This window comes from Pistacia vera, unplaced genomic scaffold, assembly GCF_008641045.1.
Source record: "Pistacia vera cultivar Batoury unplaced genomic scaffold, PisVer_v2 Contig174, whole genome shotgun sequence".
NCBI lineage: Eukaryota > Viridiplantae > Streptophyta > Magnoliopsida > Sapindales > Anacardiaceae > Pistacia > Pistacia vera.
The window spans coordinates 778,097-839,560 of NW_022195833.1; the positions used below are offsets into that span (position 1 = coordinate 778,097).

General features: G+C 33.4%; 5 protein-coding genes and 2 pseudogenes across 11 annotated transcripts in view; 5 read left to right on the forward strand and 2 right to left on the reverse strand.

The window, feature by feature from the left end:
• LOC116125963 (TMV resistance protein N-like) overlaps positions 1-1,312 on the forward strand; it is a 3,070-nt gene extending 1,758 nt beyond the window's left edge. The window contains exons 2-5 of one of the 2 annotated variants that reach the window (XM_031411677.1): positions 1-457; positions 780-911; positions 1,067-1,073; positions 1,171-1,213. The exon at positions 1-457 is cut by the window's left edge and continues 615 nt beyond it. In XM_031411677.1, the coding sequence (XP_031267537.1) occupies positions 1-457; positions 780-911; positions 1,067-1,073; positions 1,171-1,178 (604 nt within the window). In that variant the 3' untranslated portion in view covers positions 1,179-1,213. Of the gene's footprint in view, positions 458-779; positions 1,074-1,170 lie in introns of both variants that reach the window. The other variant, XM_031411676.1, reaches the window with a different exon arrangement.
• Positions 1,240-4,191, forward strand: LOC116126008 (disease resistance protein RPP2B-like; the record flags this gene model as incomplete). Its single annotated transcript, XM_031411705.1, has 5 exons — positions 1,240-1,717; positions 1,817-2,391; positions 2,515-3,191; positions 3,399-3,505; positions 3,830-4,191. Coding segments are annotated over 4 exons (1,806 nt in total), but the record flags the coding sequence as incomplete, so codon positions are not given.
• Positions 4,192-33,611: 29,420 nt separating this feature from the next.
• On the forward strand, positions 33,612-41,481 carry LOC116125961 (disease resistance-like protein DSC1). 4 transcript variants are annotated; one of them, XR_004127424.1, is made up of 8 exons: positions 33,612-34,195; positions 35,916-36,993; positions 37,314-37,607; positions 37,705-38,925; positions 39,055-39,833; positions 40,041-40,143; positions 40,525-40,657; positions 40,819-41,481. XR_004127424.1 is itself a non-coding variant. In XM_031411675.1 (8 exons), exons 1-8 carry the CDS (start codon positions 33,699-33,701, stop codon positions 40,591-40,593), a joined length of 3,960 nt encoding a protein of 1,319 aa, XP_031267535.1. In that variant the 5' UTR covers positions 33,612-33,698; the 3' UTR covers positions 40,594-40,808. The 4 variants fall into 4 exon arrangements, 2 of the variants coding, with proteins under 2 accessions (XP_031267535.1, XP_031267534.1); XR_004127423.1 differs by having other exon boundaries at positions 40,867-41,481; XM_031411675.1 differs by lacking the exon at positions 40,819-41,481 and having other exon boundaries at positions 35,916-36,286; positions 36,368-36,993; positions 40,525-40,808.
• A 512-nt stretch (positions 41,482-41,993) lies between these two features.
• LOC116125966 lies at positions 41,994-46,478 on the reverse strand (annotated as a pseudogene).
• A 12-nt stretch (positions 46,479-46,490) lies between these two features.
• LOC116126009 (disease resistance-like protein DSC1) lies at positions 46,491-53,382 on the forward strand. The gene is given in 4 exon segments (XM_031411707.1): positions 46,491-46,498; positions 50,565-51,654; positions 51,995-52,288; positions 52,390-53,382. Coding segments are annotated over 4 exon segments (2,385 nt in total).
• LOC116125967 (disease resistance-like protein CSA1) lies at positions 53,048-55,415 on the forward strand. Of its 3 annotated transcripts, none has more exons than XR_004127426.1 (4): positions 53,048-53,625; positions 53,761-54,419; positions 54,595-54,849; positions 55,047-55,415. XR_004127426.1 is itself a non-coding variant. In XM_031411682.1 (4 exons), the coding sequence occupies exons 1-3, from the start codon at positions 53,512-53,514 to the stop codon at positions 54,665-54,667; spliced, it is 846 nt and encodes a 281-aa protein (XP_031267542.1). In that variant the 5' UTR covers positions 53,048-53,511; the 3' UTR covers positions 54,668-54,702; positions 55,047-55,415. The 3 variants fall into 3 exon arrangements, 2 of the variants coding, with proteins under 2 accessions (XP_031267542.1, XP_031267541.1); XM_031411682.1 differs by having other exon boundaries at positions 54,595-54,702; XM_031411681.1 differs by having other exon boundaries at positions 54,595-55,415.
• A 488-nt stretch (positions 55,416-55,903) lies between these two features.
• On the reverse strand, positions 55,904-60,530 carry LOC116125965 (annotated as a pseudogene).
• Between the last annotated feature and the right edge of the window lie 934 nt (positions 60,531-61,464).

Sequence of the window (61,464 nt, forward strand, 5' to 3'; positions counted from 1 at the left end):
ATCATCAAGGGTAGTGGCATATGCTGCAGGTGTTCCTCTTGCTCTTAAAGTTTTGGGTTACTCTCTATTTGGAAGGACAAAAAAAGATTGGGAAAGTAATCTAGAAAATTTGAAAAGATCTCCTCATATGGATATCCATGAAGTATTAAAAGTAAGTTATGATGGGCTAAACTATGAACAACGGCAAGTATTTTTGGATATTGCATGTTTCTTTAAAGGGTGTGAAAGAGCTCTTATAGAAGAAGTCTTGGATGCCAATGGCTTTGCCTCACATTATTGTATAAATGTTCTCATTGAAAGGTCTCTCATAACTACATCTTTCAACACCATCACAATGCATGCTTTGCTTCAAGAAATGGGTAGAGAAATTGTTCGGCAAGAATCAAGTAATAATCCTGCCAAACGTAGTCGGTTGTGGGATCATAATGATATCTTTTCAGTATTGACCACAAATAAGGTGAGAGCCAAACACACTAATTTTTTATTTTTACTTTATATATGAGGTATAATAAAATATTAGAATGCAGAATATTCCTTCAATTATCCTTGGGAATTAGCTTAACTGGTAAAGTGATTGGGTGGGAATCTGAGATGTCTTATATTTACATATTTTGAAAAGAAAGTTGAAAATAAATGTTTTATATGAGAATTAATTACTTGATAGTTATTATTATTATTATTATTTTTAATTGAAACTCTAGATAAAGGAATTACTTAACAGATTATGTAATTAAGAAATTTCAAACTAATTTATCGTCTATCTACTCTTGATTGTATAGGGGAAAGGAACTATTCGTAGCATAAGCTTGGATATGTCTAAAGCAAAAGAGATACATTTACAACCTAAAGCTTTCAACAAGATGCATAACCTAAGGTTCTTGGAAGCCTACGGCTTCACATGTGGTAACAAGGTATATGGTTTTGAACACCTTGTATTTGATTTCTCTGAGCTAAGGTATCTTAGTTGGTTTAATTATTCTGCTGAATCATTGCCACAATATTTTGATCCTGAGAACCTTGTTGCACTCTACATGACTGATGGCAAACTTAAACGACTTTGGACTAGTGTCAAGGTATTTGTTAATTTTTATATTACCGTTTTATGCTTTAAATTGTAAATATTTGAATGTTATTTCTAAGTTTTCTTTTTAATTTGTTCTTTTGTTACAGAATCTTAATAATTTGAAACATATTGACCTCAGTCACTCCAAGCATCTACTCGAAATGCCAAATCTCTAATTATGTCCAAATCTTAAGAGCTTGATTCTACAAGGTTGTAAAAATTTGCAAGAGGATTTCTCATCTATCCGTTATCTCAATAAGCTTGTCCTCTTGAATCTAAAAGAATGTAAAAGCTTTGAAAGTCTTCCAATCAACCCTGGTTGGAAATATCTTCAAAGACTTATTCTCTCCAAGTGTTCAAATCTCAAAACAGTTCCAAATATCCCCAATACGGTAGAAGAGTTATATTTAGATGGAACTGGAATAAAAGACTTGACGTCAATAAAGCATCTTTCAAACATAGAAATATTGAATCTTGAAAATTGTTCAGAGCTAGAGAGTCTCCCACAGAGCATTGGTGAGTCAGAAAATCTTCGAATAGTTATTCTCTCCAATTGTTCAAAGATCAAAACAGTTCCATCCATCCCTAGAAGTGTAGAAGAATTATATTTAGATGGAACTGCAATTGAAGAATTGCCACCATTAGAGCATCTGTGTAAGCTAGTAATATTGAGTCTTCAAAATTGTTTAAGACTAGAGAGTCTCACAGAGAGCATTTGTGAGGTTAAAACTCTTCAATGTCTTTATCTTTCAGGTTCTTCAAAACTTGACAGATTGCCTAACGGCCTGAAAAATTTAGAAGCACTGGAGGTACTTGAAGTGGAGGGAGTTGGTATAACAGATATATCGTCATTGACTTTAACATGTTTGAACAACCTTAAGAAATTATCTCTCATGAGATGTGGGCTTCAGAAGCCACCAGTAAATCTGGCCTGCAACAAACTGGAGCAGCTAAATCTGGAAAACTGTTGTATCGAATTGTTACCCAAAAATCTTGGCGAATTACACTCACTGACATTTCTACATCTTGGCGGAAACAATTTTGATAGTCTGCCAGACAGTATCAAAGACCTCTCTATGTTGTATGAGCTTGATTTAAGCAATTGCCAAAGGCTGAAATCCATACCGCAACTTCCAGATAACTCACTACGTATACAAGCAAAGGGTTGCACATCACTGGAAGCGGTATCAGGTTTACCAACTCAATGCCTAAGTATGGGGACTGACAACGAGGAAATTAGCTTCATCAATTGTTGCAATCTGAAACTTGATTTAACAGATACTCTGCTGAATATTGAGAGAAATGCAGATCTATGGTTTAGCTCTGAAGTAAGTCTATCTCTCTCTTTTTTTCATACTATATAATATAAAAATTTATTTACTTTTATAAATAAAATGTTATAGAATATTTAAAATTAAGAAGGTTAGAAGTTGATAATTTTCTTGGCACAGGAAAATACAACATCGCTGTCAAGGGTTAACCTGCCAAAGGCTTATAGCCGGCCAAAGGCATATAGCCTACCAAAGGCTTCTTTATGTTACCCTGGAAGCGACATTCCAGATTGGTTTAACTTTAAAAGTCAGAATGGTTATATAGAGCTTCCATCAGATTGGCTCAATGATGACTTAATTGGTTTCGCTTTGTGCGCTGTTGCATCGTTTCTAGACCATGAAGAGGCTGAACCTTTGCAAGTTCGTTGTTTTCTGGTTGTTAACGAGCAGATCGTTTCCTCTGGCTGTTTGTTTAATGATTATGGACATGAGGTTATTGAATCAGATCATGTATTCTTAGGATATGATTATGATATCATGGCCTTGGAATTGCTTACTCTCAGCTCGAATAGCAAGGGCTACATGGAGTTCTTTGTTGAGCCTGGAAGTAATAATTTCAGAAGAAAAACCAAGTTGAAAAATTGTGGAGTCAGATTGTTGTACGCCAAAGATAATTATACGAGAACAGATGGAAGGGTGGAAAGAGACCAGAGATTTCCATATATAAATGGCTGCTTGAGGTGCCATCTCTATTGCTGCGTGGAACATGATGAAATGGACGAAAAAAAACCATATGAAATTTTAGATGGCTGGTCCCCATATTCAGAAATATACAAGCCACCAATACGAAGGGATTAGTAAGTTGGATTAAATCACGAAATTATACGGTTTGGTTTCTAATAATTGATTTCTAGGTGAAGCATAACTAATCTTTTTATTTCCAAAAAAAAAAAAAACAAAGGAGGGTTATACAATGATCTTGCATTATTTATTCACATGTAGAAATAACATACGGCTATGTTATAATTTTTTTTATTGATGTAAATATTCACTGTATTTTACAGTTCAAATTATATTGGGTGCAAAGTGGTTCCACACTATCTGCATCGGAAGCGCATGGACTGGGCTAGATCTGTGTGAAACTTGGAGGTTGAATCTTCTTAAGGAAAAGGTGATCTAACTCCAAACAGATGAGCTTATTATATAAGGTTATTGGAACAATTTGAATGATTCTCTTTTACTTCCCCATGTCCCTCCGGCGGTAAAATGATGGCTGATGCTTGTTCAAGTTCAGCACAGCAGGTTTCTTCTTGCTTTGGTAGGAAACCCTCCACAGGAAAATCAAGGATTTTTACTCCATTTCTGGGCATAAACGGAGTGAATTTTTATTTTAAAACATATATTCATGCCCTATGCTCTGCCGTTCTCCATTCTATTCAAGAATTGTGAAGTTATATATATGCTTTTTTTCTTATGTTATTCATTGTCTTTTCAGACTGGCTTGATCTCGTTTGCACATGCTAATGATTTAGCTGGCAACTTGGTGCATGAACATCTCAATGTTTTCTGGATTTTCTTCCCTGGAATCCAATTATGTTAGCGGACTACTGTGAGTGGACACATGCTGTTTTGATGTTTCTGGTGTTTGGTTTTCTGAACTGTGAAATGATGCTGATTACACTTTAATTATGTTGTAAGCCGACATTATGTGAATGTTCTGTTTTGTTTGAAACACTAGTTTATTGTGAACTTAAAATTTTCCTGATGTTCCTGCCTTCTGAGGCTGCTTTCGTCTTTTACTTTGCATTATCAGATTTGTTTCCAGACAGTTGTTCTTATCAAAATTGGCATTCAATATTATCACAAATATTTTCTGAATGATATTTGATCGATGGTTTTGGTTTTCTGGCAGTGAAATGATGTTGATTACTCTTTTATAATTTTTATAATTTAGCAGTTTGTAAACTACTATCACTGGTTTATTCTGGTTTTCTTCTGATGTTGTGTTTTGTTAATTGGTTTGTTTCTTTTGTATGGCTTTGGGACCAGAACTTATGAACTGCTAAACGAACACATTTCTATCTCTATTAAAACTCAAATAGTCAGGACTTTCAATCAAGATTGCATTCAAGATCATCACAATCATTCTCTGAAAGATGTATATAGATAAGACTGCAGTTTCAGCATTGACAGGTGTCTTCTCCTACGGTCCTACCCGTCGGTTAATAATTCTACCTTCATTATTAGGCCTCTCCCTCTCACATCTCCAATGACTGAAACAACATTTTATCAATGTGAGAACTGTTGGAATTGGGAGCAAATCAAAACACTCTACTGAAGAATATGAACCCGTATATTTTATTCATCAAGTTTATCACTTTTTATACTAGAAAATCACTCCTAATCAAATACGGAAGGAAAAACTAAATTTAGTTGTCTAATTATACTCAACTAAATCTCTAACTGAATAAGAGTTATTCTAAAATAAGAATACTTAAAAACAAGAAAATTAATAAATCTGGAAATCTGCGATCCAGGATGCTCGTTGCAGCTATCGCTCTTTTTCCACATTCAGCAATGCTTCTCAACGCTCACTGTAGCGACCATTTTTGTTGCTATGGCGATCATCATTGTTGCGGCGATGCTTTTTATCGCTGTAGCGACCGGGCGACTTGTCTACTTCAATATTTCGCTACAACTTCCCTCTTCTGCCATAGATAAGTTCGAGCTCTCCAGAATGGGTTTACACTTTAACAAGACAATTGCATAATAAAAATTGCCATTCTGAAGAAGCTTTGCAATTAAAAAACAAGAGGATTGAGGGTGTTCGGAAGAATTAAAATTTATTTATCATCATTATCATTTATTGTTTTCTATAAGTCATATAGGAAAATTAGGGGTGAGCATGGATAACGATTCTACTCGGAACCAGAATCAAAACCTACCCAGAACTGGCCTTCACACGGTAGGTTCTAGTTCCAATTTTTTGAATCGTCACTATGCGGGTCCAGTTCTGGTTCCTTCTAGGAACTAGAATCAGACCTGAAATCTGGAATGGGAACCGAGGTTGGGTACTCGGTATGGAACCTATCTTGGAATTGGGATTGAAAAGGAGTATCTGTAAAGAATGGGGGGTCATTGTAATTTTACATGTAAAAAAAAATAAAATGGGATGAAAATACATGTAGGTGACCTGTGTGGACTGTGGAGGCCACCGATTGGTTGGTGTAGATTATATTAAGAGTAACATTATACTCACAAACACTTCTCATTAACTTTCTCTCACAAACGCTACGTGTCAACTCACAATTCATCAGTTCATATGGATCCCACCTGACCAAGCCAATCACAAACTGTTACATGGGGTTAGTGAGAGGGGTTTGTTAGGTTAGTATTATTGTTATATTGAATAATAAATATTATATATATTAATTATATTTTAAAAGTATATATTATAATATTAAAGTTTTGATTAATTATTTGCTCAATTAAGTGTATAATTGGAATGAGGATCAAATTAGAAATGTTTTAATGTTATTAAAAGAATTATTTTTGATAAAATAAAATATTTGATTGAATAATATTTAGTTATTTACTTCAATTATCAAGTTCTAAGTATATCTATAGTAAATTAGTAATTAATTAATTGTATATGATAAATTGATGAACATTAGTACATTATTTAATTAAATGATTAGATATTTAATTAATTATAACATTATAGTATGGCAACTTATGGTATATTAAGAAAGCTAAGTGATTTGTAATCAAACTTAAATTAATGACATAAAACAAACTTAGAGTCATATTAATTATTTAAATGAAAGATTCATAAATCATATTAATATTATTATTTGATTTGATTTTTTTGTCACAACTAATGTTAATTTAATTTATGGATAAATTCAAAAACTTCATTTTCACTCTAGTAATTATAATAATATATAAATTATTTTAATCTATTCATAAGTATGATTGTGTGAATCGAAGTTCAATGAGTATTAAAGATAAATGATTAGTCGTTAATTTATTAAAATACAAAAATTAGAACTACCTACTAATTGTGTATGAAACTTTTTCCTTTATTTCTCTGTTAAAAAAAAAAAAAAAAAGAAGATATTATAATGTTAAAGTTTTTAGAGCATATGATTAAGAATTAAGAGAATCAAAATAGATCAAATTCATTAATTATTTGACTAATTAAGTGTATAATTGGAATTACGGTCCAACTAAAAATGTTTTAATGTTGTCACAAGAATTATTTTTGAATACAATAGTATTTGTGATTGAATAATATTTACTTCAATTACCAAGTTCTAAACATATCTATAGTAAATTAGTAATTATATATGATAAATTGATGAACATTAGATTAGTACATTACTTAATGAAATGATTAAATATTTAATTAAGTTATGGGCAAATTCAAGAACTTCATTTTCACTCTAGTAATTATAATATTATATAATATTTTTATTTTTGGATAATAAAGTTCACTAAAATTTAATTCCCAAAATTAATTCTACAACTATACTTTGATGTAAAATTTAATAATTTATATACAAAAATATGTCTCAAAGGATCTGTGACCGTGTTTAGACACAAATGAATGAGTAATGAAAAGTGAAAACTACTAAATGCTTGTTTTCTTAAATTTTTAAGGATGTATTTGCAAAATTTTGCAAAATTTCAAGGTTTATTTGTCATTTTTTAAATTAATAGAACATAATTAAAATTTTACAGGTACCCAAGTAAGGAACCAAAACCTACACCGAAACCTACATTTCAGGTTTTAGTTCCAGGAATTGAGTCTTTATAAGAATCGAAACTGAACAGTTTTAGTTCCAAACTTCAGAACAGATCGATTCTGGTTCTGGTTTCTCAAAAAATTGTAGGGTACTCGGAACCACTTACCCTTATAGGAAATCATGTCAATAAAATCATGCGATATGCCAATACAATTGCCCTTCTCTCTATCATCTCCAAATGCCATTATAAGCAGCACAATTTATTTGCTCCTCCAACCTGTCTTCACAACTAGCTCAACTCATTTAATTGCCCCACCAAGAGCGGTTTAGAAGCATGTGCGGACATGAAAGCCCTAAAATGATTGTATTGGATTGAATATACTGTATATATTGTTGATGTATGCACTTTGCTTGATTAAACACAATGTGTTCGTTTTATTGTTTGCACATCGTATTGAACAAAAATGTGGGCACATTTCTTCTTATGTATAAACATTTATCATTCGTTTTTCACCGTACATGTGTCTCAATCTTGTTATATTTGAATTCTTTTCTTCATGAAACTTGCGTGATAAGTTTACGTTACAGGTGTCATTCTTTCCAAGAGTGGTCCAATAAAGGTCGTTAAAAAGTGTATGAGATGTGTACAGTTGAGATTTGTTTGAGCAGGATATATATTGTCATCTTCTTCTTCCTTGCTCTTTAACCTGGATTTGCATATTCTTTGAGCTTTGAAATCTTGCAGAGCATATTCTACAAGTTCATTTTGATGCTGAGTTCATTGATGATCATCTTTGTTATCATTGAGGATTGTGGAACGTGGTTCCTTTTGTTGAAGCTTGAAGGAAGTTCAAGCTTTAGAGCTGAAAGGTGTCTTTCAGCTATCCAAAGTTCAAAGGTGGCTTGAGCTGTCCAAGTGTTTGCTTGGACTTAATCAAATCGTAGCTGGGCATTTGTGCAAATCAAGTGTGGAGTTAAAGTCTTGTAGACAATAAGTGTTCACGTTGATGTATTTAATTTCAGCTTTGTATTGACATTTGGCTTGTTGCTATAGTGGATTTGATTAAGCTGGACTCGGTCCCCTGGCTAAAATGGTTTTTAGCTGAACCATGTAAAAATCCTTGGTGTGCTTCACATTCTGCTTTGTATGTCTAATTATGGTTAATGTTGCTTGATCGTCTTGGCTCAGCTTTAACCAACACAATCAAACCCATTTTGTTGAGAGTCTACAGAACCCATAAACTCTTTCAATATATATAGATTGGATACTATATTATGTTTTGGACAATCCTGGATTGAACAAAATAATTCTATTCAAATTTCATTATAATATAATAATTAATTGAAATAAAATTTAAAATATTTGTTTGGGTAGGTGCCTTAGAGCCAATAAAATTGTAGCATTTGATTACTTGTAAAAGCATGTTGATATTAATAAAAGGCAATTTAAACTATATTATATAAATCGTATTTTGGATATGTTATAATATATGTCCTTAGAATAATAGAATCGTGACAAGGTTATCAAGTGTTTTAAATCTTGATTGTAAAATCCCTATGATCACATTAGATGACCATTCTAAAAATCGTCTATAGCCCTAAGATTATATAAAGTAAGGGCACAGATAATATGACAAGACTATCATAGCATTAAACGACCCTATTGAAAGATAGTAATAGATCTTGCATGTTAAAGTTGTTTGGTGACAACTTGGTGCGATACATGTGTGCTTGCAATTGGCAAGTTTATTGGACATGACCAACCAGAGGATTCCATATTAAATGGTAACCCAATGTCTATAGAATACATCCTCTAACGGATGGTGGTGTATGTAATCCTTAGACTTGAGATCACTAGAGCGTTGTGTGTGAATATCAGTGTAGTTTGACACTAGCCTAACATAGTCCTGTTAAGAGTTATCAGTACAGAAGTGATTGGCTATATTGAGAAGTACACTATGGCTATGGTGGATTGACACATGATTCATCACTCTTGATTACAAGAGAATTATTTGGCTGAGTAATTCGGTAAATGACAACGACCGCAAAACTGTGGCCATAGTACAATTGAGTTGGTGCTCAAGTTCGATTAAGTCGTTAGTTTGAATTACTGAATACGAATATATCAAGGTAGCATATTTGAAGTTTGACATTATTTTTGTATTTCAAACCTTGATAAGATAATGGATTATGAAAGGATTTAATTACATAGTAACCATATTATTGACAGATAGCTGATATGCTAAATCTGAATCTATCAAGTGGCCTTGATGCTTGGTTAGAGGCTAATCTGGGTCCGTGTGTAATGAGACAATTGATTGAGTGTCAATTATAATATTACTCATTGTCGGTACGATAAGGAGCCTATAGGTCATACTTAAAAGACAAATCAAAGAAGATTTGTAGTAAGGGGCAGTTTCGTCATTATAGGGCGAAGGGTATTTGGTAATTCTTACAGTACAATTAAATTTGCTGAAGGTTGTCGCCTGATAGGTTGTTGCCTATGTTCGATTTTAATATTGGATTTTAATTTGTAAGATTACTTATTTATTCAAATATATATATTGATGTATATATATATTAAAAGAATAAATAATCATTATTTAAGTAATATATTGGTGTATATACATTTTAAATAATGAATCATTATTGTATGAATAATGATATAATAATAAAATACCAAAAACGACCTTGTATTTTATTTATAAATAATAGATATTAGTAGAAATAAAAGGGAATATTCTTTGGCATATGCCAAGGGAATAACTTCCCTATGAAAAGGGACCTTAACCTAATTTCCTTCATTAGATCATTCTTGCCACCCAAGATAAAAGTTGTAGAGAGAATTTTCTACCCTTCTTCTTCTTTGATCCCTTACACTCAAACTAGTAAATTGATTGTGGGTCTTATTGTCTTTGTGTGGACTTTCGTGTGTTCACTTCTCCTTTGAAGCGGGAGCATTTTTCCTTTTAATCAAAGTGGTGGAGCCTCCAATTGAAGGTTTGATTATATCAAAACTTTAATATTTTATGTATATTTGTTTAAATGGGTTATTAAGATCAATCTCTAATCCGGGTTAATATAGGTTTCGAATGAGATAAAAAATTTGTTGTTATTTCGCTATTTATTCGATTAAATCCCTATAGTGGTATCAGAGTCCTGGATTAGATGTTAATAATCTTTAAAAACATATATATGTGTTTCCTTCGATTTTGATTGAAGAAATGCATGTTTCGATTTGTTGATTGGAAATGGCATGTTTTGGGCTTTTGTTGAAATCCTTTGATTTTCATGAAATTGATTAATTTTTTGTTGAAATTTATTAATATATATATATGTTGAGGAATTGATTGGTTGATTAGGGTTTGAAAACCCCTAAAAATTTGTGGCTTATTTTGTGAGGCTGTGCATTGTCGCGCACAACCACTGTCCTATGTTGTGCACCACCGCACACAGCCACTGTCCTGGGACTATGCGCTGCCATGCACAGCCTCCTGTCCTACTAGGGTTGTGCATTTGCGTGCACAACCCACTATCCCAGGCTGCATGTGATTGTGCTCAACCAATGGTTGCAAAGGTAGGGACTAGGTGTGCACAAGTGTGAACTACCCTATCCTTGATGTCGCGCGTAAATGCATGTGATTGTCTGAACGTCACGCACGTTTGTGCTACTTCCCCTAGTGTCGCATGCAAGTGCGCGCAACATTGTCCGTGCCCTTTGGCATAGCCTGCACGCTACCTTGTCTTGGCCTACTTTAGGCAATGTGCCCTAGCGCATGGCCTACCCGTGGTGGACCAAGGCCGCTCAGGATATCATGGCTGCACGTGTAGAGGGAGAAGCCTGTTTTCGAGCTGTTGGGGAGTTGTCAATTGTTGCAGGCAACAACCCGTTCGTTTGGTTGTTTCTTGCGAGTTTTTGTGTGGAGTTTTCAGCAGCTGGGGGGGGGGGGGGGGTTGTTAACCGTGTAAGAAAATTGGGGTTTATGCAGTAAAATAAAATTAAAAAATTTCCCCAATATTTCTCAAAACCCTAAGATCAAGGGTGTTTGATTATACATATTTAAATAACAAATAAATCCACATCCAAGGATTTAGAAAAGCTTACTCCCGTAGGCGGCTCCTTCAATTGATTGGGATTTGCTTTCACTCCAAGGTAGGAATGCACGATCGATATCCACACAAAGTAAGGACGTAATCATTGATTGCTTTATTGTGCTAGTTAAATCAATCAACTTTAAGAATAAAAAGATGTAGAACTATAGATTTAGATTTAGCAAAACCGCTACCTATCAATGATATGGTTACCATGCAATCAAATCCCTTCATCATCTATTATCTCATCAAGGTTGAGGTATAGAAATAGTGTCAACCTCAGGGGATATCCTTGATTTATTTTGTATTCGATTTCTGGACTAACGACTAGAATGAATTAGATTGAGCAACAACTCAATTCCACTGTGGCCATAGCTTTAGTATCGTTGTCCTTCACCAAATTGTCCAGTGAGATAATTTCTTCCATACCTGGGAGTGATCAATCTTCTGTCGGTCCATCATAGTCTCGATACACTTTTCAATGTAGCAAACCATTACCGTTCTGATAGACCTAAATAAGACTACATTAAGCTAGTGTCAAACTACACCAATCGGTGCACAAGACGCTTCGGTGATCTCAAGTTTAAGGATCACATGCACCACCATTCGTTAGAGGACTTGTTCCACAGACACTAGGGTTACCATCTATGTGGATCCTCCAGTGGATCTGTCCAGTGAATTTGCCTACAGCAAGCACCCATGTGTTGTATTGGCTCATCACCAAACAACCTTGACAAGTGAAATCTGTCATTGTCATTTGACATGGTCGTTCAACACTATGATACCCTTACTATATTATTAATGCCCTTGGTCAGGATAATACTGGGGCTATGGACATTTCTAGAATGGCCACCATATGTGCTCAAAAGGTTCTCATTATCGAGATTTGAAACACTCGATACCCTTGTTATGGTTCTACCATCCTAATGTAATATATCATTTTCTTATACGAACATAATCAGATGCTATGATATAGAAAAATGCCTTTATTTGATATTATGAAGAGTCAAATATGATTGGCTCTTGGACACCTACTCTAATAAATGGGACATCCCCGTTGTTGTGGGAGAAGAGCATTTTGGGGATTGTAGAGTGGGCAGTTAGCCAAGCCATCAAATGAGAATAGGTTGTGCTCTTTTGGACTGTTCAGTTTTGTTGAATTGGGCAAAGGCTAAATTGCGTAGTTTGCAAGTTTAGGGCCCAATTTAAGATTTCAACATTATTCAAGGGGTACACTGTAATTTACCAAATTCCAATCAAATATCATTATTTTATTTTTGATTAATAATATGCAAATGCCATGATGGTTGAGATTGCATGGTGTCAATACATGAGCCTAAGACTTATGTGATTATTTTAATTTTGTGAATGAATGGTTGTAAAGTTTTATTTTATTAAATAGGACCTGTGCATCCTGCCTTCTTCTGTAAATCTCTTTGTAATTTCTTTTCTCATCTAATTCCCTCGAATGTAAATCGACGTTTCTATCTTTTGTAATTGTATTAATGAAGTAAAGAAAATGGAGAAGAAGAAGTGAAGTCATGCTCAAAGATTTGTATTAAACAGGATCTTTGGGTTAGCCAAACGATTCCCTTTGGCTTAGGTTGATTAGTTTTAGATGAGCCATGTACTGGCATGTATTTATTTTTGTAAAGTGCATGCTTGGATATATATATATATATATATATATATATATATATATAACAATCAGGAAAAGCATGTCAAAACAACAATGTATGATGAGATGTAATAATAAAACCCTCGTAAATAATATTAAGTCAAATAAAGAAACCTAAACGCCTTCCATCATCATGAGTTTAGCCAAACCACTATTAGTCGTAACCTTGTTTGCCACAACGAAGGGTAAACTTCTACCAATGAGAGGTTAAATGGTCATTGGAGTTTTTCCTTAATGGTGATGGGTTTGAATTAACAAGAGTGTTTTGCCATAGTGAAGGTTGATAAGTACACTAGAGGCACAATAGAGGTGTATACTTACCACATTATATGTGGTGACATGTAGTGTCCACTCTATTGATTCAAGAATTACACTTGAGAATGATGATTGGTGTCATTGAACTGTGTAATCGGCTTGTTGGCTTAATTTGTATTTGAGGATTAATGGTTGGTGCCATTAGCTAGTATAAGATTGAGTTTCCTGGCCTCCTAATTAACCCATTCTAGCTTGTTTGCTATAGCAAAGATTTGGAATGGGATTAATGGGATCTCGGCCCACTAGGAAGTCCAGCGGGACTTCTCGAGTTTGATAGTGAAGGCTATCAAGACTTGAGTAAAATAGTGAGAGTAATTATTTATAAAGACCTTAATAAATAATTTAATTAACATGTTTATTTAGCACTTGTAGATTCTAAAAATGAACATGTCATCACTGCGATCAATCATCAAATTAGGAAACAAGTTTGATGGTGAGCATTGTTTTAAAACCTGGTCTGGCCCAACCAGTTGAATCGGTTTAACCGAGACCCGAAAGCTTCAACGAGTCGGGTTTATACTTTTCCTATTCACCCAAAACCCTAGGATTTGGGAAGACGATTGGTGAACAAATGACTGCTAGAACCTTGGGGCTTTTGAAGATAAAGCGCCAATAAATGTAATGGTGGTGATATCGTTGATTTCCGGTGAGTAAATCGACCGGAAATCGAACAAATCTGGCAGCAGAAAAAATGGGATTTTGCTGACGATTGGGGAGACTAACGGGGGTGGGGTGAGGTGGGTTTTGGTCGGGAGGAGGAGGGGAGTGATTCCTAGGTGATGGGGAGGGTTGTCGACGCTGGTGTGGATGAGATCTGGCCTAGAATGCCCACGTCGATGTCGGTGAGATCTGGCTGAAATCGAACCTATTTCGGCCAGATCTTGGGTAGATTTTAATGGAAATGGGCTCAAGGGACGATTGGGTTATATCTGAGGTGTCGTCCCCGCCAATCAGTCATCGGTCAATTTGCATTTGAGGTGTGTTTGATAAAGTTCAAACATATATGGACTTATATGTAATTTTTAGGGGTGTATTTGCTAAATTTTAAAATTTTTTGTGGGTAAACCGGTCAACTCGGGACCCAAAAACTTTGTCAGGTTTCACCCCGGGTTGGGTTTTAAAACATTGATGGTGAGAATTTTGCTAATTGGTATAGAAGTGTGAACAATATACTTAAGTCAAACGACAAATTATACACCATCGAGCAGGCTTTGTCACTAGAGTCTGTTAATAGTGAAAGATTAGATGCTTATTAGGGGTAATATGGTGGAAAAAATGGTGTAACATGAATTAAGGTTCATATGGCCTGTATTTCGACCAAATTTGGGTGGATTTGTTACATTTTAAAGCTTTGCAACACTTGAAGCTTTGATTGGAGATGAAAGACCTTCAAAAACTATGAAAAATCCTTAAAGTGTGTCTACCCCAAGAAGAAGAAGAGAGAGCCAACCTTGAGAGCCTGGATGAGAATTTTTCAATCAAATGAAATTAGGTTAAATTTTGGGATAAATCACTTATTTATGTACAAGAACCCTTTTGCAATAATTTGAAATTGTTCTTAAGCCCTTGAATTAATATGAATCCTATATTAACCCTTAATACAAATTCAATGATACTTTCAAGCCCTTGAATCAATTTCAGATTAAATATTTAAATATTAACACCTTAATATTAAATCATTATTGTTCTATGTCCTTGAAGTAATTTTAATTTAATATTAACTCCTTGATTTAAACAAATTTATAATCAAGTTATATATTATCCCATTTAATATATTCAACCCATTATTGAATCTGATCCAATAATGACCAAATTATGTTATTACACTTGGCAAGTGCTAGTTTTCCATGAGTAATAATTTCTCACCAATACATAAATTTGAATGCTCTCATTTACATCCAAACATCATTATTAACGATGTGTATTACTCTCTCTTCTCATACTTAGTTTTTAGGTGTGACCACTTAGGTTCACTATAACCTAGCTGTGGGCCCAATACGCATTCCAATATGTTTCGTCATAACTCTTTATTATTGAACTCCCCCTGATCATGGTAGGCATCCAGCAATGCTCCATAACCCTTGAGCCACAATGAAGTTAAACTCCGATGAACCTTTTTCCCGATCGTACGTTTTGCGTAGTAAAATACCTCCATCGACTAATCCTGATTAACTATAGGTTTAAGGTATGTCAAAACCCTTAATCTTTATTTGAATTGTCAATCAATACAATAGAATGTTTCATCATGAAACTCCTTTTCATATGACTATTTTGTGTTTTGGCTAGAGATTTTCTTTTTCTAATGTTTATTGATATTCATCTAAGAACTTGGGACCAAACTATTTCGACGCAACAGTCCGATCTTGACCATCTATTAAACTCATGAAAATGACTCTATTTTGATAATAAAAATACCCTTTGTGTAATTAAATTGAAGTTATATTGAGACAATTAAAGAATTTATGAATTTATTCATGAAAAATCGCATCATAATGTTTTCTTATGAATTTAACATGTTTGGAATGATTTTGGAAATAGTATGAGTTGATATTAGGTTGTGGTTTATGGATTAGGCATGATTTTGTCTCATTTATGTTGTTTAGGGGGTAAACTGTCATATTTTTAGGGGGTTGATTTTGTCACTTTTCAATCAAGCGGGGACGAAATGGAAAATTTCCACTTTTTGTATAAAAAGGAAGTGAAGGGTCGCATTCCAGTAGCGTCGCTCACCCCAAACCATAGTTCCACCACCGACGACCTTTCCCCTTCCATTTTCGGCGACTCCACAGCTCTCCCTTGCACCGATCTCCACCATCCATCACCCCCCCACTGCCGCGCAATGCTTCACCTACCTTCACCAACGACATTTCAGCTTTCGGTGGCTTTTGTCCTATTTTCTAGCGGCCTCTCACTTCCCTGGTGGCTGATTTACCTTTCTCATATCCATCTTCCTCCAAGTTCCATTACCGCCATCTTGCCAAATCACTACCATGACCATTCAATTTCCTCGTCGTTTTTTGTGCATTTTTCGGGGACCTCACACCTTCCAACTAGAAGACCTATCATCTCCATCACCCGATCTATCTTCCCATGCCTTTAGTTCTCCTTTTCACCAATCACCGTCGTGAGCCACCGCCGGATTCTGGCGAGTTGCATCTATTCATCTTCCAGGAGTTTCGTTGGTCTTTTTCACCTTTTCATCGCATCTTCCAATAGCCAGTCACTTTCTCTTCGCCATGACTACCTTTTTTTTCCACTGCTCCAGCCTCCGTCGACACCATCATGAGTAGCTGAGCTTCCAGTTGTCTGTTACGGTGTAAGTGAGATCGAGATCGACACCTATGATTCACCTCAATAGCTCTCGACTAGTTGGATGAGCCCAATCGTTGGACATTCAGTAGTATTGTATATCAAACTATATTTGTTTTCGTTTCATGATTGATTATGATACTTTAATGTAGTTTGATGTATGATTTGTGATTATTGATGTTGTCTATTGAGATTAGTTGTTGATATAAAACCTATTGCATGATAAATGTTGGTTTGAGATAATTAAATGTTGAGTATTGCTCTAAATTACTTCACATCGATTATAATCAAGTTATAGTTGCATTTAATGCCCTTTCTACTTATGTTACATTGATTGTGTAGTTGGCTGATTGGATGATACGTGTTGATGGATTGTATTTGTTAATGACATACCAACTAGTGGTGTTGACCTGTATAGTTTTTTGGTAGTCAAAGATAGTCTTTAACCAATCAAACTTGAGCAATTGGGTGAGACAAGATAGACTATACCTAGAATGTCGAAAAGCGATTTTATTGATTTATCTTGCCTTTTAGGTTTAGGGGATTGTAGAGTGTAGAAGAGAATTGTGTGAGTTGGTCTCGTGTCGAACCAAAATTGGAGCGACAACATTTTTATTATACAGTCTTCATTAGTTTTAATTTCAAGCTTTTATTATTTGCATTTAGTTTGTTAGGTTTAAGTAATCAATTTGCCAATTTCATTTTCGCTACTCAAATTTACATTAGGTTGTCAGTCTTCACTCCCTGTGGAGTCGACCTTGCTTACCGCTAACTATGGTATTTAAGATTAACTTTGTGACCAGTTCGACACCATCACTTGTCCTCGTTTATGAATAACATATGATCAAATCAGCTTCTTACACAAGACATGACTAGTCTCGTGTTTATACTTAGTAAGTGATCAGATTCGCACAGCAGAAAAAACATAATATTAAAATGAAAAAGATCACTTACACGAACCAAGATCCAAGTACAGATTGTAATGTTTTCATGCCTAAACTAAAACGTAAAATAAAATATGTGTAAAACAAATCCATACAAGGATTTAGTTCATACCCACGTTTGGAGGCTACTCTGAATATCTCTGACTTCGCTCACAAACACTAATCACAGTACTGTTCATTAAGTACTGTTTATCAACACTGTTCACCAGCTACTATTCATAGACACTATTCACCAGATACTGTTCGCCGTATTTCTTTGCTAATCGATCCAATGTAGGATCGCACTCACGAAAATCCACACGAAGATAATCTAAAGAACTGAAAATTGTTTTACTAGTACAATTGTCAGCTTAAAGAATCAAAAGACAATAAAAAAAGAAGAAAATTTTCTTTTGCACTCAAAGAGTGAAAACGTGAGAGAGTTTTGTGCTCTTGGTGGCTAGGGTTTTATTTTATCAAAGCTCTTCTTATGTTTTAATTAATTAAGTTGCACTTATATAGTGCAATTAATTAAAACCCTATTCCAATAAGGAATACCCATGGGTGCCAACCCAAGCTTACCCTTGCAACCAAATACCTTTTATGGCATTTTAAATTAATTAATTGTTATTATAATTAAAATCAATTAATATATTATACTATATTAACATTTAATTAATAATAACAATTCATTTAAATATATGCATACATATATTTAAATATAATCTCACCTATTTAATTTTAATATCAAATTAAATACAGGCAACAACCTCAGCAAATTTAGTTGCACTGCGAGATTACCAAAATACCCTTTCATCCTGAAAGACAAAAATACCATTCTCACAAATTGATTCTTAAATTATCTTTTAGGTGTGCGACTCGTAGCCTCTAAATCATATCGACAGTGTATAATATTGTGATTAACACCAATTAATCGTCTCACTACACACAGACCAAAATTGATCCCTAGCAAGGCATCATGACCACCCGATAGATTCGAATTTAGCAAAACCGCAGCTTGTCAACAGTATGGCTACCGTGCAATCAAATCCTTTCATCATTTGTTATCTCATTGAGACTGAGGTACAGAAATAGTGTCAACCTTAGTTATCCTCTATATCTATGTGTTCAGTTATTGGACCAATGACATGACTATTAAATTGGATTGAGCAACAACTTAATCCCAATGTGGCCATAGCTTTAGTGTCATTGTCATTCACTGAATTGCGCCATGAGATAATTTCTCTCGTACTTAGGAGTGATGAATCCTTTGTCGATCCACCATAGTCTCGATACACTTCTCAATGTAGTCAATCACTACTGTATTGATAACTCTGAATAGAACTATGTTAGGCTAGTGTCAAACTACACCAATTGATGCACAAGGCGCTCTGATGATCTCAAGTCTAAAGATCACATGCATCATCATCCATTAGAGGATTTATTCCATAGACAGTAGGGTTACACAGCAAGCACCCATGTGTCGTACCAAATTGTCGGCATACAACCTTGACAAGTAAGATCAGTCACTGCCTTTCAACAGGGTTGTTCAATACTATGATAGCCTTACCGTATTATCTGTGTCCCTGATCAGAATAATACTAGGGCTACAGACATTTCTAGAATGGCCACCATATGTAATCATAGGGTTCTCACTATCAAGATTTGAAACACTTGATATTCTTGTCATGGTTCTACCATCCTAAGGACATATATCAATACATATAATATGATTTACATGATATAGTGGATAATGCCTTTTATTGATTAATAAAGATTATTACAAATAGTCAATTCCACAATAATTGATTAACTCTAGGGCACCAACTCCAACGTGTACACCATATGAACCATATGCATCCTATATCGAATCTAACCGTGATGTCTTAGGTCAAAGGGTCAGTATTATACTAGTACAACCCTACGATGTATCATTGACCACATTCTAAATGTACATGTGATTCATCATAATAAGTCAAATTCAATAAACAGTTCACCAACTGTTTATCCATGCTAATACCCTAGTGATATAACTTTTATAATCACCTACACTAATACCATCACATTATATTCAATTGAGACATTCAACATGCCTACTATGTAATGTTATTGCCCAATTAACATTGCTTACGTAGGGAATGCTTTGATGATTTGATCTTCTAAAGATCCATATCATTCGAACATTTCAAATGCATTATAAATAATATAAATGAAGCAGTAAATAACATGTGAAATCTAAACTCTTTCTTCTATTCTTAAAAGAATATTTACAAGATATATTGCCTTGAAACCAACAACATGATTGGTTCTTAGGGCATACACTAACAAATAGTTCCATCCAACAAACTGGGTACGTTTATATGAAATGTACACATGATGCTAACATCGATTTGACTAGCTACATCAAGTTAGCATCAATGATACCATTACTACAACTGTAGTACGAGGATATGGACTTAACTACCATAATCTATACTCTCTAGAATAAGGAGAAGCATATGGTGTCACAGTCACTATTAAAATGCAAGATGGAAAAGGGTACCAAAATTGGCGCTCATATGCTCAAGTTGGCCGAGTACATGAACACGCTTGAGATTTTGGGATATGGACTTAATGAGGGTTTAGTAATAGACCTGACATTACAGTCTTTGCCAGACTCTTATTCTCAAATTTTCTATGACTTTACTGAGAATGATGAGAAGAATACTGATGCATGTTAATTCAAAAGCATATTTAGCAAGTGCATTGGTCACAAAAAGTAATAAAGTGATAAGTAGAGTATCGCTCCTATAAGGATAATGTTACTATGTATCGATTTCTCTAGTCTAAGTCCTAATTGAAGCAACAATAAATAGGATTGATGGAATATCAACAAGGAAATACAAATAAACAACTAATAAATGAAAAAAATGAAATTAAAGAAATTAAAGAAAAAACCCAAAATCCAAATGAATCAAACAATGCTAAAAACTATCACCCACATCAAACATATATAACTTCATACCTTCATCCGACTTTAATACAGCAGGGGGTACCTTATAATGTAGAGGCACTCTACTTAAAACGTACTTCACGACTATATCTCTATGCGAGCAGCTCAACTCAACTCACCTCTTCTAATGATTTCATCAATCAACTTATCAAAAGTAACTTTTTTACTCACAACAATTGGTTTAACTTCTTTGCTCTTCCCACACCACGTCTAGCAAATTTTGTTCTCACCCACTCACCAAAATATTCAACACCAAAAACAACTTGTCCCATGTCTAATAATAGTCAAGTACCTACAATACAAGAAAAAAAATCATTAAGTGATATATTAAGGGTTGACAGATTTAAGAGGACATCTACATAGTTGCTTAAGTGATATAACAGATCTGAAATCCTTCATCAAAGCTATTTTTCTTGATCTGTACCTGATCAATTCTAGCAATTGCTACCATCCCCAATTACCCACAATGCAAGAAAATCATAAAAAATATTCACTCCTTTCAACTTGTTTTACATATCAAAGACAACCTAAAAGCATAATCCAATAAATCAAAATCGAAACCAAACCCAATCCATTAAATCTTAGTGGATAGAAATCTAAAATACAAAGAGGAGTAACACCAACCTGGAGGAAATGTTAGGAGGAGGAGGAGGAGGAACTTCACCGGCTATTATGTCTTCTAGCCCTCTTCAAAATATCTCTTTCTTTATGTAACAAGGAAGAAGAAGATGTAAAGCAAGAGTAGGAGGAGGAGGAGGAAGTGGGCTTTGGTTTTTCTAAGAAGAATGACAAGAGGGACGGTAGGACGTTAATGGTGGGAGGGAGGGGGGCAAATTCTTTCTAAATGCAAGTTTTGGATTTGGGTTTCTTTGCAAAAATTTTGGTTTTGAGGGATACAGAATAATTTTTAAAAAATGAGTAAATGCTTCATTAAGCCTAATTTAAACAGGGGTTGACTATTAAAACACCATTTCAAATTTAGAATAAATTAAATATCTATAAAGTTTAAAATTCTTTGCTAAATGACCACTCGCTTAAGTGATATAAGCTTATCTATCATTTAGTAAAGAGTTTCAAATTTCATGACTCTTTAATTAAATCCAAACTTATTTGCCCCATTCCAATCTGCTTAGCTTTGATTCAAATGTCATTAGGTAACTGTTGGTAGTTTTTTCCCCTCGGGCTTTGAAGTTACGACCGGGTAAATCCTTCAATGGGCACCACTATTAGCACCTATGGAAACTCAAACTTAAGAACCTATGTTGGACCTCTTTGCTCTTTTACCATCAGGTCATCCAGTGGTGGTTATAACTGTTAATATTTATTATCAATTATGTCTTTTGTATATCTAGTACTTTTATTTTATGCTAATTTTTTGTTTTTCATTGGACTTATTTTCTTAGAAGAAACTATAACAATATTATTGATTGAAAAAAATAATTACAAAATAGTGAAAAAACTGTGCACAATCGATTATTAACTTCTTATATTTGATTTTTCGTTTTAATTTAGCATTAATTATTGGTTAAACTATTCAATATATATATATTGTTGTTGTCCACGTCATATTAAGTATAAAAATTGGTAGACTTGATATGTGGAAAACAATTAAAAACTAAGCGATATGTAATCTTAGATTATTACTATAGACTGAGAATATTATCTTATCTGACAAATCAAAGTCTTTTTGGTCTCTTTGGAGAAAAAAGAAAAAAAGATAATAAGAACCAGTAATTTGAAGTTAAAATAAATGATTAGTTAGTATTGAGGGGTTCGGAGAGAGATGTTAAAGAAAGAGTTGAAATATGAAAGGTATTGAGTTTTTATGACAATTTTGTAATTCATTCTTTATTGGAGGGCTATATTCTATCCTGTTTTACTCTTTAAATAGGATGTCATTTGATAGCAAATTACAAATTCATCTTTCCATTAAGCTATATTTTCATTTAATTAATTTGAACTTGAGCTTGAAATCCACTTTTATTTTAAAAAAATTAAAATTTGGAAAATTTTAGGTTGGTATTTCAAGTAATGAGAGCCCATTGGGCCATTAGTAATTGAAGTTGGTCCATCAAACAATGAGAGCCCATTGGCCCGTTAGCTTAAACCCGTTTGAGACCATCATTGGAGAGAAAGTAAGAAAGAGAAAAGAGAGGGGAATGAAACACATTGCAGCTTCCAGGAGAAAATAAGAGTAGAAATGTAGAAAATTTAATGCAAATATCGAGTGATAGTGCCAGGTCAAATTCGATTTTAGGGTTGGTTTCTAAAGTCAAGTAAAAAAGTGAATCAATTATCAGGATAATACTCTTTTATTTGATATTGCATGGTACAAAGCATCAACAAGAATATCTTCATTTAACTATTTTTGGGTGGCCGAGTAGTTCGATAGAAACTCTTGGATTGTATTACTTAAGAGGTCTTGAGTTTGAATTCATCCTTAGTTGCTAATAAGGGTAGTAATTAGAACTTTTACCCTGTCGATAGTTCCAAGGTCATAGTGAATTAGTTGAGGTACGCGTAAACTGGCACAGACATCTCTAATCATCAAAAAAATAATAATAATAAAATACAAGAATATCTGCATTTCCACAACATAACAATGTGATTAAAAACATTATCAGGAAATCAATCACTCAATTATCGTATGTTTTAGTTTAGCCCTTGATGTCTTGTTAAAACATGGGTGCAAACTGTAGGCCTAATTCATCTAGCTAATCTCTCACTAGTGAACGGTAAGAGCTAATTCATCTTACTAGTGAACGAGAGAGCTAGTTGGCATACACTTTCCCATAACTTTCCTACGAAGAGAACATGACAAAAGCAAGATAATTCAAGGAAAACTACCACTAGGTGGCCCTAATGGTAAAAGAGCAAAGGCGTTCAACATGAATTCATGAGTTCGAGTTAAGGATTTACCCAGTAAGAGATTAGATGAGGTGCCCATAAGTTGACCAGACACCCCCGATCACCAAAATAAATCAATCTTATACAGAAAAAAGGCCCGTAAGTTTGCTGGGTACCCTCGATCACCAAAATAAATCAATCTTGTACAGACAAATTGGGTTTTTAACGGAATAGATTACTATAACTTAAATAATTTATTTAAATATAAAACTCTAATTTTAGCTATCAACTGTAATTGAATGATTTAGAAGTTGATAAGATAACAAATACAATAATTAATATTACATATTTAAATCCATTATTTAAGTTAACATCCTAGTTAGTAAATATGGGTATGGCAAAAAAAGGGTACGAGAATTTTATGAGTATAATACGACAAACGGTGAAAAATACGTTTATAAAAATTCAGCCATAAAATTTGGATACGGAAAAAATACGATACGGGTATATACGGGTTTAATACGGTATATTGTCAATAATAAGTTTTGAAAAATACGACAATATTAATCTTAGTTTTAACACTTTTATGGTTTACCTAGTTAAAATCAATATAGCATTTCAAATGCAAAGTATTCAATTAATCAATAACACAAATATACAATATATAACTGATATTCAAATTATAGTCTACAGACTCAAACACAATATTTAACCATAATTCTTTACTAATTTAAAACTTGATAAGTTTGATATTAAATACAACCAATTTTAACTTCCCATTAATCCATTAAATTATATTAAATCAAGAACTAAAATTTTTTCTCACAAATCTATATAAAAGATTAGTGTTACAATAGTCTAACTATTATTTTATACCTATAAGATATGACTTTAATTGTTTATTATTTATTTATTTATTTATTTTAATTCAATAAGAGTTAAGACTACTCGATTACTAGGTTGTGTAAAAAAGTTAAATAAAGAAATCATAAAATCCAATAAATTTAAGTATAATGCGATTATAATTAATCATATTAAATAATACATTAATGTATTATAACTTTAAAAAATGAAGCTCTATGAAGTAATGCATCACAAATGATGTTTGGTTACTTATATATATATATATATTCAAATTCAATTTCAGATTAATATCTAATAAAAACATATTTTCTTGAAAATACTCCCTTTAACTATAACAGTAAGAAATAAGATGATTTTTTGAAAAAGAAAAGATCTGAGCAGGCAAGAAGCTAGCACGTTCACACATCTACTTATTCTTTGTCATTTACTTTGATCCGGTTAATCACAATAAATTATTATTTTAATATCATTAATCCAGTCTAAAACCCTTTTTCCAATCTCTTCCCTTACCCACTGATTTCTTCTTCCCCCAATAAAACGATGTCGTTTCAATCAAATTTTTTTTTTTTTTTTTTTTGGGTGAATAATTCGCAAATTATACAAATATTCCAATAATTCGCGAATAATTCGGCAGCCATTTAAAATGTACATAAATACGCATATAAAACGTGTATTTATTAACTAGGGTTAACATATAGGTCACGTTTAAGGGCACCATTTATTTATTTATTTTAGACAAATTATGTTAAGCTATTAGATTTGAAAGTTTTAATTCTTTACCAAGTGAATTAAACGTTAAGCGGATTTGGTTGCTAAGTTGATTTTAGTGTTCGTTCTTCATCATTGCAAAACAACCAACCATGAAACAAAATGAAGAACACCAAGGGTTTTTACATGGCTTGGCAAAATGCCTACATCTATGAAACCAAGTCCAGATGAAGTCAATCCACTATGGAAAACATCTATAGTTTAATTATAAAGCCAAAGTTAAGCATTAGTTGCAAGATTACTCCCTGTTTTGCAATGCTCCAAACTCTACCCTTTGGTTGAACTTCGAACTACCACAGCAAGCTCCACGTTGACGAAACCACCTGGTCAGCCTTGAGCTCTTCTTAAGGATCAACATCAAAGATGTCTTTCAACTCTAAAAGCTCGAAATCCCATTAAGTATCACCAATGGAAACCCACGTTCCAGCTATGAACAAATAAACAAAGTTTATCAAAGGTATTTGTAAGCCTACCTAAGACATATAAAACCTGATTCAAAACAAAAGAAACCTCAAGGAATTTTCAGAGTAATATTAGAGGAATAATCAACCTTAAAAGAATCACATTGGAGGAGATAAATATATAAAAAACTTGGGCTTCAATGTAAGGGGACAGGTGGCCAAAAATATACTTTATGAATTCAACTTTATGAAAAAGTTTATTCCATTTCTTAGGACCACTTATCAAAAAGAATAAACTTTCCAACACATTGTATATCAATTTGACAAGTGTTATGGACCACATAAATATCTCATAAGAGAATAAACAGCTCATTGAATTTAGAGGTGAGCGGTTTCGAGTATCTTGTATTTTTTGGGGGAATCAGAATCAGAACCGAAATCGCACATTACAGGTTTCCAAAAAAAGAACCAAAACCGGAACCGTACAGTGCAAGTTCTTAAATTCAAGGAACTGGAACCTAAAATGCAGGTTTTGATTCCTTTCCTAAGTACCCTGTAAACAATTAATTACCCTTTATTAGTTTAAAAAATGACAAAAATATCTTAAAAGTTTACAAATACACCCTTAACAAATTTTGATTACTCATTCATTTGTGTCCAATATGACTCACAAATCCTCTAATCTTTAGGCAACACTTGAGTTCAATCAATTCATCACAATTCACATAAAATTCCTCAATCAAAACCAAAACACAAACAATTAATTTAATTAATTAAACAATCATACTATAAATCTATAGTTTAATATTATAATCAATTAAATTTCTAATCATTTAACTAAGTATTGTACTAATGTTTATAATTGAATATTATAATTAATTAAGTAATCATACTATAAATCTATAATATACTATTATAATTAATTAAATATTTAATCATTTAATTAAGTAATGTACTAATATAGTAAATTACTAATATTTATAATATAATGTTATAAATTTATAATTAATTAAGTAATCATTTAATTATGTAATGTTATAATTAATTAAGTGATTATAATATAATGTAATGTTATTATCAATTAAGTAATTATTTAATTATAATGTAATGTTTTAATTAATTAAATTTCTAATTATTTAATTAAGTATTGTACTAATGTTTACAATAGAATGTTATAATTAATTAAGTAATCATACTATGAATTTATAATGTAATGCTATAATCAATTAAATTTTTTACCATTTAATTAGATATTTTGCTAATGTAGTAAATTACTAATGTTAATCATATAATGTCATAATTAATTAAGTAATCATTTCATTAGGTAATGTTATAATTAATTATATGATCATACTATAATGTAATGTTATAATGAATTAAGTAATCATAATATAAATTTTAAATATAATATTGTAATTAATTAAATTTCTAATCATTTAATTAAGTATTGTACTAATGTTTATAATGGAATATTATAATTAATTAAGTAATCATTTGTTTATAACGTAATGTTATAATTAATTAAATAATCATACTATAAATTTATAATGTAATGTTATAATTAATTAAATTTCTAATCATTTAATTAAGTATTATACTAATGTAGTAAATTACTAATGTTTATAATATAATGTCATAATTAGTTAAGTAATCATTTCATTAGATAATGTTATAATTAATTATATGATTATATTATAATGTAATGTTATAATGAATTAGATAATCATATTATAAATCTTTAATATAATATTATAATCAATTAAATTTTTTATCGTTTAATTAAGTATTGTACTAACGTTTATAATAGAATGTTATAATTAATTAAGTAATCATTTGTTTATAATATAATATTATGATTAATTAAGTAATTATACTATAAATTTATTATGTAATGTTATAATTAATTAAATTTTTAATTATTTAATTAAGTAATGTACTAAATTACTAATGTAATGTTATAAACTTATAATTAATTAAGTAATCATTTAACTATAATGTAATGTTATAATTGATTAATTATTCATTTAACTAGTAATGTATTAATGTTTATCCATTTATTTTATATAATTAATTAATTAATTACTAATTTATTATAGATATAATTAGAAGTTGATAATTAAAGTAAATAACTAAATATTATATTATTATTTAATCAAATATATTATTATAAAAATAATTCTTTTAATAATATTAAAATACATTTAATTGGTTTTAATTCTAATTATATACTTAATTAATCAAAACTTTAATATTAATATATTATAATATATTAAAATTTTTATATGGTGTAGCTTATACGTAATAAGTATAATTGTATATTTATTTAATTAGGTTATTGTAAAAATTTAACTTTTTTTATTTTAATTTTTTATATGTAAAATTACAATAGACCCCCTATTCTTCACAATTATTTTATTTCAGCTCAGGTTCCAAAACAGGGTACCCCCGGCAGGTTCCAAGCAAGTTCCAAGCCAAGTACCTGCTGCAAATTCTTTTTTCCAGGTTCCGATTCCTCTGCATGTAGAAACCGGAACCGGAACCGCATAGCATCAATTCCAAAAAAATGGAACCAGAACATACCCGCACATTGTTGTTTCTGGTTCTAGTTTTACCCGCTACCCATACTCACCCCTAATTGAATTTTAGAAATACAACCGTGTTACCTAAAATATCTGCTAGACGTATTATGATCACTCTAACTTAGAAGTACTCGCTCGATATAACAAATAAACAATATAATAAAAGATGGTCACTTTAACACATAGTCGTCATACTATAAAATTGAACAAGAATGATTATGCAATATTGAAAGTGAAAGTGTTAGTATCATGACTTGTGCTACATCACTATAATCATAAGTTGACAAAATAGCTTATCATATTAATAGTGAAATTTAATACAATTTTTACCATTAATACATTTTATAAAGAAAAAAAAAAATGCGTAGCTGTAATCTAAACCATTAAAATACATTAATCTAAGGTGTAAAAAAAAATTGTATCATAACTTTGAAATATATATTATACTATAAAATTTCCCGTGTTTCTTGGTATACATAGAGACAATGAAAAGCTCTGGAAATGGGGGTGGAGACACCGCTGATTCGCACCAAATGTGGGTTTTATCACACCTGTGAGAAAGAGCCTGAGGACTTGGTATGAAAAACTCATTTTCCCTAATTTCATTGTAGATTAATTTTTGCTGTTAATTTTGAATCCCTAATTTCACTTAATCCAACCCAATTTCCGAAACTCACTTCCACTTAGTTGATTCACTTCTTGTGAAAACCCGGTTTCGAAATTTCTGGTTGCATGTCTCAGTATGAAAGTGTTCAGACCCATCTCAATTATAACAGAGCAAATTCAAAATGCAGAAGGGTATATTATGAATATCTCAAAATTGAAAATGTGAACCCTTGCTGTGAAATTTCTGGTTTGTGAATTAATGAATTAATGAATCAATGTAACACAATCAGACCAAATCTGATTGGTTTATTAGTTGCTTGTTAGGAATGCCATTATAAGTCTGGTTCCACAAAAAAAAAAAAAAAAAAAAAGGCAAAGGCATCTTCCAGGAAAAGAGATAAAGTTGAAATGCTTAGAGATTGATGCAAATACTCAATTATATGATGTCTTGGTTTAGCTCTCCATGTTTTGGCAATGCGAATTGACTATCATTAGTGGAAGTTAATGGCTTCGTTGTCTTCTTCCACTATTGCTAGACTAAAGTATCATCTTTTTCTTGGTTTCAGAGTTGAGGACCCCATGACTATTTTACTAGCCATAGTGCTTTATGTCAGAAAATGATTGAGACTTTCATTAATGACGATGAGCTTATTAGAAGAGATCAAATTTCTGTATCTTTTTTGACTGCATTCCTGCCGACAGTTCTACACTAGAAAAGAAAAAATTTCAGTTTCTTATGCAAGAAATTTGATTGAAATTTTTTCTTATGGTGTAAAACTACCGTCAGGAATGGAGATTCGGACTTTAAAAAAAATGGAGGACTACATCCAAGAATTTTCAATTAGTTGAGGGGCAATCTAGAAAAGGGTATGTTAGGATTTTCAGAAAAATGGTTAAGGCTATGTTTGGCTTAGTATTTTTATCCATATTCTGGATCCTATTCTCCAAATAATGTTTGGCACATTATTCCAGAAATATTACCCTATTTTTTAATTACTTTTAGTCCCCATAAGGTTATTAATTTCACTAAATACCCCCTAAAAAAAAGTTTAAAAATTAACAAAAACACCCCCATCAACCCAACTTGTCAGATTCTGGCAACCACAGTCGGTGATAGCCAGAATCTGTACAATAGCCTAACTTCTGACCATAAATGGCCGGAAGTTCACCGATGTGGCCTTTTCCGGCCAGATCCACCACAGATCTGGCTGGAAAAGGTCAGATCTGGCCGTCAGCGACGGCCATTTCTTTGACCAAAAACGATGGCCACATCTTTGGCTAGATGGCCTTCGTTTGGCCTTTTCCGGCCATCGACAGCCATAACAAACCGTAGATCTGGCCTTTTCCAGCCAAATCCATGGTGGATCTGGCCAGAAAATGCCATAACGACGTGTTACGGCACAGATCCGACCAGTCTGTGCCGTAACGAAAATTTCCAGCCAGATTCCGGCGATGGTGGCCGGAATCTGGCACGAAAAATTTCGGGGGTGTTTTTGTCACTTTACATATTAGGGTCTTTAATTAAATTAGTAAACCTAAGGGCTTTTTCATAAATTTTTAAAATTTACCTCGTAATACTCCCCTATCCAACAACCCAATATTATCACCAAAATCCTATCCAAAATAATAAACCAAACGCACCCTAAATTTTCTTGAACAGACTTGCGGAGGTCACTGTTATAGTTTGAAAACTTTTGGGTGTGAGGAGAGGCTAAATTATTTGATCATTTTTTATTACCTAAGGATATTGTTATGAATCAATTGATTGGATATCAATAACTTTTCTTATGTTTTTCTAGTCTCATAAGTATAACAGAGCTCTCCTGTGTCGCTTACTATTCTTGATTAGTGAGAAAGAGCCAGACAAAAGACTTGGTATATAAAACCCATTTCACTTTTCTTGATTTAATTTTCTTTCTTGTTTGAATGTTGTTAATCTTGATTTCAAGCGGTAAAACTCTTAATATTAATGCCTAATATCACTGAGAATTCTACCCATATTTCGAAACCAAAGTAGTTGCCTTTGCATGTTTTATTTAATTGCATAATAAGCCAATGGATGTTACATACAGTCCGATGGCTAGCATTTTGTGATTTCTCTTAGATTTTCTTCCTGGCAATTGGATTATCTTTCCGGAATACAATTTAATTATATACGTTGCATGAAGGCTACAGCTATGTTAATGTTTAATGTTGGCGATGTTTGATTTTTTTGGGTAGTTAAATGATGTTGATTGCTCTATAATACTGTTGTAATATGCCATTATATGGGTGTTTTGTTTTGTTCCAAGTAGAGTTTGTTAGAGTAAGTTTTATTTAGGGTGTGATTGATATGGGTTTTTATGGATGAATGAGTAAAAGTAAAGAAGCACAAATTGTGGATATTGGAACTCAAAGCAAGAGATATGACAATTCAAAGAAATTGAATAGTTTATTTAATAAGGTAGTAAATATAAAAGAAAGACTTTTAGGGCAAAAGTAGAAAGAGCCACCCACTTTTCCATAGCTTGACTTCAAGGACAAGCAATTCATTGAGACAATTTCAAGGAAATTTACTAAAAAATTTAGTAAATTTAAATACTTGACTTAAATTTGTAACATTCATTTATATTTATCCGTAAAGATCAAATTTTATACTGAATTAGTGTCACAAATCACACCCCATGTTCACGGCTCAATAAGTCAAGTCAAATAAGAAAAAGGCCCATTATTTGCCCATTGAGATTGCATTTCTGAGTCAAGTCAAAAAGTGACAAAGGCAATAATGCGGAAAAGATTTTGCAATCTCTGAGTCAAGTCAAAAAGTGACAACACATAAGGATAACAAGGAGGATAAAATTGATAAAATCAAATGATCCTACGATTACTTGTCTATATTGAATGTGATGTTCTCGACTCCTAATTATCACACTAGTGAGAAAGAGCCAGAGTGAAGGCTTTGGTATGTAAAACCCATTTTACTATTAATTAGCTTCATTATTGATTTTTTTTTTTTTTGGTTATTTTTGAATCCCTAATTTCACTTAATTCGATCCAATTTCTGAAACCCACTTGGTTAATTCACCGGTTGTGAAAACCCTTTTTCGAAAATTATGGTTGCATGTTTCAATATAAAAAAAATGTTTCAAGCCTATCTGAATTTGGTAACAGAGCAAATAGTGGGCAATGTAGAAGGTCATATTATGAATTTCTCAACATTGTAAATGTGAACCCTTTGATATGAGGAGTTTCTTGTGTGTGAATTAATGGATCTGTGGAACACAATCACACCAAATGTGAATGGCTTATTAGTTGCTTCTTGGTGGGGATGCAATTATAAGTCTAGTAAAGAAAGAAAGAAATGGGAGGCATCCTCTGGAGAAAAAAGATAAAAAGTAGAAATGCTTAGAAATTTATGAAAGACTCAATTATACGACGTCTTAATTTAGACTAGATTATAAAAAGTAAAAGTAATTTTGCAAACCCAATTTTAAAATTGGAACTTCCATTGAATTCTATAATTTTTGAAAAACAAAAAATAATAGTTTCTACCAATGTAGGTGTCAATATTTGAAAAATAGGAAACAATACCCTTTAATCATATGGGTATCCACTAGAGAATTCGGATTTCAGACCTTGTGGAAACAAACCAAGGCCTGACCTATATGGCTTTGTGCCTGTTTGAGTGTTTTTGTGCTTTAGTGTCCTTTAGCTTGAGTACCAGTCCAAATTTGTATTTGTATTTGTATAAACTATTTTACGTATTTGGGATGATGAAATCTCTACTCTTTCTTTGTCATTCCTATCTTAATTGCTTAGCACTGTTTTAACTTTTTTCGTTTTTTTGGAGCACTGCTTTTATTCGGCACGTATTGATGTTTTTGCCTTCCGAGGCTGGCTTTTGTTTCTTGTGTTTGCTTAATTGTTTTGCCTTCTTGTTGTATGGCTATTAATCCTTATAATAATTGTCAATTGTCACATGGTGGTCTTGATCACCTGCAGTGAAAGAGAGAACAAAAAGTGAAAGCACTTTAATTTTAAGTATTCTTAAGCAATCATGTAATCAGCAAACAAAAAAAATGAAAAATGAAGAAGCAAACAAAATGTTATTAGAGTTAGTTTGAGATTGTTGCAGCTTCAAGTTTAATCAATTTTTCCCTTAAATAATCAACTTTGAAAATAATTTGAAATGGGTTTGGTAAATGCTACTTTTATAATTGTTGTGATTTCTAAAATTTATAATTGTGTGATTGGTAAATTAAATTTTGAAGTTGTTCTTGTATATATACTAACCAAAAATAATATTTTATTTTTTAAAATATTTTTATAATTCTAAATTTGTATTTTGTAAGTATTTAATAAATATTGAAATAACTTATATGCGGTGCCGTGATGAAGCTCCGCCCCTGCTTTGGTTCATGAACCTTTTGAGAAATTTTTGATTAATTAATCAATATTATAACATAAAATTAAATTATTCTCACCTAATCCTTGGGGTTTGTTTGGTTTGGGGTCATAAAAGATAACACTGATAATCTATTTTTTATTCTAATAATTACTAAATTTTGGTAATCACCTAACACCAATAGCGATTATTGTAGGTAATATAGGTGATTATAGATCTGATCGTTTCTGGGTTAGATCTATTGTAAAAAACGGCTAAATCAGTGTACGGTTAATTAGATCCAACCAGTTGTGTGTTTTTCCAACAGCGGATAGTTAACAGTCGTCTTAAGTGATTGAGAGTATTTTGTTAAATTTTAAACTTTTGTGTTGGAGTGTTTTAACTAAATTCTCAAATATAAAGGGTTAAAAATAATACTCTATATAATAATATTATTATTAAAAAAGAAAGCTCGTTAAAATTCGGATAACATTTTATTTCTTTCAACCGAACAAATTATTTATCCTTGTTAATCTAACCAATCATATTAATATAAAATTCTTATTAATAAAAAATTCCTATGATAATCTATCTAAGTAATATCCTTATCTTTCAAATAATAAAAAATTTATGGAATCGAACGCTAGCTTTGGTTTTAGAGCTTAGGGCATGCGTATTCCTGGAAACGAGATGAAAAAATAAAAAGAAAAAGGCGGCAACTTCGGGGGGAAAAAGATGAAAATAAAATAGAAAAAGGCACAGCAATCAATCAAAGACATAGAGATAGTGGAATATGAACTCATTCACTCTCTCATGTAATGTTTTAGTTTAGCCCTCTACGTTTTGTTTATCTGCAGTGCCTCTGATCACTGGAACTTAATGGCTTCCTCTTCTTCTTCTTCTTCTTCTTCCACTACTCCTAAACTAAAGTACGAAGTTTTTCTTAGTTTCCGAGATGAGGAGACCCAGAAAAACTTTAGAAGCCATCTGTATGATGCCTTCAGCCGGGAAAACATTAATACTTTCATTGATGATAAACTTAACAGAGGAGAAGAAATTTCTCCAGCTCTTTTGACTGCAATTGAACAGTCAAAGATCTCGGTTATCATTCTCTCTAAAGGGTACGGTTCTTCGAGCTGGTGTCTCAAAGAACTTGAAAAGATTGTTGAGTGCAAGAAAAAGTATAGTCAGATTCTGATTCCGATCTTTTATCACGTAGATCCATCAGATGTAAGGAAACAAACTGGGGATTTTGGGAAAGCTTTTTCTCAGCTTGAAGAGCGTTTTAAGGTTGATGATCCAGAGATGTTGCAGAGATGGAAGACTGCTTTGACGGACATAGGCAACCTATCTGGCTTTACTTCAGATAACACTAGGTAATTGTTAATTTTAATTTCAGCTGTTTGATTTTTTTTTTATTTTATTTTATGTTTTAATTTTTTTCTATAATGATAAATATTGAAACTTTAATATTTATTGATATTATGTTTTTTATCGAATAAATGATAAAGTGAATAAAGGAAATCAATCTAACATGAGAAAACCTATAAAAGTAGAATATGATTTATTAGGTTATAAAGAATTTGTCCTATATCAAAACCTTAATTTATTAAGTTTGTATCATATGTGTTTTATTTATTTATAATCTACAATTTCGTTTACTTTATTTTTGGCTTAATTATTGGATTGGATTATTAAATTTGTATCATATGTGTTTTATTTATTTATAATCTACAATTTTGTTTAGTTTATTTTTTGCTTAATTATTGGATTGGATTATTAAATTTGTATATGATGTGTCTTGTTTATGCTTTATAATGTAAAATCTCATTTAGCTTGTTTTTAGGCTTAACTACTGAGTTGGGTAAATTTTCTAATTTATCGTGTTATTTTATTTAAATATTTGACGGGGTAATTTGAATTGTATAAAGTATTGAGAGACTAAGAGAACTTACAACTTTTATTTTATTTTTTAATTTAAGGGATGGCACAAGTCCTAATTGGTTCCGTCATTGAAAATCATAAGAATCCTAATTCTTTAAAGACAAACTCTAATTAATAAGGAAAAGAAAATAAAAATAAAATTGCTAAGGGAAAGATGAAAACCAAAAAAGTTTGTAGTTTTTGAACAATTTCGTGGTACATTTTTAACCTTAATGATTTTGATAATAATTTTGTAACTATTTCCATATATAAAATTCCTTTTTTGATGGGGCTATCACTATTAGAAAAACTGGTTTCATTGAAGCAGGTTTTGTTGAAAATTTTTAAAGTGTCTATGAAGCTGGATTTAAGAATCATTGATACTTCAAGACATTGTCAAGAACGACATCTTTTTAGGTCAAGAACACTGCCAAAACTTTAAATGTAAATATATAAATTTTTATATTTTTTTCATTTAATACCCTGTTTGAATTCTAGTACATTAATTGTTTTTTCCAAAAAATATATATCTATATATATACACAACAAAGTGCATAAATAATATAAAATTAATCAATAAATGTATAGCAAGTAAATTACAACTTAATTACCAAAATGAAAAATTGCAACATAATTCCTAAGAAAAAAAAACCAGCATAACTCTTTAAATAAATTACAAAAATGAAAAAATAAAAAACGGTGGATGAATGTCACCAAACAACACGTTGTCGTCCCATGACAGCAAAACAAGAAGAAAATTAACATCCTACAAATGCTACATTAAGCTAGTCAAAAGAATCACTTAACAAAAAGATTAATTTAAAAGAAAGAAAAAGTGCTGAAACTACTCACTAAATACAGAAATCTCAATTATAAGTTTTGTAAGTGATTATCAATTTTATTTGAATCCAAAATTTGGTGCCATTGAACATTTTATTTTTTAATAAGAAAATATTCTAGTTCATGTCATGACGGTTCTTTATTATGCCATAGAGTACTTTAATACCATACATTTTTCATATCCTAGGATGGAAAACAAGCCGTTCTTTGATCACTTATTAATAAGTAACGTCTTCACTGGAGTTTAGCTCTAGGAATTAAAGTTATTTTATCTTTTTTTCATTTTCATTCATCTAATTTTAGTGTTTTATTTATTTACTTTTTCCTTTTTAGGGATGAAGCATCACTTGTAAAGAATATTGTCGAAAATATTTTGAAGAAATTGAATGATGAGTGCTCAGAAATTGACAATGAGAACCCAGTTGGACTAGATTCAACAATCGAGCAAATTGAAAATTTATTATGTACCAAAGGTGTTCGTAGACTAGGAATTTGGGGCATTGGTGCTATAGGTAAAACAACTCTTGCTTGTGCTGTAATCAGAAAAATCTCTGAAAAGTTTGCAGCTCATTACTTCATTCAGAATATTAGAGAAGAATCAGAAAAAAGCGGGGGATTAAATGACTTGCACCGAAGTCTTATGTCTGCAGTTTTTGGAGATAAATATCCTGGAATTGAATTCACCTTGAAAAGAAAAAGGCTTGGTAATGTTCTTATTGTGCTTGATGATGTGACAAAAGTAAAACAAAAGGAAGAATTAATGAAAAATTTTTACTTGGACCCAGATAGTCGAATAATCATAACGGCAAGGGATGAACATGTACTAGAAGAATGTGAAGTGGATCCCAAACACATAATCAAGATGGTTGGATTATCTGATGATGAAGCTTTTCAACTTTTTAACCATTATGCCTTTCGAGGAAACAGTCCAACAGAAGATTGTATTGAGCTATCATCAAGGGCAGTAGCATATGCTGAAGGTGTTCCTCTTGCTCTTAGAGTTTTAGGTTCCTCTCTATTTGGAAAGACAAAAAAAGTTTGGGAAAGTACTCTAGAAAATTTGAAAAGAGATCCTGATATGGATATCCATAATGTGTTAAAAGTAAGTTATGATGGGCTAGATGGTAAGCAAAAGGAAGTATTTTTGGATATTGCATGTTTCTTTAAAGGGTGTGAAAGAGCTCTTATAGAAGAAGTCTTGGATGCCAATTATGGCTTTGGCTCACATAATTATATAAATGTTCTCATTGAAAGGTCTCTCATAACTACCCTATCCAAAATCATAACAATGCATGATTTACTTCAAGCAATGGGAAGAGAAATTGTTCGGCAAGAATCAAGTAATAATCCTGCCAAATGTAGTCGGTTATGGGATCATGAGGAAATCTATTCAGTATTGACCACAAATAAGGTGAGAGCCAAACACTAATTTGTTATTTTTACTTTACATATGAGAAATAATAAAATATTAGAATGCAGAATATTCCTTCCATTATCCTTGGGAATTAGCTCAACTGGTAAAGTGATTGGGTGGGAATCTGAGATGTCTTATGTTTACATATTTTGAAAAGAAAGTTGAAAATAAATGTTTTATATGAGAATTAATTGCTTGACAGTTATTATTATTATTATTATTTTTAACTGAAACTCTAGATAAAGGAATTACTTAACAGATTATGTAATTAAGAAATTTCAAACTAATTTATCATCTATCTGCTCTTGATTGTATAGGGGAAAGGAACTATTCGTAGCATAAGCCTGGATATGTCTAAAGCAAAAGAGATACGTTTACGACCTAAAGCTTTCAACAAGATGCATAACCTAAGGTTCTTGAAAGCCTACGGCTTCACGCATGGTAACAAGGTATATGGTTTTGAACACCTTGAATTTGATTTCTCGGAGCTAAGGTACCTTAGTTGGTTTAATTATTCTGCCAAATCATTGCCACAATATTTTAATCCAGAGAACCTTGTTGCACTCTACCTGACTGATAGCAAACTTGAACGACTTTGGACTAGTGTCAAGGTATTTGTTAATTTTTATATTACCGTTTTGTGCTTTAAATTGTAAATATTTGAATGTTATTTCTAACTTTTCTTTTTAATTTGTTCTTTTGTTACAGAATCTTAATAATTTGAAACATATTGACCTCAGTCACTCCAAGCATCTACTCGAAATGCCAAATCTCTTATTATGTCCAAATCTTAAGAGCTTGATTCTACAAGGTTGTATAAATTTGCACGAGGATTTCTCATCTATCCGTTATCTCAATAAGCTTGTCCTCTTGAATCTAAAAGAATGTAAAAGCTTTGAAAGTCTTCCAATCAACCCTGGTTGGAAATATCTTCAAAGACTTATTCTCTCCAAGTGTTCCAATCTCAAAACAGTTCCACATATCCCCGATACGGTAGAAGAGTTATATTTAGATGGAACTGGAATAAAAGACTTGTCGTCATTAAAGCATCTTTCAAACTTAGAAATATTGAATCTTGAAAATTGTTCAGAGCTAGAGAGTCTCCCACAGAGCATTGGTGAGTCAGAAAATCTTCGAATAGTTATTCTCTCCAATTGTTCAAAGATCAAAACAGTTCCATGCATCCCTAGAAGTGTAGAAGAATTATATTTAGATGGAACTGCAATTGAAGAATTGCCACCATTAGAGCATCTGTCTAAGCTAGTGATATTGAGTCTTAAAAATTGTTTAAGACTAGAGAGTCTCACAGAGAGCATTTGTGAGGTTAAATCTCTTCAATGTCTTTATCTTTCAGGTTCTTCAAAACTTGACAGATTGCCTAATGGCCTGAAAAATTTAAAAGCACTGGAGGAACTTGAAGTGGAAGGAGTTGGTATAACAGATATATCGTCATTGAGTTTAACATGTTTGAACAACCTTAAGAAATTATCTCTCATGAGATGTGGGCTTCAGAAGCCACCAGTAAATCTGGCCTGCCACAAACTGGAGCAGCTAAATCTGGAAAACTGTTGTATTGAAGTGTTACCCAAAAATCTTGGCGAATTACACTCACTGACATTTCTATATCTTGGCGGAAACAATTTTGATAGTCTGCCAGACAGTATCAAAGACCTCTCTATGTTGTATGAACTTGATTTAAGCAATTGCGAAAGGCTGAAATCCATACCGCAACTTCCAGATAACTCACTACGTATACAAGCAAAGGGTTGCACATCACTGGAAGCGGTATCAGGTTTACCAACTCAATGCCTAAGTATGGGGACTGACAACGAGGAAATTAGCTTCATCAATTGTTGCAATCTGAAACTTGATTTAACAGATACTCTGCCGAATATTGAGAGAAATGCAGATCTATGGTTTAGTTCTGAAGTAAGTCTATGTCTCTCTCTCTCTCTTTTTCATAATATATAATATAAAAATTTATTTACTTTTATAAATAAAATGTTATAGAATATTTAAAATTAAGAAGGTTAGAAGTTGATAATTTTCTTGGCACAGGAAAACACAACATTTTTGCTGTCAAGGGTTAACCTGGAAAAGGCATATAGCCTGGCAAAGGCATATAGCCCGCCAATGGCATATAGCCTGGCAAAGGCATATAGCCTCCTGCCAAAGGCATATAGCCTGGCAAAGGCATATAGCCTGCCTAAGGCTTCTATATGTTACCCTGGAAGCGAAATTCCAGCTTGGTTTACCTTTACAAGTCAGAATGGTCATATAGAGTTTCCATCAGATTGGCTCAATGATGACTTAATTGGTTTTGCTTTTTGCGCTGTTGCATCATTCCGAGACTATGAAGAGGCTGGAGCTTTGCAAGTTCGTTGTCATCTGTTTGTTAACGGGGTGTTCGTTTCTGCTGGCTGTTTGTTTAATGGATATGGGCATGAGGTTATTGAATCAGATCATGTATTCTTAGGATATGATTATGATATCATGTCCTTGGAATTGCTCTCTGTCAGATTGAATAGCAAGGACTACGTGGAGTTCTTTGTTGAGCATGAAAGTACGAATTGCAAAGAAAAAAGGAAGGTGAAAAAGTGTGGAGTCAGATTGTTGTACACCAAATATAATGATAAGAAAACAGATGCAAGAGTGAAAAGAGACCGGAGATTTCAAACTATAAAAGGCTGTTTGAGGTGCCATCTCCATTGCTGCGTGAGGTGCTATCTCCATTGCTGCGTGAAACATGATGAAATGGACGAATATAAACCATCTGAAATTTTAAATGCCTGGTCCCCGCATCCAGAAATATACAAGCCACCAATAAGAAGGGATTAGTAAGTTGGATTAAATTCACAAAATTATTTCGGTTTTGTTTCCAATATTTGACTTATAGGTGAAGTGTAACTAACCTTTTTATTTCAAAAGAAAACGATTATACAATGATCATAAGTCATAATGCATAGAAAGTGATCTTGAATTTATTCACATGTGGCTATGTTATTATATTTTTTATTGATGTAAATATTCATTGCATTTTACAGTTCAGTGTATATCTGGTTTAAAGTGTATGCACACCTTGTGCAACAGAAGCGCATGGACCAGGCGTCGAAATTGGAGGTTAATTGGAACCTTCTTAAAGGAAAGGTGATGTAACTCCAAACCTATGAGCTTATTATATGAGGTTATTGGAACAACTTGAACGATTCCCTTTCACTTCGCCATGTCCCTCAGGGGGTAAAATGATGGCTGATGCATGTGCAAATTCAGCACAGCAGGTTTCTTCTTGCTTTGTTAGGAAACACGCCACAGGAAAATCAATGTTTTTTACTCCATTTCTGGTCATAAACGGAGGGAAATTTTTTTTAAAACATATATATGAATTATGAAACTCATGAAGCCCTACGCACATGGCAATTTATCAGCTAGCTTTCAGCAATCTATATTCATGTCATATGCTCTGCCGTTCTCCATTCTATTCAATAATTGTGCAGTAGCTTTTTTTTATGTTATTCGTTGTGCTTTCAGGCTGGCTTGATCTTGTGTGAATATGCTAATGATTTAGCTGAAATCTTGGCGCATGGACACATATTCTGATGACTGTCATCTCCATGTTTTCTGGATTTTCTTCCCTGGAATCGAATTATGTTAGCGGACTACTGTGAGTGGACACATGCTGTTTTAATATTTCTGGTGTTTGGTTTTCTGTACTGTGAAATTATGCCGATTGCACTTTAATAGTGTTGTAAGCCGCCATTATTTGAATGTTCTGTTTTGTTTGAAACACTAGTTTATTGTGAACCTAAAATTTTCCTGATACAGTATTTCTGCATTCTGAGGCTGCTTTCGTCTTTTATTTTGCATTATTAGATGCCCAGCCAAGTGTTGAGTTGTTGGTGTGAGTTTCTATTAATTGGTATTAGAGTATGATCTTGTGTCCATGGGATGTCGCCTACCTAGCAGGCTGACCTTGGGCCCGGACTGCTACCCCAAGAAAGGGCATGGAGGCTCGAGGGAAAGGGGATCCGCGTAGTCAACCAAGGGATAAAGAAGCCGATGTGGAATCGGTTACGGAAGCATAGTGGAATATTAGAATCCCACATTAAAAGGGACAATGGTGGGCATTTTGGTTTATAAAGGGTTTGGAAAACCTCATTTGGCAAGCTTGTTTTTCAAGAAGAGTTCAACTCAAGCCTGTAAAAGGTTCATTGCCCAACTCAATTGTTGAGTTGCTAGAGTCAGTTACTATCAGATTTGTTTCCAGATAGTTAGACTTCTTATCAAAATTGCATTCAATATTATCACAGATATTTCCAGATTTCTACATAACATTTTACCGCCGGATGGTTTTTCTGTTGCGCTTCAACAGAGTTACCATCTACTTTGTCTGAAGTTTGGTTTGCTGGCAGTGGAATGATGTTGATTACTCTTTTCACTGTTGTAAACTGCCTTTACTGGTTTATTCTGGTCTTCTTATGATGTTGTGTTTGGTTAATTGGTTTGTTCCTTTTGTAAGGTTATGGGGACCAAAACTTATAAACTGCTAAATTAACATACTTCTATCGCCATTAAAACTCAAATAGTTAAAATTTTCAATCAAGAGTGTATTCAAGATTATCACAATCATTCTCTAAAAGATGTACATAGATATTGCCAATCTTTGATGATGACGTACATGCGTATCAAAATTCAACAATTAGTCGTTAATCCGCGTTTTAGAAACTACAAGATATGCACACATGAGAATTTATATATGAATATTTGGCATGACCAAAATCCACGGTGAGCCTAGATGATATATAAACGTTCCGCTTTTGCAGGGAGGGATTAACGGTCAAAGAAGTACAATTATGTACTTTGATTAACCCACCTAGAAAATATTGTGAAATAATAACATTTCATCATTTAACAGTGAGCTGAAATTTGTGGGAAAATGCTTGATATTATTGAAAATAAGCTTTCTAAAGAGATTGATATTCAAAGGATGATATTCAAAGGATTTGAATGATTTTCCCAGGCTCTTAAAAGACTAATACTCCCGTAACTTTGACATTGCATAGTCCAAAGCATCAACAAGAGATTCTGCATTTCCACAACAGAACAGTGTGATTAAACATTACGACGAAACAAATTTACAATAACAGATTCAACGGCTACTGCTAAAACCTATTTGATGAAAGGAAGCCAGAGAAAGTTACCTGCATCATCTTTTGGTGTAACACATTGGTGGTTTGATTCTGAAAACATTTCCATGTAGTCCACCTTTCCGAACAAGAGCACCTAGCTCTGCAATTGCAACGAGTCAATGTAAATTGAGAATCAAGAGCTTTTCTCTGAAGAAGAAAGTTGGTTAATTGTACCTCTAATTTCTCAAACAAGACCGCAGTTTTGGCCTTCACAGGCGTCTTCTCCTCCCTGTTAGTTACTAATTCTACTTCCACCATGACTCCTCTCCCTCTCACATCTCCAATGACTGAAACAAGATTTCATCAATGTGACAAAAGCTGCATAATAAAATTGCAATTCCAAAGCATTTAATCTGAGATACTCAAACAGCTGTTATAAGCAAAGGACATGTTATTATTAGTATCTATAGTAGTCATATCACACCATCATTTCAATATGATGACGTGATGTCAATTGGTGCTTCTGTCATACATCTCCAAATGTCGTTATAAGCAGAATGATTTATTTTCGGTGCCGCATGAAAACCTATAGAACGAAAATAGATCCAAAACTTTGGGTTTTCCACTCATATACATATTCCTGAGGAGCTTAGTTCATATAATTCTGGAGAGGTGTAGAAAGAATATGTGTGCATGCTGGCACATAACACTAATTCAAAGTCTTAGTATGACTGTAATGAGCTTACTCAGAAACTGTCTAGGACATTTGTTTACATGATATAAAAATATAGTTAAATAGCCCAGATCTCGCCAAATTTGCAGTTCAATTTAACGTAAAGTCAAACACAGTCAATTGAGAAAAAAAGAGGGGAAAAAAAAAAAAACTCTGAGAAGTTTTGAGTTCAAGAGTAATTACTATAATGTCTCTCTTGTAGAGCTCTCAAGCATCCAATCAGGTGAGAACCAATGTCAGCACAATGTGCTTGACGCTTCTCTTTATCAATAACCCTAAGCACTGCAAGGCCCCCAGCAGAACATACTGGGTTTCCACCAAAAGTGTTGAACTGAATCTTCTGAGCCATTACACTAGCTATCTCTGGTGATTGTCACTACAGCTCCTAATGGCAAACCATTGCCAATTCCCTGGAAAATGATATTATCTTAATGTAAATGAATTATTTGAATGAGAACCATAAGAGGAAAAAAAAACTAAATTGGTGATAATATTGAAAAAGGCTAATTTTTTATGCATAAGGCAACATTAAGAACCCAAAGGATTATCATCAAAACCTTTGCCATGGTAACTATGTCGGGAATGACCCCTTGTGCCTGAAAGCCCCAGTAGTGGCTTCCACTGCGACCAAATCCAGTTTCACTTCATCAGCAATACAGACACCACCAGCCTTGCGCACAATGTCATAAACATGTTTAAGTATTCAGGGGCCAATTCCACTGCTCCACCAACTCCCTAAATTCAGTCAAAATTTAGAAAAAGGGAAGCGCATTTTTTAGAGACGAATTCAGGGCTGTTGAAAGCACCAAATTTATATATATCTTTAGCGACAACTATCAATCAAAACCTGAATGGTTTCAGCTATAAAACCAGCAACTTTTCCTGAACTTCCAAAATCAATGTGATCTTGGACATCTTTGGCATATAGGGCCGCATTCGAGCCAAAGATTCCGTGGTATGGATCTGGATTTACAACATGATGGATTTCACCCTGCAAAGTGGCAGGTCAGATTATGAACAAAAGTTGAATTTCACTCTTAAACATGTTATTTATTTTTTCTTTTCATTAAATAAACAAATAAAGAGGATAAACTAAATACATGTGATACAAATCATTTTACTCTTCACTAAAACTTTTCAGAAAACTTGCTACAGTTATGGGTGTGTGTCAGAAGATAAGACTGAAGAAATAAGCTGCCAGTATTTGTAAAGAAAGCTGTAATTCACACCCCATGTTAACTAAACCAGCTTACCCTTGCGAAAAGAGTATGAGAGAAGAAAGAAATGCTATTAATCCCTAATGTTCCTGAGATGATGAGTTGCACACTATGTTGTCATTGCAAACAATTCCAGATATCAATAGTTTATCAAACAAAAAACCATGTTAAGTACATATCCTCCGAACATATGGAACATCAACAAACCTGTAGTATGGGGTACTTCTACGTCTTTAGGGCAGTCAGTCCAATTGTATTGGAGCTTCCACCATGATAAGCATTTCTTAGGGCAATCATGCCAAGATTACCACTGTAAAGTCTGGCCGTCAACATTGCTAGTTCATTTGCTTCTGTCCCAGAATTGACGAAATACACAACCTGCATTTCAAATCTCAAAGTAATTAAAGATGTTTATATTGTCATCATAATGTTGTTATAAAGTGGCAATCTTAATGTGTAATGTTATAAAATGAAAACCTCATTCAAAAAATATCACCATATAACGGAAAGAATGACATTAAGTGCTAGACTCGAGAATAAAACCTTTAGATTTCAAGGCATTTTTTATGCTAATGCCTCAGCAAAGTCAGCTATAGCATGGTGTAAGTATATAGTCATTGCATGCTGGAGAAGATTGTTTTGCTCTGTAATAGCATTCACGATATCAGGATGGCAATGCCCACAAGACACAGTAACTATTCCAGCAAAAGCAGCCAGGTACCGCCTCCTGCTCCCGTCAAGCAAGTATTGCATTTTCCCTTCGAACAATATTGAGATGTATACCAAAACAAAGAAATAATACCGACTAATCACAACAAGGAACAGCAAAAATAAAGAATAACCAATCATGCAATAAAATTGGCTCAGTAATTGCGTACAACTTTGCTTTACAAACCAAACATTACAAAAACTTAAACAAGTTCATAAAAATTCAGCACACTCTTCTCACATAGATATTCCATTTCTCTCCAACAATATTAGCAATAACTTAAAACAATAACACCTAATTGGATTCTTTGATAAAAAGTGATCATTAAAGTAGAAATTAAGCAATTATGCAACTCTCTTAACTTCATATCGAGTATGCTTATAAAATTAACTAAAATTAACTAAAATTTTATGAATCAAGTTCATAAAATTTTATGACTCCAGTTCATACAAAGGCCCAAAACAAAAGAATATATAATTCATAAACAACATAACAAGCCATGAACTAAAAAAATCCATTTGACGAAAGTAAACTACTCTTTGTCCTTCAAATGCACCCAAAAAAAAAAAAAAAAAATAAAAAAAAATAAAAAACCTCTCAAATAGAAGCACTTAAGCTCCATAACAACTAGTAATCACAAACAACACAACTTAAAAAGAGTTCAGCTTTAAGATAAAGATCATATTTTTAGTACAACAACACTAAAAATTGACTATGTTAAAACAAACGCATTTCCCAGAAACACAAAAACTTACAGGCTTTTGATAGTAATAGAATAGAGAAGGACCCAAAAAGTGCTTTCTTTTCTCAAGAACTTGTCAGAAGAGGGACCCAAGTAAGGCTTAGGCTGATAATCAAAGGGCGGCAACTGGGGCGGCAAGGAAGAAGAATCATCATCACTAGGAACCGCAGAGAGTGAACTGCGAAGACTCCTCCTACAGTTCCCATAAAGCACCGGGTTCCTCTTCAAGATTAGCCTCTGCAAAAACGCCATTAAAACCCCACTCTCCTTCCAAACTTTCCCTTCTTCTCCAGAAACGAAAAGACAAAAGCACCAAGTGAAAATGCAAAGCAAAAGGGTCCAAAGAATATAAATAATTTTGGTGAATTGGCGCTTGTCAAGTCATGAAGTTCACTGAACACTAATAACTTGGGGAGTTGATTTGTTGTGGATTCATTTAACTGAATCAATGAGCATTTGATTGTGATTATGCATACGCATGATATATAATATAAAAATTAAAATTAGGGGAAACTAAATAGTACTAAATTAAAGAGAAGAAAAATGACGGTTCCACTTCTGATGTCCAGCCAGATAGATTAGCTGCTTCTGTCAAAGCATTCCTCCACTTCTGCACCTTATCTTTCAATTGTTCTCCTATGATTTGAAGCTTCTTTAGCTTCTTCTTGTTAAAGCTTTCTACAAGCTTAGCAAATCCATCCCCAAAAGTTCCCGTTTGATTCCTCACATGTGATGGATCTATGTGATAAAAGGGGTATTACAACCTCAATTTGCGTTTTCTTGAACTCCAATATCGTCACAAGATCTTCAAGACACCATCTCGAAGAGTCATAACCTTTTGAAAAAATAATAACTAAAATCTCTGATTCTTCAATTGCATTCTCGAGAGACGACGAAATGTTCTCTCCTCTGTTAAGTTCATCATCAATGAAAACATTTATACCAAAACTGTTCAAAACTCCACGTAATGTGCTGGTATATGTATTGCGGCCTGCGGGTGTCTTCGGCACCGTAACTAACGGGGTGTTTGTATGAGAAAATTTAGCTGCCGGTCCCCCCAAGTATGTATTTAAGAAAATGGCCTTGAAATTATTCATCAAATTTTTTATAATTTAGAGAAGATGACGTGGCGTAGTTATGATTAATTAAACACGTAAAATGGGTTAAAATAAAAAGATTAAAACATATGTGGGCCGAATCAGAAATAATGAAAGTTTTCAAAATTTGATATTTCGCAAAACAAACTCTACTAACTATTCACCTCGCTTAATCGAAATTCATCAGTTGAAAACGCGATTTCTTAAACAAAAGGGAGACGCGATTTTTTTCGATCGAACACCAATTGATTTGCACCCTAAATCAATTTCTTGAACCCTAAACCGAATATAGTTGCGCATACAGTCGCGATTTTCGATCGATTTGTTGAACCCTAAAATCGATTTCCTTAACCGTAAACAAAAACTATGCCATTTCCGGCGATACAGTCCAGATTTCCAATCGAAACTGCAAACTTTGACACCAAATTCAATCCAAAACCATGAGTGACACTGACAATGAGGAGGGAAGCCCAACGCCACTTCGAATCCTAGATTCCGGTGGCGCAAGCAGTTCAATGGCTGCTCCGGTGGATCATCTGACCATTGAAGGTGGTCCACACGTAGAGGAGACGCCGACGGCAGGAGGAACAAGAAGATATAGAGGAATGAGGAAGAAGAAGATGTACAGGAAGGAGGAAGAAGAAGATGTAGACGAAGAAGAAGATGCAGACGAAGAAGAAGATGTAGACGAAGCTAAGAAGAAACAGCAACCAAGGTAGAGATGCGTTAATGGCAGGAGGAAGAAGAAGGTGTTTGGGTTTGTTTGCAAGAATTTCAGGTTTTTTGGGAATATAGTATAATTTTTAAAAGATTACATAATACTTCTTTAATCATAATTAAGCACTAATCAAGTTTAATTACCCTTAATTAATAATATGACTATTTAGTTAAAACATTAAAACTTGATAGCGTTTTAATTAAATTCAAACTTGAGAGGTTGTTTTAATAAACTGCCCCCGGAAAAAATCGCGTCTCCCTTTCGTTCAAGAAATCGCTTTTTGAACTAATGAATTTCAATTAAGCGGGGTGAATAGTTAGTGGGGCTTGTTTTGCGAAATTTCAAATTTTAAAAACTTTCATTATTTCTGATTATGCCCACATATGTTTTAATCTTTTCATTTTAACCCATTTTACGTGTTTAATTAATCCTAACTATGCCATGTCATCTTCTCTAAATTATAAAATATTTTATGAACAGTTTCAAGGCCATTTTCTTAAATTGAAACTTCGTATAACCGGGCAGCTAAATTTTCTCATTATTTGGGCGGTAATTTGAATTGTATAAAGTATTGAGGGCCTAAAAACTAGCAATTTTTATTTTTTTTAATTGAAGGGATGGCACGGGTCCACCTTGGGCCTTAATTGGCTCCGTCATTGTCAATAACATGGCCGAACGACTTACGAATACCCAAGGTTTGTCAAACGATAAGTTGGTACCCAAAAGGTTTTGAAACAACAAACAGGTACCTTTCGTCATGTGTTTTTAGTGATTTCTATTTGTTCATAGTGAAAAGACTAAAATACCCTTAAAACATTTGATATTTTAGTTTTTTATATATTTAAAAATTTCTAAAAAACCCCCTAGGTTTGCCAATTTAACTAAACACCCCCATATATAAAAAATTTGTTAAATGACAAAAACACCCCCACACCTGCAATGCCAGATTTCGGCCACCACCGTCGGAATCTGGCCAAAAAATTGCGCTACGACAGATCCGTCGGATCTGTGTCATAACATGTCAATCTGGCCGGGAAAGGTCAGATATGGCCGTCGAGGCAGCAGATGGAGTTTTGCGGCCTCGACAGCCAGATCTAGCCTTTCCGGCTAGATTCGTGCTGATCTGGCCAGATCTACGGCTAGATCTGGCCGTCGTGGCCACAAAACTCCATCTGTGGCTTTGACGGCCAGGCCGGAAAGGCCAGATCGATTCGTTACGACACAGATCCGATGGGGTCTGTGTCGTAACGCAATTTTCGGCCAGATTTCGACAGTGGTGGCCGGAATCTGGCACTGCAGGTGTGGGGGTGTTTTTGTCATTTAACAAACTTTTTATATATGGGGGTGTTTAGTTAAATTAGCAAACCTAGGGGGTTTTTTATAAATTTATAAAAAACTTAAAAATTCAACCTTTAAGAGCATTTTAGTCCTTTCACTATAAACAAACAGAAATCACTAACTGCACATGACAGAAGGTACTTGTTTGTCGTTTCAAAACCTTTTGGGTACCAACTTGTCGTTTCGGCAAATCTTGGGTATGCGCAAGTCATTTGGCCTTAATAACATTAGGAAAACTAAGAGTAAATGATTTTTTTTCCACCTAAATAATGACTTCTTTCTCACCCATAGACTTTTAAAATACCGTTTTACTACCTAAATTTATATTATGTTTCTGATTTTGGCATCGTTGCGACCCCATACCACCACAATTTTCTTCTCCGATCATCATTCACCAAAACCCCTCAAACTCGACTCCTGCCGACCCGCCAATCGCTAGCAATCGAGTGATTAAGGTTTTTGCAACCGCTCCTTCCAAGTTAAATTCCAGTTAATTTCAACCATCAAAATCCAACCGTCTACCACCAAAAGACTTATCGGCCTCCCCTCTTTAAAAGCCCCAATAGCCTTGATCGAGTTTGCTCTCTGTTGGCCATTGATATATAAATTTGGGTAGTAAAATGGTATTTTAAAAGTTTGTGGGTGAGAAAGTGTCATTAAACCATTATATGGATGGGAAAAAGTTACTAACTTGGAAAACTAATTCTAATAGAAAAAATGTTTCCTCATAACAATTACATTCCTTTGACAAAAGAAAAAAAAATGAAAACTAAGAAATCAGTCTAACATATGATAAGAAATCATAAGAATCCTAATTCTTCAAAAACAAACTCTAATTAATAAGGAAAATAAAATAAAATAAAAAAACTCCTAAGGAAAAGATGAAATGTATATATGCTTGATTATTGGATTGGATTATTAAATGTATGCATCTTTTTAAAACACGATATATGTTGAAATCCAATGATTTGAAATTAAAATAACTTGAAAACATGTTACACTGCTATTGATAACTTCTTTGGCATTAAGGGTTTCTAATCTTTTAGCTGTTACGGGGTACATTTTTAACCTTAATAATTTAGATTATAATTTTGTAACTATATTCCAGCTATAAAATTCCTCTTTCACTATCAGAAAAATTGGTTTCCTTGAAGTAGCTGTTCTTGACAATTTTTAAAGTGTATGAATGTCACCGAACAACACGTCGTCGTCCATGACACCAAGACAAAAAGAAAATTAACATCCTACAAATGCTACATCAAGCCATTCAAAAGACCCAATCTATTGACAAGAACATAAAACACCTTAAGCAAGAACATAAAAAACAATCATTGAAAATCCAACTTTGAAAACGATTAATTTATAGATAAACCCTATAGGCAAACAAATTAAAAAAATATTCAAATTCTTAACCTTTAGATTTTTATATGATATCATTTGACAGCTAATTACTGATTAATTCTTTTTTCCATGAACTGCATTTTCATTTCTTTTGTAGTAGTTGAGCATTGATCTTTTATTGGTTGACAGATGTGTCATTGAGTATCATAAGTTTTGTAAGTGATTATCAATTATGTTTGAATCGAAATTTGATGCCATTGAACTTTCAATTTTATTTTTTAATAAGAAAATATTCTAGTTCTTGTCATGACAGTTCATTATTATGCCAACCTTATATATTGAAATTTAGGGCAATAGAATAGTTTAATACTCTATTCCATAATTTTTTCATATCCTAGGATGGAAAACAAGCCGTTCTTTGATCACTTTTTAATAAGTAAAGTCTTCGTTGGAGTTTAGTTTTAGGAATTAAAGTTATGTTATCTTTGTTTCTTTTTCATTCATCTAATTTTAGTATTATTTTATTTATTTACTTTTTACCTTTTAGGCACGAATCATCACTTGTAAAGGATATCATTAAAGATATTTTGAACAAATTGAATGATGAGTTCTCAGAAGTTGACAACAAGAACCTAGTTGGATTGGATTCAAAGATTGAGAAAATTGAAAACTTATTATGTACGGCTGGTGTTTTTAAGCTAGGAATTTGGGGCTATGATGGTATAGGTAAGACAACTCTAGCTGGCACTGTATTCAAAAAAATCTCTAAACAGTTTGAAGCTTCTTACTTCATTCGAGATATTAGAGAAGAATCAGAAAAAAGCGGGAGATTAAATGACTTACGCCAAAGATTTAGTTCTGCAATTTTAGGGGATAAACATTTCAATAATGGATTCACCTTGAAAAGGAAAAAACTTGCACGTGTTCTTCTTGTGTTTGATGATGTGACAAAATTAGAACAAATAGAATATTTAATGGAAGATTTTGACTACTTGGACTCAGATAGTCGAATAATCATAACGACAAGGAATAAACATGTTCTAAAAGAATGTGGAGTGGATCCCAAACACATAATTGAGATGGAAGGATTATCTAGAAATGAAGCTTTTCAACTCTTTAGCCAATATGCCTTTCGTGGAAACAGTCCAGCAGAAGATTTTTCTGAGCTATCATCAAGGGCAGTAGCATATGCTAAAGGTGTTCCTCTTGCTCTTAAAGTGTTAGGTTCCCATCTATTTAGAAGGACAAAAAAACATTGGGAAAGTTATCTGGAAAATTTGGAAAGAGCTCCTCTCATTCATATCCATCAAGTATTAAAAGTAAGTTATGATATGCTAAATTATGAACAACAGCAAGTATTTTTGGATATTGCATGTTTCTTGAAAGGGTGTGAAAGAGATCTTATACAAGTACTCTTGGATCCCCGTGGCAACACCTCACATCATAATATAAATGTTCTCATTGAAATGTCTCTCATAACTACCTCATCCAACATCATGACAACCTCACCACCCAACGTCATAATTATAACAATGCATGATCTACTTCAAGAAATGGGTAGAGCAATTGTTCGCCATGATTCAGGTAATTATCCTGGCAAACGTAGTAGCTTGTGGGATCCTGAGGATATCTGCTCAGTATTGAAAAACAATACGTTGAGAGCCAAAAACACTAATTTTTTATTTCTACTTTATATATAAGAAACAATAAAATATTAGCTTGCAGAATATTCCTTCCATTATCCTTGGGAATTAGCTTAACTGGTAAAGTAATTCGGTAGGAATCCGAGATCTCTTATATTTACATATTTTGAAAAGAAAGTTGAAAAAAAGAATGTTTATTATGAGAATTAAGTACTTGACAGTTTTTTTTTTTTTTTTTTTTTTAATTGAAACTCTAGATAAAGGAATTTCTTGACAGATTATGTAATTAAGAAATTTCAAACTAATTTATCATCAATCTGCTCTTGATTTTTAGGGGACAGGAACTGTTCGAAGCATAAGTTTGGATATGTCTAAAGCAGGAAAGATACATTTAGAACCTGAAGCTTTCAATGAGATGCATAACCTAAGGTTCTTGGAAGCCTATGGCTTCACGCGTGGTGTCAGGGTATATGGTTTTGAAGACCTTAAATCTAATTTCTCTGAGCTAAGGTACCTTAGTTGGTTTAATTATCCTGCCAAATCATTGCCACCAAATTTTGATCCAGAGAACCTTGTTGCACTCTACATGACATATAGCGAAGTTAAACGACTTTGGACTTGTGACAAGGTATTTGTTAATTTGTATATTACTATTTTGTGCTTTAAATTGTAAATATTTAAATGCTATTTCTATTTTTTTAATTTATTCAATTTGTTCTTTTGTTACAGAATCTTAACAATTTCAAACATATTGACCTCAGTCACTCCCAGAATCTACTGAAAATGCCAAATCCCTCATTTTGTCCAAATCTTGAGAGCCTGATTCTACAAGGTTGTACAAAATTGTATGTGGATTTCTCATCTATCCGTGATCTCAATAAGCTTGTCCTCTTGAGTCTAAGAGAATGTAAAAGCTTTCAAAGTCTTCCAATCAACCCTGGTTAGAGATCTCTTCGAAAACTTATTCTCTCCAAGTGTTCAAATCTCAAAACAGTTCCATATATCCCCGATACAGTAGAAGAGTTATTTTTAGATGGAACTGCAATAAAAGAATTGTCGTCATTAAAGCATCTTTCCAGCTTAAAAATATTGAGTCTTGAAAATTGCTCAAAGCTGGAGAGTCTCCCAGAGAACATTGGTGAGTCAGAAAATCTTCGAATAGTTATTCTCTCCAATTGTTCAAAGATCAAAACAGTTCCATGCATCCCTAGTAGTGTAGAAGAATTATATTTGGATGGAACTGCAATCAAAGAATTGCCGCCATTAGAGCATCTGTCTACGCTAGTAACATTGAGTCTTAAAAATTGTTTAAGACTAGAGAGTCTCCCAGAGAGCATTTGTGAGGTTAAATCTCTTCAATGTCTTTATCTTTTAGGTTCTTCAAAACTTGACAGCTTGCCTAACGGCCTGAAAAATTTAGAAGCACTGGAGGAACTTGAAGTGGAGGGAATTGGTATAAGAGATATATCGTCATTGACTTTAACATGTTTGAACAACCTTAAGATATTATCTTTCCAGAGATGTGGGCTTCAGAAGCCACCGGTTTCCCTACTGTTACAGTTACCGGCCTGCCACAAACTAGAGCAGCTAAATCTGGAAGACTGTTGTATCGAAGTGTTACCCAAAAATTTTAGCGAATTACGCTCACTGAGATTTTTGTATCTTGGCAGAAACAATTTTGAGAGTCTGCCAGAGGGTATCAAAGACCTGACTAAATTGTAAGAGCATGATTTAAGCAATTGCCAGAGGCTGAAATCCTTACCGCAAATTCCAGATAAGTCACGACGTATAGAAGTAAAGGGTTGCACATCACTGGAAGCGGTATCAGGTTTACCAAATCAATGCCTAAGTATGGGGACTCACGAAGAGGAAATTAGCTTCATCAATTGTTGCAATCTGAAACTAGATTTGACAGATACTCTGCCGAATATCAAGAGAAATGCAGATCTATGGTTTAGGTCTGAAGTAAGTCTATCTCTCACTCTCTCTTTTTCATATTATATAATATAAAAATTTATTTACTTTTATAGATAAAATGTTATAGAATTATAGAATATCTAAAATTAAGAAGGTTAGAAGTTGATGATTTTCTTGGCACAGGAAAACAAAACATCGCTGTCAAGCGTTGACCTGCCAAAGGCATATAGCCCGCCAAAGGCTTCTTTACGTTACCCTGGAAGCGAAATTCCAGATTGGTTTACCTTTGAAAGTCAGAATGGTTATATAGAGCTTCCATCAGGTTGGCTCAATGATGACTTAATTGGTTTCGCTTTGTGTGCTGTTGCATCATTTCGAGACTATGAAGAGGCTGGAGCTTTGCAAGTTCGTTGTTTTCTGGTTGTTAACGACAAGATCATTTCCGCTGGCTGTTTGTTTAATGATGATAGGCATGAGGTTATTGAATCAGATCATGTATTCTTAGGATATGATTACGATATCATGGCCTTGGAATTGCTTACTCTCAGTTTGAATAGCAAGGGCTACATGAAGTTCTTTGTCGAGCATGGAAGTAAGAATAACAGAAAAAGAAGCAAGGTGAAAAAGTGTGGAGTCAGATTCTTGTACGCCAAAGATAACTATATGAGAACAGATGCAAAAGTGGACAGACACCAGAGATTTCCAGCTATAAATGGCTGCTTGAGGTGCTCTCTCCGTTGCTGCATGAAACATGATGAAATGTACGAAAAAAACCTGTATGAAACTTTAGATAGCCGGTCCCCACATTCAGAAATATACAAGCCACCGATAAGAACGGATTAGTAAGTTGGATTAAATTCACGAAATTATTTCGGTTTGGTTTCTAATATTTGATTTATAGGTGAAGCATAACTAACCTTATTATTTCAAAAGAAAAAAGGAAATATAAATGTAGAAATAACATATGGCTGTGTTATTATCTTTTTTATAGATGTAAATATTCACTGTATTTTACAGTTTAACGTATACCGGGTACAAAGTGGTTGCACACCATGTGCATCGGAAGCGCCTGGATTGGGCTAGACTTTAGTCAAACTTGGAGGTTGGAATCTTCTTAAAGAAAAGGTGATGTAACTCCAAACCCATGAGCTTATTATACAAGGTTATTGGAACAACTTGAATGATTCCCTTTTACTTTCCCATGTCCCTCGGGTGGTAAAATGATGGCTGATGCTTGTGCAAATTCAGAACAGCAGGTTTCATCTTGCTTTGGTAGGAAACCCTCCACTGGATACTCCATTTCTGGGAATAAACGGAGGGAATTTTTTTTTAAAACATACATATGAAACTCATGAATTTATCAGCTAGCCTTCAGCAGTTTATATTCATGTCCTATGCGCTGCCGCTTTCCATTCTATTCAAGAACTGTGAAGTAGCTTTTTTTCTTATGTTATTCGTTGTGTTATCAGACTGGCTTGACCTCGTATGGACATGCTAAAGATTTAGCTGGCAACTTGGCGGATGGACACATATTCTGATGACTGTCATCTAAATGTTTTCTGGATTTTCTTCCCTGGAATCGAATTATGTTAGTGGACTGCTGTGCGTGAAAACATTCTGTTTTAATATTTCTGGTTTTTGGTTTTCTAGGCTGTGAAATGATGCTGATTGCAACTTGATAATGTTGTAAGCCGCCATTATTTGAATTTTCTGTTTTGTTTGAAACACTAGTTTATTGTGAACTTAAAATTTTCCTGATGTTTCTGCCTTCTGAGGCTGCTTTCGCCTTTAATTTTGCATTATCAGATTTGTTTCCAGATAGTTGGACTACTTATCAATTGCATTCAATATTATCACAAATATTTCCAGATTTCTACATATTCTTTTACTGCCGGATGGTTTTTCTGTTGCGCTTCAACAGAGTTACTATCTACTTTTGCTGAAGTTTGGTTTTCTGGCAGTGAAAAAATGTTGATTACTCTTTTCATTGTTATAAACTGCCATTACTGGTTTATTCTGGTCTTCTTATGATGTTGTGTTTGGTTAAATTGGTTTGTTTCCTTTGTATGGCTATGGGGACCAGAACTTATAACTGCTAAATTAACATACTTATATCGCTATTAAAACTCAAATAGTTAGGACTTCCAATCAAGATTGCATTCAAGATTATCACAATCATTCTCTAAAAGATGTATATAGATATTGCCAATCTTTGATCATGACGTGCGTGCGTATCAAAAGTCAACAATTAGTCGTTGATCCGCATGTTAAAAACTACAAGATAATAAAGATATACACACATAAGAATTCATAAATGAATATTTAGCATGATCAGAATCCATGGTGAAATAATATACATTTCATCATTTGCAGGGAGGGATTAACAGTCAAAGAAGTAGAATTATATACTTCAATTATCCCACCTGGAAAATGTTGTGAAATAATATACATTTCATCATTTAACAGTGAGCTGAAATTTGTGGAAACATGCTTGATATTATTGAAAAATAAGCTTTCTGAAGAGATTGATATTCAACGGATTTGAAGAGTTACATGATTTTGCCAGGCTCTTAAAAGAAAAATACTCTCATAACTTTGACATTGCATAGTCCAAAGAATCAACAAGAAAATCTGCATTTTTACAACAGAACAGTGTGATTGAGCATTATGACAAAACAAATTTACAATAACAGATTCAACGGCTATGGGTAAAATCTATTTGATGAAAGGAAGCTAAAGAAAGTTACCTACATCATCTTTGGTGAAACACATTGGTGGTTTGATTCTGAAAACATTTCCATGCAGTCCACCTTTCCCAACAAGAACACCGAGCTCTGCAATTGCAACGAGTCAATGTAAAATGTGAATCAAGAGTTTTTCTCTGAAGAAGAGAGCTGGTTAATTGTACCTCTAAGCATCTCAAACAAGACTGCAGTTTCAGCCTTCCCAGGCGTCCTCTCCTTCCTGTCAGTTACTAATTCTACTCCCACCATGAGTCCTCTCCCTCTCACATCTCCAATGACTGAGACAAGATTTCATCAATCTGAGAAAAGCTGCATAATAAAATTGCAATTCCAAAGCATAAGACATTTAATCTCAGGTACTCAAACAGCTGTTCAATTGAACAAAAATAGATACAGCGAGAGAGAATCAGAAAGCCACAGAAAACTTCGTCAGATCTATGTGAAGACTTAGGATGTTCAGAATAAGTAGACATTGTGTATCAGCAGCACAGGATATGTTATTATTAGTCTCTATAGTAGTCATATCACACCATCATTTCAACATGATGATGTGATGTCAATCGGTGCTTCTGCCAAACATCTCCAAATGCCGTTATAAGAAGAATGATTTATTTTCAGTGCTGCATGAAAACCTATAGAATGAAAATAGATTTCCACTCATATACCTACTCCTGAAGAGCTTAGTTCATAAATTTCTGGACGGGAGTAGAAAGAATATGTGCGCATGCTGGCACATACACACTAATTCAAAGTCTTAGTATGACTGTAATGAGCTTACTCAGAAACTCAGTCTAGGACATTTGTTTACATGATATAGAAAATATGGTTACATAGCCCAGATCTCGCCAAATTTGTAGCTCAATTTAATGTAAAGCAAACACAGTCAATTGAGGGAAAAAAAAAAAAAAAACTCTGAGAAGTTATTAGTTCAAGAGTAATTACTATCATGTCTCTCTTGTAGAGCTCTCAAGCGTTCAATCAGGTGAGAACCAATGTGCTTGACGCTTCTCTCTATCGATAACCCTGAGCACCGCAAGCCCACCAGCAGAACATACCGGGTTTCCACCAAAATTGCTGAACTGAATCTTCTGAGCCATTGCACTAGCTATCTCTGGTTTTGTCACTACAGCTCCTAATGGCAAACCATTGCCAATTCCCTGGAAAATTATATTATCGTAATGTAAATGAATTATCTGAATGAGAACCATAAGGAAAAAAAAAAAAAAAAACTAAATTAGTGATAATATTGGAAAAGGCTAATTGTTAATGTATAGGGCAAGATTAAGAACTCAAGGGATTATCATCAAACCTTTGCCATGGTAACTATGTCGGGAATGACCCCTTTTGTCTGAAAGCCCCAGTAGTGGCTTCCAGTGAGACCAAATCCAGTTTGCACTTCATCAGCAATGCAGACACCACCAGCCTTGCGCACAATGTCATAAACATGTTTTAAGTATCCAGGGGCCAATTCCACTGATCCACCAACTCCCTAAATTCAGTCAAAGTTTTGAAAAAGAGAAGTGCAATGTTTAGAGACCAATTCAGGGCTGTTGAAAGCACCAAATTTAAATATATCTTTAGGGACAACTATCAATAAAAACCTGAATGGTTTCAGCTATAAAACCAGCAACTTTTCCTGAACTTCCAAAATCAATGTGAACTTGTACGTCTTTGGCATAAAGGGCCGCATTCGAGCCAAAGATTCCACGGCATGGATCTGGATTTACAACATGATGGATTTAACCCTGCAAAGTGGCAGGTCAGATTATGAACACAGGTTGAATGTCACTCTTAAACATGTTAATTATTTTTTCTATTCATCAAATAAACAAACAAAGAGAATAAACTAAGTATATATGATACAATCAATTTACTCTTCACTAAAAATATTCAGAATACTTGCTACAGTTATGGGTGTGTGTCAGAAGACAAGACTGAAGAAGTAAGCATGCCACGGCCAACACTTGTAAAATAAGCTGCAATTCACACCCCATGTTAACATTGTTGGATATTTACTAAACCAGCTTATCCTTAACATTGTTAGATATTTACTAAACCAGCTTACCCTTGCGATAAGTGTATGAGAGAAGAAAGAAGTGCTATTAATCCCTATTGTTCCCGAGATGATAAGCTTCACACTATGTTGTCATTCCAAACAATTCCAGATATCAAAAGTTTGCCAAACAAAAAACCATATTAAATACATATCCTCTGAACATATAGAACGTCGACAAACCTGTGGTATGGGGTACTGTTAGGATCCCACATTGAAAGGGAAAAGGGTGGGCATGTGGGTTATAAAGGCTTGGGCACCCTCCCTTGGCAAGCCGGTTTTCCAAGGAGAGTTCTACCCAAGCCCATGAAAGACCCATGGCCCAGCCCAAATTGTGAGTTATTGGAGTGGGTTTCTATCAATTGGTATCAGAGCATGATCCTGCCCTATATGGTAGCGCACGCGTGGCAGGCTGACCCGTGGCAGGCTGACCTTGGGCCCGGGCTGCTACCCCGAGAAAGGGCATGGAGGCCCGAGGGAAAGGGGATCCGCGTAGTCACCCAAGGGGTAAAGAGGCGACGGGGGTAAAGAGACCGACGTGGACGTCAGTTGCGGAAGCGTGGTGGAATGTTAGGATCCCACATTGAAAGGGAAAGGGTGGGCATGTGGTTATAAAGGCTTGGGCACCCTCCCTTGGCAAGCCGTTTTCCAAGGAGAGTTCTACCCAAGCCCATGAAGACCCATGGCCAGCCCAAATTGTTGAGTTATTGGAGTGGGTTTCTATCAGGTACTTCCACGTGTTTAGGGCAGTCAGTCAATTGTATTGGAGCTTCCACCAGATAAGCATTTCTTAGGGCAATCATGCCAAGATTACCACTGTAAAGTCTGGCCATCAACATTGCTACTTCATGCTTCTGTCCCAGAATTGACGAAATACACAACCTGCATTTCAAATCTCAAAGTAACTAAAGACATTTACATTGTCATCATAATGTTTGTTATTAAGTGGCCATCTTAATTGTAATGTTATAAAATGAAAATCTCATCCAAAAAAAATCACCATATAAGAGAAGAATGACATCAAGTGCTAGACTCGAACAAACCTTTAGATTTCCAGGCATTTTTTACACAATGCCTCAGCAAAGTCAACTATAGCATGGTGTAAATAGTCGTTGCACGCAGGAGAAGATTGCTTGCCCTGTAATAGCATTCACGATATCAGGATGCAATGCCCACTAGACACAGTAACTATTCCAGCAAAAGCATCCAGGTACCGCATCCCCTCTCATCAAACAAGTATAGCATTTTCCCTTCAACAATATTGAGCTTACACCAAACAAAGAAATAATAACGGCTAATCACAACAAGGAACAGCAAAAATAAAGAATAATCAATCATGCAATAAACTTGGCTTAGTATTTGCGTACAACTTTGCTTTACAACCAAACATTACAAAAATTTAAACAAGTTCACGAAAATTCAGCACACTCGTGTCACATAGATATCCCATTTCTCTTCAACAATATTAGCAATAACTCAAAAACAATAAATCAAATTGGATTCTTTGATAAAAAGTGATAATCAAGCAGAAATAAGTAATAATGCACTCTCGTAACTTCACATTGAATATACTTATATAATTAACTAAAATTTTATGACTCAAGTTCATACAAAGGCCCAAAACAAGATCATAATACATCATATACTTCACCTAAATAGGCTCACTTAGGCTTCATCACAGCAAACAACACAAATTAGAAAATATTCTCCTTTTAAGCAAAAAAATATATTTAATTCATAAACAACATAACAAGCCATGAACTAACAAATCCATTTGACAAAAGCAAACTACTCTTTGCCTCCGAATGCAACAAAAAAAAAAAAAAAAAAACCACTTAAATAAAAGCACTTAAGCTCCATAACAATAATAATCACAACAACACAACTTAGAAAGAGTTAAACTTTAAGATAAAGATAATATTTTGACTATTTTGAAACAACGCATTTTCCAAAAAACACAAAAACTACGGGCTTTTGATAGTATAGAACAGAGAAGGACCCAAAAGCGCTTTCTTTTCTCAAGAACTTGCTCAGCAGAAGGACCCAAGTAAGGCTTAGGCTGATAATCAAAGGGCGGCAACTGGGGCGGCAAGGAAGAAAGAATCATCATCACTAGGAACCGCAGAGACCGAACTGCAGTTCCTATAAAGCACCAGCATTTTCTTCTCCAAAACGCCGTTTAAAAAAAAAAAAAAAAAAAAAATTAGAAGATAAATTTGTTAAAAACTTAAAAATTAACAAATATATTATATATTTTTCATTATTAATAAGTTTAAAAAATTAAAAGTAGAGAATTAAATAATTAAAAAACTAAGAACATATTCTAATATTATTGATAAATTTAAAAATATTTTTAAAATTAAACCTGATAATGAAATAAATACAAATAAAAAATACAAATATATTTCACAACTATCTAAAATACTATTTTCTTTTCGTTTCTTTTCCTAATTTTTTTTTTTAAAGTTTTTTAGATATTTAATTATTTTTAGTTAAATCTGATTTTATAATTTTAAAAATATTTAAATTTATAAATGCTCACTAAAATATTGGGAATTATTAAATTACATTTTTACCCTTCTAGAGTTAAATCTAATATTCTTTAAATGAATTTGTCCTTTTTCTATTTGTTTTAAATAGAACTTATGTAGTTTCTTAATTATTTTATATATAAAAAAAACTTTATGCAAATTAATATTACTCCTAACATAATATTATGTTTTCTTAAATTAATTTTTTTTAATATTGGATATTAGGTAAGACAATGCTGGCTCGAATCCTTGGAAGACTTAAGAATTTTCCTATTGTAAAAGAAGTTTAAATGACAGATTTAGTTGGTGAATACATTGGTCACACTTTGTTTTTCATATCATATGTTTGATGAACTTATACTAAATGTACAAATTAAATATACATATTCTTATATATAGACTGATGTCGTACAACTCTTTTACAGCTGTTTGATGAATCTCTATATCCTCTCTTTTACTTTTTATATTTAAAAAAGCATAATTTCGTAAAAATAAATTTTATATTCTATGGTTTTATATCTAAAAAAAAAAAAAAAAAAAAAAATATCATGCACAAATC

Bases quoted from the DNA above. Each gene is read 5' to 3' on its own strand.
- LOC116125961 (XM_031411674.1), top strand. From the start codon at position 33,699: ATGGCTTCCTCTTCTTCTTCTTCTTCTTCTTCCACTACTCCTAAACTA. The intron at 34,196-35,915 runs GTAATTGTTAAT...TTTCCTTTTTAG, and splicing joins TTTACTTCAGATAACACTAG to GGATGAAGCATCACTTGTAA. The intron at 40,144-40,524 runs GTGATGTAACTC...TTGTGCTTTCAG, and splicing joins GGAACCTTCTTAAAGGAAAG to GCTGGCTTGATCTTGTGTGA.
- LOC116125967 (XM_031411681.1), top strand. From the start codon at position 53,512: ATGGGGACTCACGAAGAGGAAATTAGCTTCATCAATTGTTGCAATCTG. The intron at 53,626-53,760 runs GTAAGTCTATCT...TTCTTGGCACAG, and splicing joins ATCTATGGTTTAGGTCTGAA to GAAAACAAAACATCGCTGTC. The intron at 54,420-54,594 runs GTAAGTTGGATT...TGTATTTTACAG, and splicing joins CCACCGATAAGAACGGATTA to TTTAACGTATACCGGGTACA.